Source organism: Apium graveolens, chromosome 8 (genome assembly GCF_009905375.1).
Source record: "Apium graveolens cultivar Ventura chromosome 8, ASM990537v1, whole genome shotgun sequence".
NCBI classification, from domain to species: Eukaryota; Viridiplantae; Streptophyta; class Magnoliopsida; order Apiales; family Apiaceae; genus Apium; species Apium graveolens.
The window spans coordinates 21,710,727-21,782,815 of NC_133654.1; the positions used below are offsets into that span (position 1 = coordinate 21,710,727).

Here is a 72,089-nt window from a genome sequence, read left to right on the forward strand (position 1 = left end):
CCACTATTTTTTTTATCAAATTAATAGCCCTAACTATTAATTCGGAAAGTATATCCCATAAATCTTTCTAGTGAGCCAAGATCCATATTTCGTCATGTTCTAAGTCAACCACTGGTATCCTTAAAACATGATTATTTAGGTAGACAATAGTTGTCAATTATATCATATATAATTCTTGGATAATTTGGTGAACAACAATTGATCTTATCTATCTAATAGATTTTTAACCAAACTCTATGCTTCTAAGTTCATAATAGTTGAATATAACCGTTTATATTCACCTTATTATGATGACTCAGTTAAGTTAGACCCAATGATACAACGTCCGAATATAACCGTTTATATTCGTCGCATTTCACCATGATAGATAGGAGTCCCCTGCCACTGACAGCCCTTCCCCTTATCGATCTAGGATTTAATGAGTGTTCATTCATTGGAAAGCATCTGATTAAAACTTAATATTTATACTTAGGGATTTTTAATTTAGAACGATCATGATCCCATCATAAAGAGATTCCCAATTTTTCCTTGAATAAAATACTTCAAATCAATACTCGTCAATGGTTTGATTTCCAGGTAGTGGAGGAGTCACATCGGTCTCGCTTAAAACCCACAGCCTTACAAGTTCTATGAACCCGTTGTTGACAAAATTGCCCCATGTCAGAAATAAAGAAAATTCGTATTTTATTCCGTGTTTCATAAACACGAGAATCTCATGATCGTTTGTTAATTTTAAATCTTGAGTCGTTACAGATTTTATCTTGTTTAAAGGCATGGCATGGGTGATGTATCTAATACATACATGCATCATTAATCTAATTAAAACATGCATTTTCTACTCTACACATACTATTTATACATCATATGAAAAGTACGTAAAGTAAACGTGCAATAGTTATGGCCCAATCCTATGTGATCTTTTCAGGCTAATGAAAAGATCAAGGTCAATCTATGGTGTAAAAATAACTATTACATATGTCTTCTCTATTGCTTCCATTGTCTCCTTGGCCTCCATAGGATGCCTCCTCTTTCCCTTGTCCTTCTTGGATGTTACATTAAGAATTATACTAATGAACTTACAAAAGAACTCGAGTTACATTCGAGATAAAACAACTACAAATAGAAAACGACATGCAAGTCGTATTTATTACAAACCAAAAGAATAAACCATTACAACTAAGGTCTTAAGGCCATAACTATGCACCATGCTCAAGTAACCATTAAAGAACATGTTAGATCATATAAAGATGACATACTATTTATCACTTATCATGATCCAATCAAGAATAATAAATAAGTAAAGCATATGTCATAAGCACAAATTAAAAACGAAACCCTAAGCACGCGGATCGACCTCCGCGGTGAGGTCGCTGGGGGGTTCGGGGGGGGGCAGCGAGCCCCCCGATGGCGGAAATTTTTGCAAAATCAAGTATCAGAATACTAGAAAAACATGTATCAGAATACTATTCCAGAAGCATGTATCAGTATACACACGATCCATATACCAGTTACCAAAAACGTGTATCAGTATACATATTTTAAGAGATCGCATACATATGAGTTATGGCAGATCTTAAACATACTAGTATCATCATATAGATCATTAACAGATTCATCATATCATTCATATAACATAACTGTTATCATGGCAGACTCATATAACATAACTGTTATCATGGCAGACTTATCACACATGCATACTTGTAAAAATACAGTAAACACGTACCCAAATCAGCCCCTTATACACGTAGCTCTGATGCCATTGTTAGGTTCCGAAGGCATAAAACGCAGCGGATAAACGTAAATAAAACAAAAATTTCGAAACCCAAAAACAGGATCCATGTATAATTATGGGCAGATTATGGAGATAACGAATCATACCTTTCAAGAGATTAACTTTCACGAACTCAACGGAGATCCTAGCTATCACGCTTTGTGTCTACCTCTCGGAGAAACACCTCTATGGTATCCACACGAGCACCTTCAAGAACGTCTCACGAACTTGACTATGGAATGGATGTACTAGCCTCCTTCTTGACGATCTGAATTACCTCTGCCTCTCTTTGCTGCTAGGGTTTTCTTAAAAAACGTACAAGCCTCTTTAACCTCTCATTATCTATTTATAATGACTGATTAAAAAGGCCCATAATAGCAAAGCCCAACCCTAGTAGGTATTGGATTAAATAATAAAAACGAATTTCTATTATTTAATTAATAACTAAGTCATACTTAATTATTATGGGCAAAAACATTCCTTTTAATTCAAATTTATATTATCTCAATTAAGTCTTACTTAATTATAATAAAATTCAAATAATCATCAATTAATTTAAATCCATAATTTAAATTAACTATTCCATTAAGTGCTCTATTTGTGCGACCCTATAGGCTATTATTTAATTGACAATAATTTTATTCTCTAATAAAATTATAAACAATGAGCGGTATCTAGTAATACATCATTGTTACCCAATTAAATAATAATTAAATCGTGATTAGATAAAACCTTTCGTGATTAATGTTTTTCGTGTAATATAATCCCTTTAACCATATATATTATAGATTAAACTCGAGGCATGTATTTTGTCATCCTCTTCAACATTTAATCTGGGTTTACTTGATCCATGAGTAGATTATCGAGACAAATCATTATTTAAGCATGGCCATGCTTTTATAATCTCACTCAATCAAGAGGCCAATAATATCTCTCCTAATTATAGGAGGGTTAAAACCTTTATCTATCATTCATATTTCTCATACGACTCATGATATACCCGATGTCCACTTTTATCATCACCCGATCAAAAGTAACTTTTAATGTAGTCAAAGTATATTAATCCTCGTATAGAAATATAATGATTTCAAGTCAAAGGATCGTTATACCATTATCACTGTGAGTCTTTCTTATGACTTTATTAAACATGAAGAATCTCACTGTGGGTCTGTCCAGTACCATGTACTCTCACATGTACCTATGTATTGACTTTAGTATCCCCATACTTATAACCAATGAGATGTGGTTATCTTGTCAAATAACATACTAGTCTATCTATGTATTATTATTGTCCTATATAATAATACTCGACTAGGGACCTTTAAGAATATGATATATTATATAATCTCAAGTTCAAGTCATGTACTTAAACTATACAATTTGTATCATGATTCTAAGGACATTTATTATGCTAACAAAATATCGCAGTAATTAAGGTCATAATAAATACATTTATTGAATGATCAACTGACATAAAGAGAAAAGAATAATGTATTGCCTCTAGGGCACCTACACTAACACATAGACCGTACCCCGGCATGTCGCTTATGCCGACTCAATTAGATGGACTTACTTCCCGAACATTGCGCAAGTAATCAAATTATTTTCTCAAAACAGCAACCTCGTTGCGAATATAAAATACACCACATAGCCGGATCCCTTAGATTTTTGAACGATTATTCAAGTCCCCTTCAAAAGGAAGATCTTAAACTTTGAAAACGAGTTTTGGGATCCACTCTAACTTTTGAAATCATTTTGAGGACTCGAAAACATTTTAAGGAATATTTAGAGTAATGATGATTTAACAAAATAAATCAGTCCCGATATATTAGAAAATATCTGAATATTATTATTTAAATAATATTCCCATAAAGGATAATATTTATAAAAATAATTGAAGTAGAAGTTTTAAAACTCATACTTGAAACGAATAATAAATAACAAAAGACATACGTATACGGAAGTACGATCCTTACTTGAATAATCGAAAATAAGTTTGATTATTATTCAAAACCATCGAATATATCTTATTCGATTAATAGTTATAGAAAACTATATATATATATAAATATACATATATTATACTCAGGAACATCGACTCCCGGTTTAGAAAAATGTTCACCTTTGGGTCCCTAATACTAAGGGTATACGCAACTACTGCTTATCTCTAGTATAGATATTATGCAGTTTATAAGCATTTGAATTGATAATAGAATATCAAGATTTCACAACATGCATATATATACCATATCAACATGCTCCAATATATCGCAAGATTTGCTAATAATAGTCATGCACTTATCTCAAGATAATGCATCAATATATTGACATCATAACAACAGTATAACAGGTAGAAAACTTGCCTGAGCGACTGGGGGTGGTAAAAGGCCTGGGGCGAGTCTGGTAACCTAAAAAAATATATAAGTTGAAATTAAACCACGGTCGCTTAAGAAACTAGTCTTTAACCAATTAGACCCTAACGTTCGCTTTTGCGTTTAACGATTCACATAAGTCGCTCGAGTACCCTCGGCTCCGCCATTTTTAATAAATTAATCGTTACGAATTTTAAGGCGGCTCTTTCGCGAATACTCTACCAGCTAACCTATTAACCTTACATATTTTTTTCTTACTCCAAATAGTCATTTAAGAACCTTAACCAAGGTTTCAAAGTAAGGCGAGGGGTAAAGGTACGTTCGCGAAACGCCGTTACTTAAAACGGTCATTTCTCCTAAACCGTACATCGGATTCAAGCAAACCACATATCAAAACGAATATTACGACACAATATAGCTAAACATGGCAAAGTCACAGATTCAACAGTTAGTTCTCTGTCCCGAACACTGAGAACAAGAAGTTGTATGAAAACGGGCATTACGACGGCTATGTTTACGCGATTACCAAGTTTTAAACCACTCCAAACAATCACAATTCAACTCACAACCAACAATAAAACCAACCCTCATCCAAAACTTACTACATCAGTCCCAAACCTCAAGATTTTCCAATTCAATCATCCACAAACATGAACTACTCACTATACTAAGTTTCATTGACTATAAACAAGGTTCCATCATCCAAATCACTACAAATCCAACCCAAACTTTAAACACACAAGCATCATGCTTCTCATTTACTATAACAATCAAAACCATTCCTAATACTCAAAAGGAAAGCTAGGGTGTGGAGGTGTTATACCTTCCTTGGAGTGATTAGAGTAGTTAGGAAGCCTTGAGATAGTCTAGGAATGCTTGGATCTTAAAGGAAAAACAAAGAAAACAAAGTTAGTAACTTGAAAACACTATTCATCATCTTCTTCCTTGATTTATTGGAAGATATTCATGAAGAATTGGAAGCTTAAACTCCTAGGATATTCTTATCTAATCATCAAGAAGCTAAGGGATTTACCTTGGATTTGTTTATGAAGTGAAGCTTGAATTCTTGAAAATTTTCTTCCTTGGGATGAAGAAAGTGTTGGATTTTAAACGCAGCGGGGTCATGGTAAAACACGTTTACACATACAACATCCAAATAAAAGCATATAAATTATGGTGAAAACATAGGGATCGAATCTAACCTTTTAAAATAATTCGGAGACAACGATCAGAGATCCTTAGCAGTTGCTCCTCAAGTGTGAAGCACTCCACCGGTATCCACCAAGAAAACGATGTTAAGGAGGAGGAAGGAGGTGGAGAGAATTGGGTTTTTCAAACTTTTTTTGGGTTTTGTGTTGGTTAGAATAAAATTAGGGTCTATAATAGTGTATTTATAAGCAAAATTTTCAGATGAAATTTTCCCATAAATATTATTATTATTATCCCATTTATTATTCTCATTAATAATTAAAACACCTTTTAATCATTAATCCTTTTTCTAAACACTTTAGAAATAATTCTCTCTCTTGATTTAATTTCCAAAAATCAAATCCTTTAATTAATAATATTAAGAACTTTTCTTAATTAAATTATAATCAATTAAATCTTATTTAATCAATTATTAAATTTGCCAATTAATTATTTATTTCATAAATAAATAATTATTAGCCATTATTAATTAATTCCTCCACCATTAAATCATTCTCTTTTTATGGTGTGACCCTGTAGGTTCAATATTAAGCCGGTAGTAGAAATAAATAATAATAAAACTATTTTATCATTATTTATATAAATTCTCTAATTTATTAAATATGATTAATTAATTAATCACATTTATTCTACATCGCGAGGGATACTTCTCAGCATATCGCGACTATCCAGATAATATAAATTCACTGCTTAGAATACCAAGAACCTATTCAGTGAATAGTTACCGTACAATAAACTCCTTCTACCCTACAATGTCCCGATTAAATACAAGGCATGGATCTCGTGTCAAGCCTATCTAATTCAATCACTTGCTTACCATTTACTATGCATAGTTCTATGCAAATTAAAAACTCCTTTCTAATTTCATTCACTCTGGCCAGAGATTCCTGAACTAGCATAAGTGGATCAGCCTTGAACATTCGCTTCCTTCACTGGAAGGGGTAGATCCTTTATTGATCATACACTATCTTCGTGTACAAATTCCTATACCCAAAAGAGCCCTAATAATTGTCCCTGAAGACTAAGAACTAAACCAAAGCATAGTTCAGTGTACACAAGATGACTATGATGACCTCAAGTCTAAGGATACTTGTACAACTATCACTATGTGAACAACTGCTGACACGTGAGTGAACTCCATCAGTTGTTCAGCTGTGCGAGTCATGTTCAGTGAACTTATTCTATAATAAGCACCTACATACCAGCTATAGTGTCACCACACAAATGTCTATGAGAACAGACATCCTTCATAATGAAGCAAGCATAGTATGTACCGATCTTTGCGGATTATTAATTACCAGTTAGTAATCCTATGACCAGGAACTATTTAAGTTTAGAGTTATCATCTTTTTAGGTCTCACTATTATGATCTCATCATAATCCATAAAAAGCTTTACTCTAAACTATGGTATATCTTATTTAAACACTTAAATAGATAAAGCCCGTAATAAAAACAAAACAAGTCTTTTATTAATATCAATGAAATCAAAACAGATTACATAAAAGTTATTCCTAAATCCTTATACATGATTGGACTTAGGACATATTCCTTTCAAAAAGTCGAGAGCAATGGAGGGGGAAAGTGTTTTTTTCTTTGCTAATTGTGATTGTGGTGGAAAATGGGAGTTGGGTGAGATATTTGGGTGGTTAATTGGTTGATTAAAGTGAGTGGAGTGTGATTAAGCATGACATCACCTTGGTGACTTCATCATTTGCCACTTGTCATTACTTGGTGGTGGAAGCATCTTTTATGCTAATCCTTGCTTAATTGCTTGATCATTATCCTTAATCCTTGCACTAATCTCTCTTGCATTACTTGTCGTTTAATTATTTTACGACTCGTTTATCGTTCGTTCTTGCTAATCGTTTGAGGGATCATATCCGGGATCTTACTACTTGGGTTCCCCTAAACCTTTCTCAATATTTTATATTCCTTTTATGATCCTCTCTTATAATCCTTGAATTTAAATCCTTTTAATCATGTTACCTTATACTCAATTCTTTCGGTATCTGGTGGATTTTTGGGAAAAATCAAAGTGTTCGAATTTGGATTCTGGCGATCTTTACATACACTTATATACCATATAGAGTACTAATAAGATCTCAGAATATCAATAAAAGAACTGCTACATAGTGTGGCATGAAAAGTTTTCTTATTCAGCATAATCAGCAAAATCACTATTCATAAGGTTTACAAAAAGTCCAAAATTTTTGGGGTTATTACATTCGGCTTCTACTTGAAAAGGAAGAGAATGTGAGGGATTGTCTCCCCGATTCACCTTCGGTGTGAGAATAAGAATCTGGATGTAGAGTGAGTTTTGGGAATACAAGAAAAACAGAGAATATGTAAGAAAATGTATGTGTCTTTGTCTTACTTTCCCAGAGATTTTCTACCCAAACTCGCCATGAATGCTCGTCCGTTATACCTGAGTAATGATGAGGAGTGAAAAAGGGGCGTTATGATTGTGTAATCCTAACGGTTGGAGGAGTAATGGGCCTTGTCCTGCCGAGCTCTGTGAGCCTTCGGTCCGTGGTTACGTTGGGTCTTTGGCCCAATAATGTGATCGTCTTATGAGCCTTCGTTTGTTAGACCTTGTTGGGCCCATAGCTAACATGTCCCTGTCCTTCGGTCGGGCCGATGGATATCGATCTCGACCCATTTTGGGGTAAAGAAACCCTAGGACGATCACTTCGATCTCATTCGTACACGTGGCAACGTCGTGGGTGTATTAATGGGACAGCTGTCTATTACGTCGTTTCATAACTCAATCCCAATCGCTGAATTCCAATCATTTTCATTAGAGCTGTCCATTTCAAAAGAGCCCAGAAGTCGTTCATTTGGCACTAAACATTTTTAGGCGCCTATATAAGTAGTTACGGTGTGTCACTTAATTTTCTTTATCTTCCTTTCGCAACCAAACACAAACAACAACAAACTCTCCAGATCTATTGACACGGGCAGTAACAACTCAACCTTTCCCAACCATCTCATTTCGGTTAGGAAACATCTTGAAATCAGTAAGTATTCCTCATATTTCGTTTTGTTTTTCATGCAAGTTTGTCTCTTATGTTTTCTTTTGCATGCAAGTTTTTATCTTTTCTGAGATGCTTTCTGGGTTTGCTTTCTGGGTTTTTGTTGTTCTTGTGTGGGTTTTTTCTGGGTAGGTAGTAGACATATTTCTAGGGTTTTTTTCTTTTTTAGGGGGACATTTAAAGAGGGCATACGCTGTGTTCTCAGTCAAGAACTCTCTTCGGGGGTTTTTGGTTGTAGAACAACCTTCGGGAGCCGAGTCAGGGTGCTTAGTTCTTCATTATTCCTTGTCTGTTAGTTTAAAGATGGTATATGAAGGGTTATGGGGGTAAGAACTTCCTTCGGGAAAACTTGTCTACAGAACATCTTCGGGAGCCGACTCTAGGCGCTTTTGTCGTTCGCTCGGTTCCAGGACATGTACTCGGTCCCTTGTCTTTTTTAATTCTTTCTATTTTGTTAATCCGAGTACATGGACTAATTTGTCTCATTATTTTCGAATACAGGGACATGGACCGAGCGAACCCCCCTGCTGGGACTTCTACTCCCCGAGTGAACACTCTTGCCGTGAATTCTACTTCCCAACCCGAGCGAACGAGAAGGGCTCTCTTCGGCTCGCTGGCGACGTACCCTGCGCCTAATAATCGTTCGGAGTTATCGAATGAGTGAGTGGGGCAGATGTATTTTGATTAATCTGTCCCACGAGGCTATTTCTGGCTATACGCCACCAAAGGAGACGAGCAGATCTATGATACCCCGGGTGCGCTAAAGGGCTATGGGGACTGTGTCGTCGGCATCTCCGAAACGGCTTTTTAATGCGGCTTCAAGGTGCCGTTGCTGAAGATTCTCAGGCGGCTCTTCAGTCAAATGGGAATCTCTTTGGGGCAGATAGATCCGAATGGATTCATTCACATCAACTTCTTCCACAACCGGTGCCTTCAAGTCGGGGTTCAGCCGCTCACTCGGCTCCTCTGATATCGTTACGACTTTCGAAAGAATCTGAAGAGCCCAAGCTTCTACAACATCGGCCATCGGGTCGGCCGAGTAGACTAGACGACCACAAACTCCAGTAATAAGACCACCCACACACACTGGTGTTTCATCAGTGGGCCGAAGATCCGAGCTTTCGATATGGCGGGAGTTTAATGCTTCGGCACTTCGGATGCCGAACTTGACTGAGAAGGAGAAGGACCTGTACGCGGCCCTGGTGGACGCGAACGTAAACAAGCCGGGTCCCGAGGAGTTCCGGGACAAGGATTGGCTCCTTAGCTTGTGAGGTGGGGGTAACAGCCTTTTCCTTCGTCTATCTTTTACTTATAGTTTGTCATATAATTATTTTCCTTTATGTTCGTTCTGCCTTTTCTCCCTTCCGTTTTCATGCATTGTATACTTAGCATTTTGTGATACTTGCTTAGAATGACCTTCCTTCCGTCTCCCTTTTTTTCGGTGTCTTCCAGGGAAGCCCTTATCGAGAGGAAGAAGGCCAAGGCGACCGAGAAGAGAGCTGCGGAGGAGACAGAGAAGGTCAGGGCGGCCGGAAAGAAGATTTTCTCAGACCCTTCGGGTGAGGAGATGGAGGAGAGGACCGAAACTGACAGGGCGGTTCCGCTTTAACAGGCCCCTCCGGCTCCTGAAGACGGCCAGGGGGATGACCTGGAGTACATGGGCGAAGGGGCCCCTTCCAAGCGGTCCCGGAACCGGGATGGGGTCCTTTAAACGTTTGTCACCAACTGGGCCGTTCTGACGTTCGACCATACTGTCTACCCGGCTAGGCAGTTACAAATGACGTAGATTCAGACCGCTTCCAGGTCTTCATCTTTCGGCTGACCAGGCTTTTTTTTGCAACGGCCTCTGTGACTGAAGCTTGCACTGAGATGATGTCCTTATTATCTATGGTGAAACTAGGTGGTGGTGGGTGTTCATGAACCGTGTTTGTCATTTTCTCGGTATCTCATTTGTAATTCTCGTATTCTCACAGACGGCGCCAAATATTACGCCCGGATCTCCTTCGCTCTGATAGAACGGACTTCGGCCTCCTAAGAACATCCTTCGACCTCTACCTGAAAAAAGAAGAGAATGCGAGGGATTGTCCCCCCGATTCACCTTCGGTGTGAGAATAAGAATCTGGATGTAGAGCGGATTTTGGGAATACAAGAAAAGCAGAGAATATGTGAGAGAATATATGTGTCTTTGTCTTACTATCCCAAGGGTCTTATACCCAAACTTGCCATGAATGCTCGTCCGTTACACCTGAGTAATGATGAGTAGTGAAAATGGGGTGTTATGATTATGTAATCCTAATGGTTGGAGGAGTAATGGGCCTTGGCCTGCCGAGCTCTGTGGGCCTTCGACCCATAATTACGTCGAGCCTTCGTTCGTTGGGCCTTATTGGACCCATATCTAACACATACAGAGAACATGAAAACAAATGCCTCACTTGCGAGATTTAATTATTCATCTCACGGTCGGGAACAATTAAAATTTAAAGGCAATTTAGTTGGTTCGAAGCATCAGGGAAACATTTAAAACTCTTAAAGTCGTACGGAATCGATGTCAGTAGTGGCCTTTGTGATTCAATAGTTGGCATTCAAACGGATAAGTCACCAATCTCCCTTCATATTTAAATATGTCAAAAATGGCTCAAATATCAATACTTGAGATGAGGGCCCTTAATGTCACTTTATGAAAATATGATCCTATTTCTCATTTTAAAACAAATGATCGGATTCCGTTTTTAGTATTGATGAAAAACGCGAATGTGTTTTCCGTTTTCTCTTATTTTCATTTTTTTCATTTTTAACATTTAAAACGTGACTTCAATTCACGTTTTTCCAATCAAAACATAATTCCAAGTTGTGTTTTCAAGTTGAACGCTACCTGTATTAGCCTTTTTACCATTTTTTTATTATTTTTTTTATTTTTTACCCAAAATATTAAATAATATTATGTTTTCAAATTTAAAATTTTATTCTAAGGGATGTTTTGTTCGTATTTTATTCATATTTATAAATATTTTACTATTTTTAAAACACAAATTCAGAATTAGTGAACCCTTAAATTGAGAATTGGTGAACCCAAAAATAATAAAAACTGGGTCCTAATTTAACAATTTTTAACATTTTAAAGTTCAACAATCCGCTTTTGGATTTTAGAAATATTAAAAAATAAATTAATAAAACGTACACTGATTTAGTGTTTAGGATTTAGGGTTTAGGCCTTAAACTCCGGAACCTAAACTCAAATTTAATCTAGGGCCCTAAATCCTAGGAACCAAATTCTAATTATTAATGGCTTTTAATATTTTAGGGTTCACTAATACTCAATTTGAGTTTTTAAAAATATTAAAATATTTGTAAATATGAATAAAATACGAATAAAGCATCCCTTAAAATTACATGTTAAGTTTGGAAACATAACATTATATAATTTTTCGGTAAAAAATTTAAAAAAATGCAAAACGATAGACCATGTTGGGTTTTCGTTAGAAAACCAAACATAACCAAACATGGGGCCCCTTTTTGACGCAAAAAAACACAACAAAAATAACACAATCTCAAGTAATGTTTTCAGACCTTCAAAACATCAGCTTAGATTGCGTTTTTTTTAAAAAAAATTGAAAACGAAAAACGCAACATCGTTTGTGATAAATTTAAAAAACTCAAGACGAGACTTCGTTTTAAAGTGATATTTGCGGTTATTTTTTGATAAATCGATATTGGGCGCCATTTTCCCCTCCCCAAATTGTAGCATTTGGGGCCAACGCCCTAAATCTGTTGGAAACAACAACTGCCAAAAAGAAACGTCGACAGCAGGGTTCGAACCTGCGCGGGCGAACCCAACAGATTTCAAGTCTGTCTCCTTAACCACTCGGACATATCGACCTACATACCGTAGTTTGCTTGTATACTAAAATGAACCTGATCATTCTTATTATATTTTCAAGTCCTACCATAAGCTAATTATAGAATTCTTTGTTAAAGTTTTTTTTCTGATTCGGCCGAGACCGTGCCGGACACAGCAACACACTGAATAAAACCCTAATTCAACAGATTTGGAAAACGACGAATAACTATAGCAACACGACATACTTACAAGACTTCCATTTCTCCGCAGTACTTCTATACATAAACATACCCTGTAAATTTCGATCCAAGTAAATCATGCTTCAATATATATATAATTTTTTTTTGTTTCGGAAAATAGGAGCTTCGAAACTTCCAAGTGTGAAGTTATACGTACCAAGTGCTTCCTTGATATATTATTAAGAGTTAAGAGTGAAGGGTCCCCTTCCAAAGCTTGATCAAGCTGACTATTAACTCAAAGAAAACCTAAACATCTCTACCAGAGCCGGCTCCAGCATACCGGAGGCCTGATGCAAAATAAAACATTCAGGCCCCTAAATAATTCTTCTTATCTTTTGATGTACAAAAGGTTCAATAAAATTTTTGTAGTCTAGTTCAACGGCCATTTTCTTTTCTATAAATAACAAAGATAAACCATTTAACCTCTCCTGTGACATAGTTGATCGAAGATAATTTTTTATCAACTTCAATTTGGAGAAATTTCTCTCAGCGGTAACTACTGTAACGGGTATTTTCAATATTATTCTATAAGCAATCCAAGTGTTAGGAAAAGGAAAATGCTTATTATTAAAACTTCTATTCATTGTATTATTCATTGTATCTACAACTCTTGTCGGTCCTTTTTCCATCAAAAAATCAATTTTTCTTTAAGGCATATATTTCTCCCAATTTCCAGGATCCAATAAAATATCTAAATTTTCATTGTTCACATCCTGATTCTCCGTCACAAATTCATCGTTCACTACATTATCGACAACATATCTTAGAGTTTCGTCAACATTCTCATGATTTCAATTATTATTATCCACAATACAAAACCTCTGTATCTAAATTCTCATCATTCACAATTACATTTTCAGCAGGTAAAGATAAAGATTCATCAAGAATAAATGTAGGTTTCACATACTTATTCATGGACCCTTCGAGAGATTGGGAATAAGTAAAGACGATGTGTATATGTGATGTGAGAATGAGATTGAACTTTTTGTAATTCCAATGGATTTTGTATAAGTTTAAGTGAATGTTTGGATAATTGGGTATAGACACTTGAGGCCCAAAAAGTAATACTTGATTATTATTAAAATAAAACACTTGTATAGTAATATTTGGCTTCTATTTATAGGATGTGTTTTTTAATTTTTTAATTATAATTAAATTAATCCATATATAAATATAATACTATAAAAAAATTTGGAGGCCCTTAAAATTGTGAGGCCCTAGACACCACCCTAGGCCAGCTCCCGTGAGACGGTACTGATATCTACCACCTTCACTCACAAGTCACAACTCACAAGCAGTTGAGCAGAATAAATATAGATTTCATGCATGCTCACATTTTTACTGTCAGGTTAAAAATAAATGGCCAATCACAAGTTCACAACCACCACGTTAAAAGTTTCACTGCGTACGTACCTAAAAAAGTTTCAACTAATAAGATAAACAAGTTTCCGCTAGTGCAGGAGTTGGTCAAAATTTTCGTAAATATCTAGGCATCAAACCTGAATAAATAAAGAAGCCGCAGTAGCAAAATAACACAAACTTTAAACATATCAAAAAACATGAATAAAGAAACGTTTCAATAAGAATCCCAATCCCAGTCCCTTTCATTTGGTTTCAAATTTCACAGTTTTAAATATTAACTTTTCATGCATTGCGCTTTAAATTAGTACTTATAAATTAATAATTGAGATAATAGAACCTTTTAATAAAAAAATCTACCTTTTTTCTCTAAGCAGTACCTCCCCCCTCCCCCCTCAATAAGATATATACAACTATAAAATCTTACAAGTACAACACCAGTACGATGGAATATCAAACCAACAAAACTGAATCGGTAATTCTTTTCCGAAGGTATCAAGACTGGTGTACAAACAATTTGTTTTTTTAACTCACCTGGAGGACTATTTTCTTATGTTACAGAGTAGATGACATTAAAACGGCCAAATAAATACATACCCGGATTCAATTTCTTTAGATGTAAAAAAAACAACAAATGCTGCTAACTTTAATGGTTAAAATTTCTATTGTGTAATGGTCGAACTACTGTAAATACCCTAAGACCAATAGGGTCTTCATCTTTTAGTATATCTTCACAGTGAAGTATTTGCTATACCTCTTTTGACTGCATATGGAGCTGAGAAGAAGTCGTACTAGCGGAAGTCACAATCTAATCTAAAATCTAGAAGTACCAAGGTATGATGTGGTTTTCTTCAAAGAATCCATCCAAAAATTTTGTTCCTGTGGTTCCTGATTTATTTATCGCGTACTTCTTTTGGGAGTAAATCAGCTCGTCTGAATCTTATGTTGAACTTCCATCCTGTAGCCATATACACAAGAAGCAGATCATTCATATACTTTGGCAATTATAATCTCTTTCAGACCCTCAAAAATACAAGTGAAGAAGTTCAGCTATAAGGAAAGACTGCTCCATCATCTTTGAACCGTATTTGTTACACAAAATGATAAGCTATTAAGCTTAGATTGCTCTAACTTTTAACAAAGGACTATATAGTACCGAAGTAATCTTTGAACTTATCCCATAGCCTAACAGTCCCAAACATAATCCTTGAAGTCATCCCATGCACTAATATTGTCAATTTTCAGTTTATGCTATGGACTTAATGACTAGAAGTCCCCCACATAATCCTCGAAGTTATTCTACGGACAAAAATTATTATTATTCAGTTTATAGTACATTCCACAGAGTAGAGGATTTAAGCTTCTTCTCAAATGAAGTAACAGTTGATGGAAAGAGTCCAGGGTTTATAACGTATACTCCATTGTACATCTGTAGTACAGAATTAGAGATAATAGCTCAAGGCTAATCCATTGAAACAAACATGGCCATTTTTAGCATTGTAATCCAGTGAATACCCCTCTCTTCTCGGTAACAAGAGATCGAGGAACTTAGCCTCAGCGGAGCCATGGGTGCGAGTATTAAAATTTATTAAATGACCAAACAAACATAGGTTTAGTATCATTTACGATGCCTAAAAGTTTAGGCTAACAGTAACGACAGATAGAGGAACCAAGCCTCACTGGAGTCGTGGGTGTCGATATTTAAATTTCTCACACGATCAAAAGAACATGGCCTTTGCATTATATATAATGCCTAAACTTTTTGGGTAAGAGAAAATTTTACATAATCTTAGGTAGGACTGTTGCAAAGATACCCACAACCTCCCCCCCCCTCAAGAGAAAACAGAAAAAAACGTACCGCTATTTCTTGAGAAGAACTTCAATATCTCGTCAATAATGATTACCTGCACAACATTAAATAGAAGTGGACCATTCAAAATAAAAACACTTATTATTACAAAGAAAAGAATTGCTAACAGATTAGGAAAAAGATTATCAATTGTCTAATGGAGGCCTTGTCCTAGCTAGAAGGAGACCAAAAACTGATTCCAGTGCAAAAACAATTTAATTTCCATGAATGATATGAGATAAATGGTGTAATTACATTATAGGCTATATGCACTGGTTAAATCTTCAATTTTTCTGACCTGAAACCTTTCACTTGGCATGCAGAGGTAAATCCACTTAAAATTGAAGTCAGCCCTCTAATTTTTGAGTGAGGGTTGGCAGTATCACAATATGCATGGAAATGCTTATATCAAACATTGTGTCAGACCCATATAACTAATGAACCACCCTTTTGAGGATCACGATCTCAGTTGTATTGTATAAAAAGATTCATGAGGGAGCATTTCCATGCATTTTATTTGTCACTAATTATATGGGAGGAAGGCAATATATGCTTATTTGTCACACCATTTTACATTAAATTAATTCCGACATGGAGTGACACTTAACAAATAGCACGTGAGGCGGAAAGTGGAAAAAAGAATTTTCAGCTGGGTACTACTTGGAAGTATTTCAAGAAAAGAGTAATATTTAATGAAAACAACTTACAGGAAATGAGAGATACAAGACAACAGTCCATTCAGCCCAAGTTAAGGGTGTCACCTGGAACAAACATTGTACTTTCAAACAGACGAACTAAAGAATTTAGAGTGACATTTTAGCAGACCAAAATTAGATTATTCTATTTTTCCATTTATTTGTAACTATCAACAATAAACTTACCGAGAAGAGAATAGACAGTGGTTCAACGTATAAAATTAGCATGTGCAGGAGCATAGTTAGAACGATTGAAGCAACAAGCCACATATTAGTCCATGGAGGGATAACACTGAAAAAAAAGTACAAAAGAAGTCAAAGTTTTAAAAACCATCCCAGATTGCTTTCACCGGTTTTCATTTCTCCTGTTTACTAATTATCAAAAGTAGTAGGCAAAGTATGATGTTATCAGTCATCACAGAAAGTAGGCATACAAAATCATAATCTTGTAAATCATTATATTATATTATCATGTAAGTAGCATTTTGTATGTACTTTGATTAATATGCTACTGAACACACTTGACACTTCAGATAATAATGGCTAAGCAATTTCATAATGTTACTCTATGTTTAATACTGGTTAGGATCTACATTTTTTGGAGATAAACTATACTGAGTCCTACAATGGCTGGATAAAGGTTAGTTTTTCAAAAGAATTAGTTAATTTTCTTCCTTATGTTTTCACTTCATATCACTGTTCGGTATGAATGCATCTAAAATTACCACAACCTATATTACATATCCCACACAAAAAGCTATAAATGCAATTATATTTAAATCTTAGAAGCTGTATCTACATAGCCAACTAAACAGGGTAAGTTAAATTAACCTAACCAAATCTTAAATTTCTTAATTTGTGTAATAGTCAAAATGTCAAATCAGCCAATATTATGCAACGGAGGGTGTAGATTGGTTCAACTGCAGGTAAGCTGGAAATCTAATGCAAATCCATATCATTTCTTCATGACATTATAACATTATCCATATTTATCATAACTACTTTGACAAAGCTTAAAGAAAATTAAAGGTTACGTACCAAAGAGATTGATTTTCACTCAGATTGTTTAAGGCATTAAACATCTCAACAACAACTAACACCGTCATTGACACAGTTGACGGGTGTCGATCATCGAATATACTGCAAGGATACAAAGTCTCCCTAGTTGAACAACTGTCAAAATTTATCTGGGAAAAAAATTTGCTGCCAGTCAGTATTCTGAACACAGTGAAAAGACAAATCACCGATATTAATTTGTACATGCCTAGAAAGTTCAATAAAAAATTATGGAGCCCGTAAATTATTCACACAAATTTCCAGAGATCCAATTAATGAAGGTTGACGAGAAACACTTACTCAGGTTCAAAAGAGTAAGTCAAGATTTTTAATCAAACTTCATACAGGATTGCACACACATATATGTAATGCTTGCTATGTCACCAAATAAAATGACCTGAACAAATCTAATGAAGAATATGGACTTAATTCTAGCAGATAACCATATACTAAAAAATAAATTATTTTCAATTTTCACAAGGCAAGAGACTTCTCTTAATATAAAATATCCAAGGACCTGTTAATCTACGAAACTATTATCCCTTACAAATCTAAAGACAAACCAAAGGCCTCTTTGTCTAGAGGTATCTCCCTAACTCACTTCATGGGAGGTGGAGGGTTTAACTCAACAAATTTTGGTAATGTGTAGTGATACAGAACTTGAAAATACATATTCTTTGATATCAACAATTTGATAGGTAGAAGTAGTTTACATGTTGTTCAAGGTTATTTAGTAATTATTTACATACAAAAATTAAAAAGATCTATGCAAAAGTTAAAAACTAAATGTTATTGTGGATGGACTTAACAGTATATCCTTCTATACCAAACCTCAGCTATCCATAATATTTATTTGCCAAGTACAAGGAGATTTCGTACTTAGTGTTGTTGATTAGGGTTTTATGAGAAACTACCACATTAATTATATTCTAATAATACGGACACCCGTGATCAATAATAAGTTCTTTTGTTAACAATTTACTAGGTTGTTTATGTAATTCCCAATGTTACACAGCGGATATTGTCTATTGCGATTTAATTTGGACAAAAAATGAAGGTATAATAAAAGTAGCGAAAGAATGGCTTAGAAATATATTACTGAATATATGGGTTTCATCCGCTGATATAAGACCCCGGCAAGATGCTGCACACAAACCACAACATTTGTACACAATCTTATTATAAGTAACACTTACCAACTCACTATATGAAAGCTTTGGCCCACTATCTGAGTAAAGAAACCACCATATGAACCCAGCAACAGTAGCAAGTCCAACATAAGCTGAAATAGAAAAAACAGAAGTGCACTCACAAAGCAAAGAGTAGGTATTAAACAAGATATCTATACCATGGAAAAATGCAGAATATAATTAAATACACATCCAGCTACTAGAACTACAATCCTCCATCCATGTCAAATGTACCATGCTGATTAATGGGCACTGCATCAGCAATTCGCGTGTAAAAAAATCATAATATTACATGTACCTACCTCCAATAACTAGATAACGAAAAAAGAGCCACCCCGTGACAACTGCTTCATTGACCTGCGCCATTAGACAAGAGGGAAATAGATAAAGAGAATACCTGAAGAGGTGATTTCTACCAACTCAATAACATAAAGTTGAATTATTTGGGTCGTACTAATTCCCAAGCAAGTACAGAGACAAATTTACATGCTTCGAATACTGAAAAAACTCAAATATATTAAACCTCTCTGGACAAGAATAAATTAAAATATGTTAATTCCATCAAGAAAGTCAACTTTAATATACACTATACAGGAGTCAGTAGATCTGGCCAGCAGAAACATAAATTGTACAACCATTCATTTTAATCAATGTGGATAGATCTAGATCACAGAAAATTTATATGCTATCCCCTGTCAAGGAATTCTGTCATGTCCCAGTAGGATTTTATTCTATGCAAATGGTAAAGGAACTGCAGCTAGGACCCCAAATGAAATTTTCAGAGTAATTTCTAATTTCAAGTCCACATTAGTATATGTTTCGTGAGTGAGTAGGAAAACATTTCCATTTAGCACATCTTATCTGTCTCCGTGTGTCTCTCTATCCAGCAGTATAGTTGAGATTACTTCTTAACAAAGGTAAATAAACATCCACAGAAAAAATTAAATTATATTGATGGCCTAGATCACTTTCAATCTACTCTAAACATGTTTGAAAAAAGATGAAATGTCATCTAAATTTACTATATAAAGTACCATGCTGTTTAGTATTGAGTCACTTCCTTGAAGAATTTAAACTTTGTAGGAACTTAAGACACAATTAAACATCCAAGAAATAAAGGTATACTGTAATGATTTTGGCTAACCATGAAGCAAGTAGAAGTAAAATAGAAGGAAAAATAAGTCATAATAATAAAATGCCGTACTTGGACTTAACATGGAGAGGGAAGGTTAGCAACTTAAGGTGTTTTGGGTAAGTTGTATGTAAAACATAATTTATGCCACATTCAAGGAACTTGCACCAAAGTAGTTAAGTTACATTAAAACAAATGAGGCCTATATAGATATGACAAAAATAAGGATAGATAGAGGCTCATTGCCATCCAAGGGATCTCGGTCCTCTATGTGTCTATACCATCATAGCATATATAACAAATTTCTATGCAATGACTTTCTACAAATTTGGATAAATACTTATATGCAATACCTTGCGAGGTTTGACCTTCATCACATCCGAATCTTGCTTATTGAACCCAATAGCAGTGGCAGGCAATCCGTCAGTAACTAAGTTTACCCATAGAAGCTGGACCTGGAATTATACAATTATTAAAACATAAACAACATTAAATTATTTAAAAAATTTAAAGTCGAGTAGCTTAACAGAATTTATGCTCACGTCCACAGCTTAGATTCCAAGTGTCAGTATCATACGCTACATTCTTTTTCATTGCTTATGTATATATGGGAATGAAACATTGACTGCAAATGATCTTATCCTTAACATTGGATTCATGGAAAATTAAGTAGGTACATGACTGTTTATTGTTATGTGTATTTTAGACCAGCAGAGATATACTTGCGATGCTAGAATCTGATCCAAGGGCAGTAGATTATACACTAAATTAAAAATAATTTAAGTATTTAATGAACAACAAATTATTGGAACTAATTAACTTAATATTTTGAAGCTTGGGTGAAACTGAAAACTGTTCCCTGAGGAGAAAGCCTCAAATGGAAAATGGAAAATGATCGGTTCCTACGATTAAACAATCATGACTTGTTTCAGCTTGACTGAATAAACAAACCCAAGTCAAAACAACCTTTATTGAATACAAAATTTTCTTATATGTGGCCAACCATCATAAGTCGACAAAATAATGTCATCTGTCTGTCCCAGGTCAGGTTGGGAGCAGCATGTAACATGATATACATTGCCTTATCTTGGGCAACTAGACTTAGCAAATTAATATTTAAACTCTTCCTGTTGATTGATTGATCACTTTAAACTCAATCAATATGAGGTGACTTGAGGGCCAGATATGGGTTTGTAATCTCCAGAGGTAATATTATTAGTATTTAAGTGTTGTGTTTACCTTAAAACAGAACTTGACACTACGGTCGTAGTATCAAAACATGTAAATAAATCACCAAAATTGTGACTTTAAAAATAGTCGATTAACCAGAAACGGTGCAAGTGAAGAATAACATGATTATTAGCCGGAGACATGCCGAACAACAAAGCCAACGTATTAAGACGGTATTGGAGGGATGGCGTGAAGAACCCCTTTACCACAGAAGTGGCGTTATTCAGAAAAAATAGTGTAGCCTCAGTGAAGAAAACCCTTCCTTACGACTCTCAGGGAAAATATGACACCAAGTAACTTAGTAACATATGGATATAATATTCAACCATAGTACAAACGAAGTGACTCACAGGCACAAGTGTATCAGGTATTCCAAGTACAGCTGCCACAAATATACAAACTACTTCGCCAATGTTTGAAGATATCATATATCTGATGAATTGCTTTGTGTTATTGTATATGGCCCTCCCCTCTGCAACAGCCTTCTTGCATAACAGTCACTTTTAGAAGAAGTGAAACATGAAATGAAATGGATTCAAGATTCTCTATACTAAAATATAGAGCTTGTAGAGACGAGAAGCTTACCGCAACAATGGAAGCAAAATTATCATCAGCCAAAACCATATCTGAAGCACTCTGGAAATCAAAATATACAGCTTAAAATTAGAATAGTGTCAACATATAAACATTAGAAAAACAGAAACATATAAAAACAGTACTCACAAAACAATCCAATAACTAATTACTGGCTGCAATGACGATTTCATTAACCAATCTGCTTTCTATGTACATACCATGCGCCGGTACTAAAAAAATTACAAACCAGAATAACAAGTAATGCAATCGCATACAGCCCACCACTAAACTTTACTAAAGCTTCACACAAATCCAGAAAACACCAATATATCCACAGATATAGAGTTGGACAAGGAAATTTATGCTGAATGTCCGTAAAGTATAGTCCGATATCTAACAAGTTCCAAGTATCTTAAGATAATACATATACATCAAAATAGACAAACACTTCAAATATCCTACAACTTCTCCTCCCCAACCTAGAAATACATAAAATGTACAGAATAAAAATAGGACCGCATAAAATACTAAATAATTTCTATCATAAACTGAAATATGCAAAGGGAAAGAAACTATATACATCAGCTATAGTGCTCGCTCCTTGAGCAACCAACTGAGGTTTGAAAAACGTATACAGAGTGAAGAAAGTTACTTGGATAGTAATCCAAAATGACCAAAAAGGGGCACACAAGATATACCTTGGCAACTGCAGTTCCAGATCCCATGGCAATCCCTATGTCTGCTTTTTTTAGCGCAGGGGCATCGTTTACCCCATCACCAGTCATTGCGACCTGTATATTATTTATTAAATTAGTGTCTAGTTAAAAGGATAAAATAATACAGAAAAGTATATATAAATTGCACTAGGCATAGTTAGCACTGTGCATGATGGTTTTAGTGCCACACTTTGCAAACTGGTGGTGATCTATTCAAGAAGCGGTTAACAACAACGAAATTGCTAAGAACGATCTATGCAGGTCATTCACAGGTAAGGTAAATGTATTTAAATGCAATAGTCAAATGCCACCAGTTTGCATACACAATCTCACCACCTAATTCATTTTATGTGCATGCATAATTTCAGAATCTTGTATCTTTTGTTACATTTGACATTACATTAGTGAGTATATTGTAAAATTATGATGCAGCACAATAATGAAAAAAAGTATAATTTTAACAATCTTAGGGAATTGAACCATGAAACATTCACTTCCCAGGAAATAGTAACCATAAAAGGAAAATAATTTACCACAACCAATAAGAAAAAAAAATTGAAAAACTAACAATCATCTAACAATATAAATAGAGAAAGAAAACCTGACAGACTAAAGCCCTAAAAGTTAGCCCAGCTAAAATACAATCCAGCCTTTCAAGCAGGTCCAAATGTCTAATAATAAACAAGGAGAGCTGATCCCATCATATTATCCGTTTGCATTTCTGCACCCTTAGATAGAACTTAGTTTTTATCTTCTGTTTTGGTTTATCTTCAGTTTTAGATTTAGATTTGGATACTAAGAGGTCGTAAATTCGATAACCTTGTACAGTGATAAATGTTATTTGGCTATTGGCAGAGACAAGAATAAAACGATCTTCAAACATTAACATCTCACTACATGTTGTCTTGGCACATGATGTCTTTGTAAATTTCCTAGATGTCGGTTGTAGCCGACAAACTTTTCTTGAAGTTCCTAAAATAAACTTTCTCTAGAATCCCGGGACTTTAGTCTTAGGTATAGCTAGACCAAAATAAGGTTATAGAAAACCAAAAACAAACGACTGCAAGTGTATAATATTCATCCTTCTCTGCATTTGAATACTTGTGAGCTGTGATAGACTCAAGCAGAAAGAATGCCAATGAAGGGGAGAATAAGCTAGAATTCACTTAATATGGTTAACTGAGTATAAATTATTATCACAAATATGAAAGTTTATATATACTGACCACTTCATTTTGGTGTTGTAATGCTTCAACCAGCATCCTTTTGTGGGATGGTTCAACCCTAGAATTGGATGAAAAAATACATGTAAGCAATAATGCTTTGCAAGAGAACCATAAATGGCAGCAGGAATAGTTAGCATTAAACCCAATTTCAACAAAAAAATTCTCACAGACTTACTTTAGGTACATCAGTTGTCAAGCTGTGCTACTGATAGCTTGACCACTTGTACTTGGATAGCCAAATTTTTCACTAACAAAGATTATGACGTCCTACTAGTAATTTAAGACTCCTTGATTGACTTCCCACACAACATCGCATAAATTTACTTCTTTCCGATTAACAAATTAAAAAATTCAAACCTTCGATTACTAAACGGTTGGACTTTGGAAATATGTACAATTTATGTTTGAATATATCAAATTATTTCCAATAGCTTGTGGGTGCTAAAGAATTATTAACATGGTCAACCAATTCAGCCCTTCATCATCCACCTTTCTGGTTTGACAAAATGTAGGTTAGTGAGTGTCTGCACCATCTAGCTTGATCATGTTTTACACCTTTTACAACCTCTCCCCTTGCGTGCAATTTTTACAATATCATACCACATTATAACCAAATAAAGCGAAAAGAGGACAAAAATTATAGGTATACCTAGTAAAAAGTGTCATGCGTTGCAATGCTATTGACTTTTGCAAGGCTGGAAGTTCTTCAAATTCAGAAGCAGTATAAGACTGTCCTGAAAAGTCTGCCAAGTGACTAAATGCCCCTATCTTCCGGCATAGTGCTTCGGCAGTGATCTACAGATATCATCATCATTAGAAAAGAAAATAGCAACAAATATGCAGCATTCGCCAGATACTGAAACTTATGAAAAATAACCTATTGCTAATTACCTTATTATCCCCTGTGACAACTATAAGACGAATACCAGCAGTCATGCACGAGAGTATTGCCTTGTTTACCTCCTCTCTTGGAGGATCCAGCATTCCAACCTATATATTGAAGACAAGAATAGTAAGAGACCAACTTATAGGGAGATGTGAGACCACTGATCTATGTAAATATACAGAAACCAAAAAATTTCATCACAATGCCACTGAGACCACTAAAGCAAAAATAGTTAGCGTTAGTTCTGCAAGAACATTTAGGTTATGTCAATATTTTCAAGAAATATAAGTCAGAAGATATGTAGAACACTGACGAGGAAATGCATTATAAATCAAGACCGATAGATTGGTTGTGCAAAGGTGATCAAAATTTTAATCAACAGGAGGAATGTGGCCTTTAGAACCCTGTATACATTAGGATCTTAACATTTTGCCATCTATCATATTTGTAGTTCCCTTTTTATATTTCATTTCATATATGATGTAATGTATTAGACGATACATTCTCTTATCAAAATCGTGAAGTGAAAAAACCATCATACCTCGGAAAAATCTATTATCAACTAGAGTCTGGAAGGATGTAAGCTCTATTTCATTTTTATTTTCTATAGGAACTAACCAAAAAAAATTCAGATCCCTGTAGGTTTCTACTAATGATCAAACTAACAGAGAACTCGCACCTTAGGTAGATAACAGGTTTCATCTTGATCACAAACTTATTATTCGCAACGCATAACTCCTTTCATATGAGTTAACATCATGTGCGTGGGGGGGGGGGGGGGGAGGTGAATCAATTTAACTACCCCAAGCCTTTTCATAAAAAATAAGCAGCAACTACCTCCAGATTTATTATTCAGGAACCTCAGAATGACAAAGCAATACACCTTAAAAGTTAATGGATGAATCATGAAGTCTATAAGACAAATGCCGCGTAATTATGTTAAGGAAATATAGCATACCAACCCAATAAAGGTAAGGTCTTGCTCATCGTCAAAAGAAATAGCCTGTTGGCCTATTGGCATTCTTTTCAATGCTAAAGCCAGACATCTTAAAGCTTCTTTTCCCGCAAAACTGAAAAATAAACAAATCATACCTCAATGAAAGGGCCAATAATTACAATAAACTAATGAAGGCACTGAACATTGAAAAAGGCATTTGCATCTCCTGTTAGAAAAAGATGCCCCTGTTAAGCAAAAAATTGATATTGGTGCAGGGATTGAACCGTTCAACAATTTCACTATATTATGTAGGAAAATGGTGTAAAAGGGTTTAAGAAAGGGAAAAGACCCATACTGTCAAAGATCTTTAATAGTCTCATCAGTTTTTACATATATCACGCTAAAACACAGAAGATACTTGATAGATGCACCGTGGCAGAAGTTCATTAACAAGCAAGAGAAAATATGTTACAGAAGGAAAATTAGAAACAATCTGAAGGAAAACGAAATGTGATTTGTTGTCAACATTTACATACTCTATCGCCCTATGGTCACTAATATGTTGAAATTAAGCGGAATTTTTTGTACTTTATTCATTTAAATAATGACAGACGTTTTGTTTTGCCTAATTGTTATATTTCTTCTTATTACAGTTGAAAATCACAGCACGTAAATTATGTAACCTGAAAACCGTAAAAAAAAACAAGTTTCCAATTCCGAACAAACACCAACGGTCCACCATACAAACCTAAGCAAATATATAGATAGACGCATGCCTACATAGTTTATACCTTTGGTGAAATGCATTGGAAGTCGTGTGCGTATGTGTGTATTTCAAGATTTACATGCCTTGTGTGCAACTATGGATCTAAATACATCTATACTGACCTCTGAAATCGTGATTCTAGCTCCGCTCTGATACTTGCAGTTAAAGGTATGGTGGAACTATTATCATTGCAGAGGATACTTGTGCACCTAGAAATAATACTCTCTGGTGCCCCCTTTGAGAACATAATTTCCATCTGCTTTCGGCTACAAAGGACACTCATCATTTTACGATCACGGGAAAACTCCAAAATGGAAATCTGCAGGCATTGAATCAAAACTGTACTTGAGAAAATGACATCTACGAAAAACAGTACTAACGATAATGACTGTAGAAAAATTTAAGCACGACTTGAATTTCAGTTGGCCAATTTATAGGTTGAAGAATCAAATTTTAACAGCTGCAAATAAATATTCAAAAGAGAAGGTAACTACAAGAAACATTTGGCATTACTTTCCCAAACCCAAAAAACACCTTTCTCAGCTTTTCTGGCCAAAAGCATTGTTCTGCTTTCCTTAACTTACATATAAGCTAAGAAAGCTGATTTCCGCAAAAGCAGTTGATTGTACTGTGAATTTAAAGAGAACATGTGGTGCAAGGCCCAATCTCAGGGCCCGCAATGAAAAGTATTTTATGGTCATGCAAAACATAAAAAATCAGATTAACAAATGGTACATTCGTAAAAATGTGTCTCTAGCTTCTATTTATAACATGCAACCAGTTATCACGTATTAAATGTTTAACTTGTTAATCACGGTATCTCGGGGCTTACAACAAAAATTATCTTAAGGTTCATGCAAAACAATACAAATCAGATCAATGAATAGAACATCCACAAAATGTGTCTTTAGTTTGTATTTATAACATGCAACCACCTACCACATATTAAATGTTTGACTTGTTAATCAAAATTATGTCGTTGAAAACGAGCCTACAAATCATATCCAGAATGTTGCACTAGATATTACAAAATACTATAAATACACATACATACATGCGTGCTAAGTAGGTGTATAGCAACCAATATTGTATGAACCATTTAATAGCACTGAATGTCCAAAACACTTTAGTCCTTATTCCTTTTAACCCTACTGCCTAGTGCCTACCTATTCTTAACATATTGAGCAGTGGAGAACCTTCTAACCCTTGAAATATGTTTTAAAAATGCTACAAAAGCATAGGCAGACACAAATTTGGCAATTTGTCTAAGCACACTAATCACCTTAAAAAGAATGAGACAGAGCATAAGCGAGAATTGATCAGACCTAAGCAGGACCACGGTAGTGACTGTGTGAATACTGAATACATAAATGATATGCAACTATCGTGGGACTGGCACATGCCAGAACATTAATAGGATGCAAAACATGATGACTGATGTTAAATGTATAGTGAAAGTAAATAATTAATGATGTTTGTTTACAAACCTTTTTAAATTCATTCTCCCAATAACGATTACAGTAGGATGCTCGTTCATGTTTGCTCAGCATATTCAGTGCAGATGGCATAGAATCAAAACCAGGAAGACCAACCTGTAACAAAGATATAACATGCATGCAACAAGTGAATTCAACCAAATGGCTATTCTGATGATGAATGAGAAGAAACAGAACGAGAGTAGGTGTATAGAAGGTTTAGATCAGAACAGGGTATCAATATTCACCTTTTCTGCCAATATACGCAGTGCTACTTCAGTTGACTCACCAATCTTTTCGTACATCCTTTTATCAGGATTATATTGTATAGCAGATTCATTGCAAAGAGCTGAACACATTGCTATGTGAAGAAGACAAGGGAGCTGAGCTGGAAATTCAAGCTGTAAATTCACAAAAACAGAAATTAGTATATGCCAATAACCTAAGTGCTCATAGCAGTCCTGCTATTAGACTAACTGGCTAAAAATACCAATGCGTATACTTGCTGAATAGTAAGCAATACATTCTGGCAGTTGATAGCTAAGAGCCTGAGTGGGTCACATAGATACCATTCTACCTGACAGTAAAAACCCTTGAAATTCATTTCCAGAGGCAGTGTTATTCCGGTCCTTTATTTGTAGCACGACACATCATGAGCTTTCACATTACAATTAAATTCAAGGTCTGGAATGAAGTCTTTTTTAGTTCTTACTAGTTACTATTGTGGAACCAGATGCCCTTGAATCTATCCATAGAAATGACAACCAGAAGTGAATTTTACAAAACCATGGGAGGAGAACTACAAACACAAAACTATTATTTCTAGATGTAAAATAAAAAAGAAACTAAAAGTCTAAAGCCAATTGAACTTCAGGCATCAAACAGTTACTAGGTCAACTAACTGTCAACGCCAATTGATTCTGGGAAAGAGAAACCGAACTCATTATCTGCTAAAAAAATCGCTCTTGTTTAAAATAAACAGTTCAAGTCTTTGTGACATATTAGCAATTTCATCATTTCATGCATGAGATTATCACAAAAAATATTAGGAGTAGGGTGAAGATAAATCTAACCTGCAATTTTGAGCTATCAAAAATAAAGCCTTCTGGTGCATAAGTGGTTCCACTGACATTGTACTCGGCAGCTAGAGGGCCACGATTTATGGAATGAAGCACACATATCTGCAAAAGCATGCACATAACTTATACATCTAGAGAATTATAATAACAAACATATAATCCATATAATTTTTAATTTATTTATTAAAAAATTATATATATATATATTAGTTAAAATGAATTTGTAAATTAAATAATTGCGCTTCAATATAATAGGTTTCTATAATAATTTGATGTCCTTTAAGTTTAGAGATGTGTTTAAATTACAAATTTACATATAATTTAATTAAAATAGATTGATTAAAAAAACTATTTTTGACTTAAAAAAATGTGTTTCAATTTAAAAAACTGTATTTAAATTTTAAAATATTAGGTCCATGGGTACCCCAACCACTAAAGCCCAAGTATCACTATTGTACTAAACTTTTAATGTTTTGGCTTTTATAATATAGTATAGATAGCAAGGTTAAGAAACGAATTAAGTGATTTATTATATAAGTATACATAACTATTCCATTTACTAGAAATGAGTTGCATGCAAAAAAGATGCACTACTTAAATAGGAACACCGAAATCCAATTGCAAAATAACTATACTCATTTAAAAACTAGCCTTTTTTGTGTGATAACACTTTAAGATCAGAATCAGGCATTTGATTGGCAAAGTCTAGTCCAATGTTTAGTCATGTCTAGACACAATAGACATTATACATGACAAACAATATAAAGCTTAAAATTAATAAATAAACATAGATAATATAATGGACACTTCAAATTTGGTAGTTAATTGTTGAGCCAAAGTCAAGACATTAATAGATTTTGCACCACATGACAAAGAATGTGAATAGCAAGATACCTTTGAAACAGACATCATGTTTGTCGTCAAAGTACCAGTTTTGTCAGTGCAAATTACAGTTGTGCAGCCTAACGTCTCTACGGAGGGCAAAGATCTCACTATAGCGTTCAAGCGAGCCATTCTTTTAGTTCCCAGAGCCAAGCACCTATGGTCAGGAGAAACGTAAAATTACAAATTTTGCAATAATGTTAACACATAGAGTCAAGCTATTCAAGTAGTTAAACAAATCAAAATATCAAGTCAAATAAAGCATATTACTGAACAAAAAAACTAAGCATCTCCTTCTACATTCTAGCATACTAGCATCATCTTCTTCAACATTCCTCAGAACATAAGAAATCATTGATTATAAGCATATATTGCATACCAACATCCAAATCAATAATGATGAAACCAAGTTCCCAGGAGATTTCTAAATCATAATGGTCATGTAACAGTAATACAAATGCTAGCATTATGGCCCATGGCACCAAAATAATCTAGCAACCTCACGCGACACTTATATATTAAAAAAATCTCCTCTCGCTTCAATTGCTTACTGCACTCTAGTAATGAAAAACTAAGCAACTTCTGATTTAAGTCATCTCTCCACTGACGAGTTCCAAACTGAACCAACATTTACCACATACAACCCCAAGAGCAGACAGATGACTGCAGCTGAGAAGCCAAGATTAATGACAACTCTCTTATAATTAAATTATTTGTTTAGTATAATTGTTTTTCTTTAATCATTCATGTTCCCTTGCTAGACACTAAGAATAATTATTCAGCTTTATCACCACAATCATAGCTCCCACTCACGTTGTAACAACAGCAGGAAGCCCCTCGGGAATGGCAGCGACAGCAAGAGCAACTGCAATCTAGTCAACAAAGATCTTATGTCAGAGACAAAAAGAAGGTATCAAGGCAAAGGAATCAGCAACCAGCAGGAAACAAGAACCTTATAGTTGAACCCAAGGGAATAACAAAAGAATTAAAAGGCATTAATATGCATAAGATACAAAATGGACTGCATAAGAGATAGAAATAAAATCTTGGACCTTGGATTCAGATGACCATACAACACACACACACATCGAATCTAAGATTATTGACGCCTCTTCTCTCTGTCTGTGGTAGGGATGGCAAAATAATCCAATCCGATGGATACCCGATCCGAAACCCGAAATTTTGGATTTACCGAACCCGATTTTTCGGATTTGGATTCGGATATGGATCTAATTTTTAAACCCGAAAATTTTTGGATTTGGATATTAGGTATACCGATCCGAAACCCGATCCGAAATCCGAAACTCTATCTGAACCCGAAATCCGAAAAAACCCGAATTATTATATATATACTAGTTATATATATAATATTAGAAGTTTATATACTACACATTATTATATATAAATATTTTAATAATATACATTATACATATTATTATATAATTTTTAGAACATATATTTTTATTTTTATGTTAAAAATTAACTAATTATAAAGTTTAATTAAATATAATTATTTAATCACTTAAACAGGTGATAAGTTTTATAAGGTTAATAAAACATCTTTTAGTAATAAATCTAAAAAACTGGGTATCAATTGAGTTGATTTTTAAATATTAGCTATACATATAATAACACAATTAATGAGGTGTAGTGGTTGAAATGACACGTTAAAACTTTTTCTTTACAAGTCGCGTGTTCGATCCCAAACACTTGCAATATCAATAATTATACAAATTTTCAGATTTCGGATTCGGGTTCGGGTTTCGGGTTCCAATTCAAAAAATTTCTGGTTTCGGGTATACCCGAATCCGATCCGAAATCCGATGGATCGGGTTCGGGTATTCATTTTTGGGTATTTTTCGGGTTCGGGTCGGGTTCGTGTATGGATAAATTTTTTGGGTTTGGATATGGATTCTGCAATACCCGATTGCCATCCCTAGTCCGTGGAGTTTCATTTTTAAGGAAACATAAGTAACATGCAATGAAGGTCACGTGAGACAAAGTCATTTTAAAGGAATGGTATACAGAGTAAGTCATGAGTTAAATTAGCTATATTTATATATGCATTTATACACCATACATATAAGTGGAAATTTTGAGATGCATTCAATGTAAAAATGTATATATACAGGGAAATAAGCGAGATATACCACATAAATAAATATTTAAGTACCTTACAAAAACATTAATCATTTTCCTAATCCATGAAAGATCACCTTAAAGTAATGTATTGCGCCTTGCAAGATGCCTCCATGAGCAGGATCTCGGAAATGACCAATGTTCACAATCCACACCAATATACAAATACCTGCAATGACCTAAGAAGAAAAATAAACATTAAAAATGCAAAGATTCTCCATATAAGATTTCCAATTGTTGGTTAAGTAAGAAGGACATGGGGTTAGTGACTAACAACGCATTTCTGTACTGTTTAAAATTTGAAAAGAAATCTTCACATAGGTTTCCCTAAATGCCTCTCCATGAGCATTCTGTACATGTTAATTCAATAGCTTCTTTTTAAATCTAGATACAACTATACTATAATATTGCGCCCTGTTTTCAGCTTTTTAAATATCTACCTCTTTCTTTGCAGGATCCTCCAACAATACAATATATAGCTCATCTACAATAATTTTTCTCAACTCTTTTATATTTCACCAAGAAAATAATAAAAAATAACACAAACATTCAAGAAAGAAACTAGTATTAATAAAAGAACATTTTAATATTAGTAATATTACCTTCGCCAAAAATGTTCCAAATTCATCCAGTTTCCTTTTCAGTGGCGTCGCTTCCTGCATCCAAGTTTGTAAATCATATATGAACTTTATTAAAATTTAGATATATAGATACCCCCACCCCCAGTGTATTCATTTTCTTACATCTTCAGTTTTAAGCATAGAATCACGTATGCTTCCCATTGCGGTGCTAGAGCCAATTCCAACTACAACAGCCCTTGCCCGTCCTGCAACCACAACTGTTCCCTGGCATCCACATTAAAAATTGTTAATGAACAATAATCACTTAACAAGAACATAAATAATTTTTGCAAAAACACAAAAGCATGCTGCTGCAAGAGCAAAAACCTTCCCCAAAATTCTCCATCTAGGCATTTTTAATGGCAAGAAAAGAAAACGTTCCATCTAGAATAAACATGAAATCTAAAAGTCCACTTACTTTGAAAACCCGTGACCATGTCAAATTCACATTTCTAACATATTATAGCTAACTATGAGCACAAAACCAATTGATATAATACTTGTTATAAGATAATTGAATCAAGATTTCCGAAAAAATAGATTAGCATTTTATCAATGCATATAATCGTGCAACATGGAAAAAAATTGCTTCATAACTTCTATAAAGGAATATGATAAGATTTTAAAATGAAATTTATTAAAAGGAACTAAATACTTCTGAAATAACAGAAATGGATATAGTTAAACGGAGAAGTTTGAACCATGAGCTAACACTTGAGAGTTCGTTTCACATATTTGGATAAGGGGGCAAATTTGTGCAGCCAATCTCTCAACAAAGTTCATCCTATATTCAAGGAATAAAGTGCATCCTGTATTCCTATCAAAATACATCAGCAAATTCCATAACTTCTTCATATGTTTTCATCTAATCATAAAGATCAAATCTCCCAAAACAATTTTATCAGTTTCACCCAATTGCTGAGTGCCAGCTTTGGAAGGCTAATCGTAGTGTGGATCAATAGTACATCAGTGTCCAAGCTAAGACCACAGCTAGTTGGTGCTTTGATATATAGGCATATACAAGTAGTCTATCTAGACCGACTCTTTTGTAATTTTAGTAATCCTGGAAAATACTGTAACCCTCTGGAAGAAAACATTGAATGACACATATTCAAACATTACCAATTCATGTCAAATTACATTAAGATGGTAAGATTATCCAATCTCAGAGTCAATGCAGCTTGTGACAAAAGGATATGCAAAAAAGTTACATATACTAATCAGCTACAGCATATGATAATAGCATATTACCGAGAATAGGGTGTTTGTCTTGTCTTGATATACCGCGTTATTTGTCATTGTGCGATCAAGCTCTTTTTCCACAGAACAGCTCTCCCCTGTCATCGGAGTAAGAATTAGGACATATTAGTACATACAAATCGAGGTAGTACGGTACACAACACTTACGAACCAATATAGCACAGCAGAAGTGTAAAACATAGCAGGCCTTTCTATTTATACCATTCAGCTAGTACATAGTGCGTTAGAAAGGATTGTAGCGGTAGACACTGTGTGCATAAGAGTTAATGTCTCATATATGTATCCCATTAAAGGTCAAATAAACTAGAACTAAAGTCTAGAAAATGGATCCAGATTTAAAATTTAAAACTAGCAGCAGGCCAAAAAAAAAAATTCTGCACCAGTCAATCATCCTAAAATTAGGATATGTAAGCTCATCCCATGCTTCTACCCATATGAGCTTTACACTAATGCAACAAGAAGTCGAAAATCTTGTGCTTAACTAAATGATTCAAGAGCTTAAAGAGGGGAAAAAGGAGTCAATGAGTTAAATATGTGGTGGTACTTCTCATAAGGAGTATTCCAGCCAAAAAAAAAGTACTCAAAACAGTGACTTACCTAAAAACAAAAAAATATAGTCGTTCTCATGATGGAAATAATAAGACCTTAAAACATGCTTGAACCCATATCTCATCCGATGCAGGAAAGGGTGAGATAAATTTATGACAAATTAAAGTATTAAGTAACACTAAAAAATAGTTCCAGCCTTCCAGGAAATTGATTGAACGTTTTTTTTAGTTCATTTCAACCTATCTTCTAGTTCTAGATCAGTATACCAATTACCATCTCAGTTTACAGATTTACTATTTTTGTATCCCTATATTAGTGTATCCTCTCTTACTCAAATTGCTACATAAATATATATATTTACTTTTGTTGCTTTGCTATTCCCCCTGTATTATTGTGTGAAATTATTTGCATAACCCCACTAATTCATAAGCCTGATCTTGATTATCAGTTACCTAGAAGTCCTGAACTTGGACACTGCCAGATATATTTGGTCCCGAGGAACCAGAACTAAAACAATTGACATGGAGTTTCAAACGATTTCTACACAAGTAAGGTTATTTCTTATTAGGATTACGAAAGGAGCGTAAAATTTTAGACAGCACTATAGAATGCACTCCTAATGTTTCATTGATTCTTAGTACAAATCGGTTTATCCTTAAACATTTAGAATCCTTCTTTGAACTTTCTGACTTTGATTTGGAACCAGGAATCAACAAATTAATTTGTATAAATTTAATGTTATTATTTAGGAATTTGATTAGCTATTTTGCTTATATTATGTATTTTAGCAGGAACATTCGAGTAAAATAATTTATGGATTTCTTTCCTATAATTTATTATATTAGGACATAATGATAAGTATTTACTTTCAAGAAATTACTTCGCTTTCTGAAAAAAGAAATTACTTGGCTTTAAAGTAATGGTTTATCTATTTAAACTCTTGTAATCTTTCATTATTGGAATAGAGATGAATGATATCAATTAAATCTAAGGATTTATTGTGTATTTCTCTCCACTTCTCCACGGAGATAGGTAATTACCCTTGCTCCACCCCTTTTCTAACCCTTGCCCTACATCACTCTCAAATGTCCTTCAATTCTTGTTCACAACTTCATCTTCCAAGAGCCAGGAACCCTACATATATTTATAAATCAAAAGGTAATTCTTTAAAATCTCTGTCAAACTTCACTTCTTTTTTCTCTGAAAGTTAAATTAACTTGCTAGAAGTATTTGCAAATTGCAAGGTTGGGAATGTAAATTCTCCATCATTGTTTTAGGATTAGGTTTAAGATATTTAAGAAACGAAATTTGGGATGACAAACCTCAAAATAAGAAAGTTAAAAATCTGTAAGTTGGTTATTCAGGAATATAAGTGCTGTTTGACACTTTGAGTTGTACAAAGACATCTAAGTTCTAACCGAAACCATAAATATTGAGTTATATTAAGACAATGAAATATTTATGAGCCGCCACCCGCCTGCAGCCAGGTCATGCAGCTCCCTTACAAAATTGTAACTTTCAGTAGCATTTGCCAGAATGGGAGACTAAATTGCCAGCGTATTGTTAGTGAACTACCGAAAATATGGATATAGTAAGAGGAATTACCTGTGAGGATTGCTTGATCCACTCGTAAATGATCACTTAGCATCTCGACCATTCTCATATCTGCTGGAATTTGGCATCCCACTATACACTCCAAAAAAAAACAAAAACATTTATATTATTATCAGAACTTGGAAAACAAGTAATGACTAAAATTCAAAAATCCACAAGACTAAAGCTCAAATTAATTCCAACTTACCACTAACTTCCACAATATCCCCTGGTACAAGATCTGTGGCGGGTAATATAGAGAAGCAACCTAGTTGATTAATTAGCATGTCAAAATATATAGAGCAAAATCAAAAAAACTTCCTAACTTCAATTTAATAGTAATAAAAAAATTGGAGGAGCTTGCCACCAGCACTTGATAGTTATAGGATGTCATGCTGTGTATTGGAAACTAAGCCAAAACAAGGAAGACAGTACACAAAAGAGTAGTAAAAAATAACATTGCAATATAGTGGGTTAACTGCCTAACAATTTTTGAAACACTGAATTTGATAGAATCTAACATAAGGTGAAGCCCAAATATATTTCCACCAAAAATAGGATTTTGAACACAGAAAGTATTGAACTTCCTTTGAACAAAGACGAACTAACTGAAGTACCTAGATGGATGAATGCATATATGTGCTGCCTTTTGTTCAAAAGCCTTTCATGCCCCTTACCTTTGTGTATATAACCTATCACAATCCTGTACACAATTTCATAACATTTCCTCGAGCCAATGTTCAAGTCCCAGGAGCCACAGAGCTAACAAGTGCTATGCCCGTGGCTTCCGAGGGTATTCATGTTTGGCATATGCCTGCTCTGACGACGATTCCGCTAATAATTTAAGAATGGCAAGTGCTTTTCCATTCCGAAGAACCAAGATAACGAACTTGAACTACTAACGATAATAGAAAAATCCAGATGTTATGAATATACAAAGTATTGGAGTGCATAGGTGCTCCACAAAGACAAGGGGCTTGATAGGATTTTAAGCAAAAAGTCAAGGGGCCTGTAAATGCACTCAGGCATCCATGAACATACTTACTTGAGCATCCTACAGCATTATGCTCATGATGGCTTATACAGTAATAAACAACATAATTTGAGTATTTGACCATTGAAATATAAAATTATAAGCTTTTATATTTACCAAGGTTATTATAGAAAGTCTGCTTACCATTCCGTAGAACAGTTGCAACATCAGCTTGGTAGGCACGTAATTCCTACAATGGAAGGGGAAAAATGAGTAAACTGATGCTTGTGCAAACTGACTATATAGAAATATCATTTAGTTTCAGAGAACTTGAAAAAAATGGCTTGTATCATGAAAAAGAAACAAGTAGATGAAGACGAAAGATAAAGCAGCCTCTCCGCAATATAGTAATAGAGTGGAAGTCAATAGAGTTACCCTTTGTTAAATAGTTAGACATTAATATATAGTGTTAACATATTGTAAACAGTCGAGAGAAGTAACAAAAGTAATAAGACAATTCTGCATAAGATAATAATAATAATAAAAAAAATAGTTGGTTGACATAAATCCATCAAGGCTCAAGCAATCCTCTTCGGGACAGGAAATAGCCTAGTATCTAAAAAATTATATCACTTCCGTGAAACCATTTCACAGATGAAACACAAGCAAGAGAATCTTACTCGTGAAAATATTGACTGCTCTTCATTTTTTAAATAACAGAGTATCAAAAGGGAACCAGTGTACATGTATCGAGTATCGATCATACACTGACTTTACATAATAAGACAGCTTTGTATAAGAAGATAATTATCGATCATACACTGACTTTACATAATAAGACAGCTTTGTATAAGAAAATAATTATGATACTTGGTAAACTGACATCCTTGAATAAATCCTCTGTAGGAAAGGGAAATAGCCTAATAATTACAAAATTAAAACACCAAAGAATACTTCTCTATGAAATTTGTTTCTCACATGAAACACGAGCAAGAAGAGTCTTACTGGTGAAATTTTGACTGCTTTGAATTTGTTATATAACAGAGTATCACAGGCAAACCAATGTACATGTATCAAATATAAACAAACTTTACATGGTAACAGACCTCTAGTGCCTTTTCAGCATTTGTTTCTGTGATTACTCCAACAGCTGCATTTGCAGCTAATATCATAAGGATGACCTGCCATGCAAATTAATTTAGTACAGAGCAAACTCATAGGAAAGAATAACATTTGAGGACCTTAAAAATAATTTATAATAATAATATTTTACTCTACCAAAATAGTGAAGTTTAGATAGAAAACGAAACACATTCATACTCATTATATAATTCACAATAATTCACTGAAATATACTTTCTTCCCTCGATTTCTCCTAGAATATATTAGTAACTACCTAATATGTGTTGGTTCCAACATTGGCCTCCTAATGACATTAACTATTTAGGTTAAGAAAAGAAATGTGCAGGGGCAGTGGGCAGGTTAGATCAAAGCCAAACCCATCTTAAATACACCGTTTTAAATTAGTTGATACAACTCACATTACCTGTGGGATCAATCACCAAAATAAAGATGTCAAAGATCCACTTGACAACCCATGTATGCATGAGATCCTGTTGAATAAACATCTATCCCCAAAACTTAAAGCTTTGTTTATAGAGCAGGGAATTTTTATCTTTCTTCATCAGAGGTGCATGGGTAATACATTGTGCACAAAATTGGATTCACCTCCTTTTGGCATTTTATTTGGACTTATTACTTATTTTACAAATGTTTTTGTGCCGGCAACTTACTTAATATCACAAGGTGAAGCTTTAATTTAACAGATTCAATTAGTTATTTTTTTCAAAAACTAAATAAATCATCATGTAGCACCCACAGCCAGAAAAAGGGAACACACCTCACATTTTTACTATTAGTTTGTTTATGTCTTTTATCGCATATATATTATGTCAACAACTATTTAATAGTAAAATATGTATAGGTGAAGAAAGTAGAGAAAGTCTACTTGCAGAGCAAATATATTATTTACTGTTAAATAAGTGATTTTAAATAAGGAGGTAACGTAAATCAATTTTAGCAGATCAGATATTCATATCTTACAGAGGGCTCTAGAAATGCTGTTAATCCTCTCTCTCCATTAATCAGTGCCAGGAAGAAAGAAACAATAGCAGCTGCTATCAATATTTTGACCAGCAAGTCATCAAACTGTTTCAGCACCAGTTTCCAGAAAGGAGTGCCTGAGATTAGAAAATGTCATAGTCGGCTTCTCATTTCAGTGTTATATCCATAACAAAATAAAATGAGTGAGTGTGCGGGAGAGGGAGAGGGGGGGGGGAAGAGACAGGGTGGGGGAGAGAGTATAATATACTTACTTCCCTCTTGAGGCAACACTGCAACCATATGTGTACCATGTAAGAAAATAAAGATGTAGATTAGGCAAATGAAACGCAAAAATTATGGGTATCACAAACATAAACCAGAACAGGTTAATTTTTTCAGAGTAGCATCGGAGATATTTAAAATCACATATTATTCCAAAATAATATGGTGAATATAGTGTACAAAAGACTACTAAAAAATGAAGCATCGCAGGTTTAAAAAGCTTCTTCGGTATCTCTTTCCCACCTCCACTTTTCTGCTCTTGACAAATTATATATTCCACCTCCATTCTGTCTAACAAATTAACCATTCACCGGGAGCGTAGATCTTATAGTTAACAACTCCAAACATCAATGGCTATTGACTTTTCAGACTTATAGTTAACTAGGGTTTACTCCTTTATGCATGCATTTCAAAGGAGAGTCAATGCAACACCGTATTTACCACGGCCAACATTTCCTATTCTAGTGACATGTGTATATGCAACATTAATTCATTAATTTACAGCTCTAACAACCCTAGTCATCTGCATGTGGAGGTATGCAAGTGAGTGAAGATTGTTTTCTACATTAGTTAAGTCTAGAAAAATCAATGAACCAAGTCAATGCACCTGCAACAGATGTGCCAATTTTCACCCAACTTCCCGAGGGAACCGGGGAATTCTTATAATCAAAATTTTATCATTAACTTATTAAAACAGTAGCATAGGCAATCTGGAATGCTTATCGTGATAAAGAAATTACCATTTCGGCCATAAATTCTAGCATGTTCTGCAACCTGTAAATAACCACAATAATTAAGCCATAATCAAACTCAAGAATCAACATACAATTTAAATTTACAACATTTAAAATTATATATAACATCAAGCATGGGACAGGGCCACTCCGGCACGATCCCCGCATAAACATTTAATCTAAAGATAATCGTTCACAATTCACATACACGTCAGACATTTTAATTTTCAAAATCCAACTAAGCATAATAGAAACCCGAAGTACCTGGTTATCCGTCAAACCTTTGGATGGATCAACACCGAAATATTCTAAAACCTACAAATCAAAATATCAAAACATTCAAATTATCTCACTCCAAAATATCACCAAATGCAACTTAATTAATCAAATTGATCCTCCCCGCACACGCACAAAAATTAACTCACTCCAAAATATCGCCAAATGCAACTTAATTAATCAGCAAACCACGAATGTACAATCGAATTAGCGTATATGATCCTCCCAATGCGGAAGCATTTTATACATAGCTATGAGTAAACTATACACTCACTGATCGCAATTCAACAATCGAGTAGAACAAAATGAAATTATTATCAACAATTAAAAACACAAAATGCTTACATATAACCCAACTTTCATCAAACTATAGGTTCAACAACTGAGTGAAACAAAATGAAATAATAATCAATTAAAATAAAGCTAAATTGTTGTTTTTTAATTAAATTAATAATAAGAGAGTACCTCGGTGGCGGATCTAGCGTATGCGTCATCCATTGAGTAATTGGGGGCGAGGCGACGGAGAGTGAGCGGAAGTATAATATATATACGACGAGGCGAGTGTGAAGTGGAGATTCAGAGGAGGCTGAAATAGCAGGACTGCTTAATATTTAGTGTGTGGGCCGGTACGTTAAGTTTTGGATCTAGACTTTAGACAGAGCAGTAATTTATACGATTTGCACACGTTAAGTGCAAGTTTAGCAAGGGGATGTTGGATATGCAAATGTGAAGCAAATGTGAAGCGCTCATAATCTTAAAATAAATTATGAATTAAAGTAAATAAGTGACTTAAAAATTATTAATAGATGAATTTTTTTATAAGTCATATGAGTGATTGGATAATTTTTATTTTTTTTTGCTAAATAGTGATTGGATAATTTTACTTATAAGTCATAATTTGTTTTATTTAAATAAATAATTTTTAAAATTTAATTATCTTAACTCGTGAACTTTAGATTAGATTAATATTTAAAGGTATAATTTTTAAAACTGAAGTTAATAATAATACGAAAAATTAAAATAAGTTAAGAAAAAATACGTTGTTCCTAATTTTCAACTTATCAACTTATAAGTTAAAATTTTGATTTATAATTTATATTCACAGTCGTCAATAAGTACATAAGTCAATCATAAATCAATAAGCTCCTTATATGAAGGTAGCAAACACGCTCTTAATCTACTTCAATGGAGTAAAAATTGTTCTACTCGCTTATTATGTTTGTGTTATTATTTAATTTTGTCGGTTAAATTAATGATTATTTAACTATAATTTTAATTAAAATATTATATTTTGATTATTGTAAATTATTCATATTGTTATACTTGGAACGGGCTAAAATGCCGAATGAATGGAGGTTGAGTGTTGTGGTACATCTTTATAAAAACTAGCATAATAACCCGTGCGAGACACAAGTCATTTTTCTAGAATTTTTTTATGCATTATACAATTATAATGTTCTTAGAGCAATTCTAACACTATTCTTATATAGGATTTTAAGTCAAATTTTGAATAAATGGAGATAAAATTTCTCTTCAACAAGTCCCCTATAACATTAGGAGTTTCGAATGTTTCCTCATTTTTAGGAGTGAATACCCCGGTCAACTATTATTATATTATTTTTTTTTACTTGTCTATTTAACATAAATGACTTTAATGAAGAAAAAGATAGATAGAGAGTGAGTTTAAGGAGAATTGTTGTAGAAATTGTTTGATTTTAACTTCTATATAATTAGGAGCTCATTTATTTATATTATTTGTAGTGAAAATGCAAGGATGTTGTTGGAGTTGCTCTTAGTTGTTTTCTTATTTGTAAATGTTGTACAATGTCTAACATATATCAAATATAAATTGATTATTTATCAATGTGTATTATTTTCATACAAGACATTACCAAATTACATAACGTTTCTAATATAGCTCATTAAGCAAACTATATATATATATTTGTTTGTGCTGTATAATTTGTATTTAATAAAAGAATATAAACATGGTAGTCAGTATACGTTTAAAACGAAATAATTAAACTTAATCTCTAGAATGTCGTTAGTATATTTACAAATAAAAAGCTAAAAATTAACATATATTTTTAATATAGAGTTGACCAAATTTTTTGAATTTTATATAAATAAACTATATATACTGGTCTATATTATTACTGAATTCACTACTAACTTACAATCAACTTACTCAATTTAAAATGATAAAAAATGCATAACTGAAGTCAGAATGACTTACGATCATAATATACAATAATGTAAAATTTACATTACTGTTAATATTAAAGTTAATTTTAATGAAAAATATTAGTTTTTAAAATTCAACGTATGTATGGGAAAATGTTAGTTTTTTATTTACACTACTGTTGACAACGTAAGATTAAGTTATATGTATATGTGTGTTAGCATGTAACAATTATTGTATGTTACATTTCTTAGTAAATTCTGATGGTTTCAATGATTTATATGGAAAATATCTGATTTATGTACATGTGTAATCATTATTAACATATAGTGAGATAATTGATTACTTAAATAACATGCATTTATAATTATTCAAAAATTAAAATTATGTAATAAATAAATTGTTATAAATTATATATGGTATTCACATTATCACGGACAAACAATCCATATCTAATTTTTACGCAACTAAGTATCAATCATGGTTGTAACTTTAAAATAAATTATATATTTTTAAGACTTCTTATTGACATTTATGATTTCTTTCAAGAATTCGAAGGAAAAATTGTAATTATATCATTATTTAAACCATTTTTAAGTTTTTTCAGTACGACTCTAATATTTCTTCATATAATAATTTGATAATATTATATACTATTCTCCTAAAATTAAATATTTTTCAATTCGATAAAGTTTTATAAATATCAGTTGAACTGGTTAATTTCTTCAAATTATTGAACAATATATATTTTTTCTTTATATAATATAAAATGCATTGAATCAAATACTACAATATGGTAAAGATATAACTTTTATTTGAATAATTTAAAATATTAAAACAATTCAAAATATGTGTACAATATTATCTTGATCAATGAATATTGAAAAATGAAAATAAAATTGATTTAATATATCATCGTAGTTTTAACAAATCTCGTGAGATCTCATATCAAATTTCAAATATTCTTAAAATCGGGACAAATCCAAAAAATAATAATGCGTTACCAGTGAAGTTAATAATTTTAATATAAATAATCAATTGACTTGATCCTATAAAGACCTCAAACACATTAACATATATTAACATAATTAAAAAAATTCACATTATTGGTAAGATATTCTCACCGAGCTTGTAATTTAAATTTACTAAACGTAGAATGTGACGATATTTTTCGGCTGGGTCATATAGTTAACTTTCAAGTATTTTCTGAACAAAGGGCCAAGTTCTGATTTCAAATTCGAAATAAACTAAAATGCACTGACTCGTTATAATTCGAACTTATCTAAATATATAATATCAATATAGATTATTTATATATAAGCGATTCTATTTTTAATATTTTTAAAAAAATTATACATGTACATTTTAATTACTTTTTATAATAAAAAATATGTTAAAAATATATGAGATATATTTTAAACTAAAAAATGATTAATAAATAAGATAATAATTCATTTATGTACTATGCCTAACTTTATATCTAGAATTCAATTTTTTAAAATTAACTGTACAAATATTCAAGTAACTATCTTTAAATTTAAAAAAATATTTATTTAGCTTACTTACATATTATGTGTATGATAAAAAACACATGTGACAATATGGTGCAGTGGTATGAGGTTGTATAGGTGAATAAAATATCTCGAGTTTAATTCTCACAAACTACATCTTTTATATATATATATATATTTAAAACAGGGGTAGTTTAGTCTTTTCAATGAGACTTTTTAATCTCATGAATATTATCCCTGTGTTCTCCTATTATATATAGAAGAGATAAGGGTGATGCTCAAAGTTATAATAACTATTCCGGTATTAAGTTACTTAGTCATATAATGAAATTTTGGGATTATTGAAGTAAGACTTAGAAGGTTCATTGATGTTTCATCGAATCAATTTGGTTTAATGCCTGACATATCAACAACCGAGACCATCCATCTCTTTCATGGTCTTATGGATAAATATCGAGAATGTCGTAAAATCTTTATATGGTGTTTATAGATGTTGAAAATACTTATGACAGTGTATCACAATAAATTATTTTGTGTTGTTTACATTTATATGTACGCATTATACAAGATAGGTATTTAACAGTACGAACATGTGTTAGGACCACATTTGGAGATTCTCACTATTTTCCAACTGAGATAGGACTTCATCAACGATCAGTGTTAAGTCCATTGTTATTTATAGTCGTTTTGATGTGATTCCCCGTGATATCCAAGCTACCGTGCCTTGGTGTATACTTTTTGTTGATGGTATTGTGTTGATGTTTAAGTCTAGAGAAGAGTTAAATGCAAACTTAGAACACTGGCACACTTTATTAGAGGCTAAAGACTTGCATCTGAGTTGTTTCAAAACTAAGCACCTTTGGGCTAATTTTAGTGCATAACCTAATAAGTCTGATGTTGTAGTTTGTATTGGTGTAACATCCCCCATCGATAAAAATAAGAGTGTTTGAGATCTTTATATATACAAGTCAACAACTAATGTGTTTTACTAAATCGTTAGCTTTTTTGGTCTAACATGTGGTCGGTTATTGGGTCCAGTATAAATTTGGTTGTGGACTTGGATGTTATAAATAGTATTAGGGCTCTGCCCCCGCCGGAAGTGCTAAGGCACTGCCCGGATTCCGTATGTGTTTTTATGGGCTCGACGAGGACGTCGAGTTTATAAGAGAGGGTCCGGTATAATTTTGATTGTGGATTTGGATGTTATAAATTAGAATAATAGTAAAAATTGAGTAATAGAATAATAGGTATTAAAATTTGATAAAGATTAGGATTTAAAATTAAATTAGACTACTGGGCCTAAAACTTGGATCAGATTTTAAAACGGATAACTTGTAGGTTAAGAAATAGGGTTTTATAATATTATAAATACGATATATTCATCTTACTCGTTTTTATCAGTAAAATTCGTTGGGCTTATACTCATAAATCAGCAATCTTGTAAAAATTATAGAAAATTCATCGTAAGTCGGAATTCAGTGATTCATTGTAACAACCCGCACTTTCGGACTATTAATTCTAAATCGAAACTAAAATAAATACAATTTGTTGATCAAAAATTCAATTACAAAGGTTGATATTACAAACGCGAAGATAACAGAAGCCCAAAAGTTAATCTACTATAATCACAAGTTCTCAAATTCCAATGCACTCGAACTCTAATTCTTAGATTAAACCTGAAATATTAAAAGAATGACCCGTGAAGCCCAGAAAGCAACTACCGTCCAACGACTCAAAATAATATTTTATTCTTTTTCAAGAACGCAGTTTAGATATGTATCACCTAGCAGAGATCACATAAAGACACACAAATATTCTATAACCATTGTGCCAAAGATGCACACATCAAAAAGATGCACTCATGTACTATAATTCACATAATCAAAATTCATATTCGTATTCTATAATTAATTCTTATTTCAAAATCCCACGGTTCTATGCCAATGACATGGCTCTATATTTGATGATTCGATATTTGATGGGGGCCATTTTACGCCCTCGTTAAGACAAACTCAATATGGCATGTATGTGTTCTGGAACATGCATAAACTAGTTCTATATGTCACACTATCCAATGTTCGGATTTTATGATTCGATGCATAATCTAAAACTGAGGGATTTTGAAAACAATTATTTTCTTATCTTATTAATCACATATCGATATCGTATTCACAATAACAAAATTAAATATTCGAGAACGCGTAATCAAACATAACAGAATACGTTATACATAAATACGGAGTACTGAATAGTTACTTACTAAACAATTAAGAACATGTCATCAAACATATGGTATGAAGCAACAGAAAGTTACTAACAGAACACGTAGGCATACAAATAATACAGAGCAATGAATAGTCACTTATCTCAATCACGCAAATAAATAATTCAGATTAAAACAAATGTTCAATCCATAGCAATCAATCAAACAGGAAACATCTAAAATCTCGAATATCTCCACGATTTTAATTCTGATCAGATGCTTATTTGGCCTTTTTTACCATCTAAAAAAGTTTTCTTCAAAAATACGAAACAAGAAAATTGTAGAGAATGAAAAGACCTTTCCAAAAAGTTCAGAATCAACGAATTCTGACTTAATATGAATTTTCTAAGAATTTTATAAGATTGTTGTTTTTTAGAGAAAAAGCCTACAAATTTTAATAACAAAGACGAGAAAGAAGAATAAGATGTATTTATGATATTACAAAACCCAATTTCTTAACATACAAGTTATTCATATTAGAATCTGATCCAAATTTTAGGCCCATCAGTCTAATTCAAATTTTAAATCCTAATCCTTATCCAATTTTAATCTTTTTTTATATTATTCCTTTCTTAAATTATTATAAAAATGACTGGATATTACAATTGGTGAGAACACAGTTCCCAAACTACTTGTTTAAGCATTTAGGATCTATTATCAACGACAATATGGATATTGTTGTGGATGTTATGCACCGTATTGAGGCAAGATGGATTAAATGGAGAGATGCTACAGGAGTGTTGTCTGGTAAAAGTGTACGTCTAAAGTTGCAGTGCAAATTTTATAGGGTAGTGTTGTAAAAGACATGCTTGTACTTTAACAAGACTAAGATATTTTGTCAACCCTAAGTAAGTTGTATTGTTATCTTAATCTGTATTTTGTACTTGTAACAATAAAGTCTGTAAAAATGTCAAAGGAGCAAACTAGAGTCTTTTTCCTGAAATAGTATCAAGCCTAATGATAGAATCTGGAAGAAGATCAAGAAGATCATGCCTTAGAAGAATTTTGAAGAAGCTTGGAGTTGAATAAATCTGTTTGGATAAAAATACTCTAAGTCGGGATCTCTACAAGTCACAGATTTAGTGTTATAGAAAAGTCATTCGAGAACTCCAAATGACTTATCGAGAAGTCAGGAAAGCTACAAGAGAACTCAGAGAGATATCGACAAGTCAAAAAGACATGAAGGTTGGAGATATCGATAAGTCATTTCTTCACTAGAGAACTCAGAGTTATCGAAAAGTCTACATTCATTAGAGAACTCCGAGTTATCGATAAGTCTAAGTCTACTAGAGAACTCAGAGATATCGATAAGTCAAAATTCACTAGAGAACTCTAAGTAATCGACAAGACAAAGTGAAGACATGATGCTGAGAGATCTCGACAAGCTAAAGTTTCATTCGAGAACTCAGAGACCTCTATAAGTTAAATTCACTAGAGCATTAGAGATCTCGATAAGTTATTATACTTATCAAGATGTTAAGATCTCTATGTGCCTAAAATGGAGATCTCGAGTAAAATTTTCAAAGTACAGAATCACTGACCAGTTCAATATTCAAGATAAACAATCAACAAACAATCCAACCAGCTGGATTGACAAGTTTACAAAAAGCAGCTTGTAGAATGTGCAAGATCGGTGGTAAACATTATTTGACAAAGGAAGATCAAAGTGAACACGGGATGCTAAAGATATGTTAAGCCAGAAATGGAAGATCTACTTTTCTATAAATAGAAATGACATAGAAAAGCTAATAGCATGTCTTATTACACACTGTGTAAACTAGCAGTTAACTAAGTTATAAAGTTAACACTGGTCCTTTAGTTAGTTGTAATAATTTAGATCAAATTTCTTGTAACATTCTCAAGAAGAAGCTAAGCTCTTTATCAACAAAGAGCCTAGAAATTTTGTAGCAAAACAATCTTAATTTTAATATAAAATTAAGTGAGTTTTGAAGATCTGTGTTCTTTATTTTCTGCAAGCTTAAATTCAGCATGAACACATTTCACTACAAGATTTAATTTACTTTGTTCAACCATAAACATTCAAGAAAAGCACAAAAACAGTAAAACACATTCAACCCCCCCCCCCCGCTGTGTGTTATTCATTTCCTAACAAGTGGTATCAGAGCAAAATCTGAAAGTAAACAGATTCAAGATCTTGGAAGAATGAATACACAGAAAATCAGTAGCATCAAAATTCCTACCTTTGACAAAGCTAACTATACTCTTTGGAAAAAGAAAATGATGTTATTTTTCAGGATGGCCAATCCACTCTACATTCAGATCCTCAAGAATGGACCCTTCATTCCTATGGTTAGAGTTGAGGAATCTACAGATGAAGACATGGTTATCCCAACTCATTTTGCTCCAAAAGATCCTTCTGAGTATTCTGACCCTGAAAAGGAGAAAGACTCCATGGATAGTAGCTTGCAATTAATGTTGATTGAGTCACTTGACAATGTGATGTACAATAACATTGTCAACTGTGACACTGCCAAGCAAATATAGGAAAAGATTGAGATACTCTGTGAAGGAACTGAAGAAGTTAGGTCAAACCAAAGAAGAATATTGATTTCACAGTATGAGGGTTTTATGGCAAAGCCAAAGGAAAGTATTACTGATGTGTTTGAAAGGTTTAACAAGCTGATAAATGATTTGCAGCTTCATGACAAATATTATGAAGCTGAAGAAGTGAACCTGAAGTTATTGCTTACTCTCCCTGATCATTTGGAACAGAAAATCTCAGCAATCAGGGAAGGAAGAGACTTAAGTAGGATAACACTGGAAGTTCTATATGGAATTCTCAAAATATATGAACTTGAAATGATTCAGAGAAAATCATTGAGATCTGACCAAGGACATATTGTAGATGGCTCAAGTGCTTTAATTGTAATTGAAAGCCAAACATCGACTGATGAGTCAAGATCTCAAATACCAGTTGCCTCAACAAGTGAGCAAAGAACAAATGATTCCGAGGAACAAGTCATTCTAGAATTAGAAAAAGATGAGTTCTACACTCTTGAAGAACTGGATGAGCTAGATCAGTCAATGGCTTATTTGGCTATAAAATTCTTTAATATTAGAGTAAAAAAGCCAAGATACTTTAGGAGTAAAGTACAGTCTTTCAATAAAGACAGCAGCTGGAAAGAAAAAGGGAATTACAATTCTGATAGTAAGAATGGCTACAAAACTGGATCTGTTGACAAATCTAATATAAGGTGCTTCAATTGTGATGAACTAGGCCACTTTGCTACAGAATACAGGAAACCCAAGAAGGCAAAGAAAGACAAAGCTTATCTTGAACTGGAAGCAAAGTATGAAGCTCTTCTGAAAAAGCAACAAAGCAAAGCCTACATTGTAGAGGGAAAGAGTTGGGATGATTTAGATAATGATGAAGATGAGGAAGTTGGAAACTATGCTCTAATGGCTTTGGAGCAAGGTGAATCATCCTCATCAAAAGCACAGACACCAACTCTTACCACTATTGATTTAAATATGAATCAATATAAGGAAACTGTTGAAAAGATGAGTACAGAAATGTTTCACATTCACACAAGCATGGTTGCTGCTAATGAAGAAGTTAGCAGATTAACAAAGATAAATGAGAAGCTTAAAAGTGAGAAGCAAGAAATTGAATTGTTGTTGGTAGAGCTTGATGCTTTAAAACAAGAAAATGCATATCTAAAGAACAAGCTCAAGTGTGCAAATGAAATTGAAGCATTGCTAAGGGAGAAGCTGGAAAAGAATGAAGTGAAGATGAAATCTTTCAGAAATGCATCTAAACTGGTCAGACAGGTACATGAGAAGAATAAGCCATGTGCAAACATTGCTATTGGCCTTGAATATGATGCCATTAATGACCAAAAGAAGACTGTAGGTGACAAAGGGAAAGCAAAGAAAACCGAGAATGCTCCAACCTTTTTGAAAGAGGTTAATGCACCTATATTCAAAGCATGTGAACTCAACTTCAGTGAAGAAGAATTGATTATCAAGAAAGAAATTATTGATGATGATAAAGAGAAGAAAACTGAAGAATAAGTTCAGTCTTCTAATACTAAAGAGAAGCTTATGAACAAACAAAATCCTAAGACCCCTGTTAAAGAAACTAAAACCGGAGATGCGAGAAAGAAAAAGAAAAATAGAAATGGAAAAATAGGGATAAACAAAAGCAACAATTTTGCTTATGTTGCAGATGCTCCAAGAAAGAAATGTAAAAAATATTGTAATATCCCGTATTTTCAGAATTATTATTATTATTATTATTTGAATATGTTTATGCGCTTTCCAGATTTTAGAAGGAATAAAATGGTGGAAATTTTATTCCTGTTTCGTGGGTTCGTGTCTTTAATTTGAAATAATGTGCTAATTGATAGCTGGTATTAATATTTGTTAGTATTGTGAAAGTATTTAAATACTTTTACTATTTCAAAATTTTATCTGAAAGCCGGTCGTTTTATCGATGTCGGTAAACTGAGTGTATTTTCCCGTCTTGAGGATCGAGTGGATATTTTACTCGCCTCAATATTTTAATTGTGTCAGAAATATTATTCGGTATTTTAACAGTGTTCACCCGGATATAGGGTGAGGTTTGAAAATATTTAAAATAATATTTACAGCTATTTTGTTACGTGTTAAATGAATTATTATGTGTTTAATATTATTTAAAAGTGTGTCTGACCATGAGATAGCATGCGAGAGAGTTGTGTGTGGTCCTGTAAGGACCAGAGTATTTTTCGGATACTCGTTACGTGTTTAAAATGCATTTATATGAATTGATTCGTAATTTGGACGCGTGTTTATTAGTGTCTTTATCGAGGTACTCGTTTTATCTCGTTTTATGTGCTTTTGAATGTATTTTATGTGTTTTCGGGGTTTTCTGTTAATTTAGAAAATATTTCAATTTTTCAAAAAAATCAACGGACCGGGACCCGATCGGGACATCAAAGCCCGCAAAATTTGTATTTGTATTTGTATAAAATCAAAAAAATTTCGAATATTCCTTATTTCCGTATTTTTGAAATATTCATAATTTTCGGGGAATTGTGACATAATATTATATTTATCTTGTAGTTATCTTTTTACAGCTTTTCCCCCCCGTAAATTACTATTTTCCGGGCTTGTAATTTGAATTAAACGAGATAAAATGTACCGAGTTACAATTTATCGGGAGTATTTTACAGGTATACAGAACCTTTATGTTATCTATATGTTTTTATAAAAACAAAATTCAATAGATAAAGTTTACCAGTTTTCTTGGCTGTTCCGGCCGATTTCCGCTTCTGATTAATCGAATCCTGGTGTTAATTGCATAATCAGACTTAGAGGATGGTTATTGCTGTTGTTTAAGAAGAATTGAGGTTGAATGATTGAATTGTAGCCAGAAAAGACCAGCCGGAAAACGAATCCGGTGGCCGGAGTTCTCACAGGGAACTGGGTTCGTCCAGACCCGTTTGGGTTCTTGGCGACCCGGTCCCAACCCATTCACCTGACCCGCCTTTGATCTTCAAAAACCCTAAACCCCCAATTATAAATCTGTTTTTACAGATTTTATTTTAAAAATAATTCAAAAATTCAGTTTTTAATTCTGAAAATTCATATTTATTCCAAAATTAATTTGGTTAATTATTTTAATAATTAACTGAATTATTTTAAATTCCAAAAATTATTTTATTTTATTATTTTCAAAAATCCATATTTGTTTTAATTATTTATAATTTATTTTAGTTAATTATTTATGGATTTAATTGATTGATTAATTCATTTAATCAATTAATTTTATTTATAAATAGTTAAATAAAATATAAGTATTTATAATTAAGCCAAATAATTCCTAAACCGTTCGTCCGTTTAATACGAAACGAACGCGTATAGACTCAGAAAAATATTTCGCTTTTATTAAAAATACTTGCGAGACCCAAAACCTTTTATTTCGAAAGGTCGCTTGTTTTGTAAATTGATTATGAGTCGTGTAGTGACCGAAAGATCGTATTTTGACCCGATTTCAGTTTTAAACATACCGAGTCGAGCCTTTTGACGAACCGAGTCATATGTGATATGAATTATGTGATACGTGAGTTATGTGCTTATGTGTTATGTGAAATACATGTGTACATGAGTCAAAAGTCCTGTGTTTGTCTGTTATATTTATGTGTGGGCTATCGTATGGGTAGACGATAGGCTTTTGACGCGCAGTCCGTTGAATTATTATCGTTTAGACGATTAAAGTTGTATCTTTTAATTATAGATGCGGATCGTTCGAGTGATCAGGACAAGACGTTGGATAAAGAATGAGATAGAATGTCATTGGATATCTGGCTTCTAGCAATCGCCGGAGCAGCATATCGGTGAAGTGTTGAAAAGAAAGACGGTGATATTTTAAGACAGAATGTCAGAATAGATGCGTCTTTGCGAGTGTGACTAACTGCTAAAAACCAAAGACAAGTATTCTTATCATCACTTATTGTTCAAGTGATATTTATTTTGAATCTTATCATGCAAGTATTGCTTTCCCTATTCTCAGTTTAGAATCGATAAATGTTTTACATATCGTTGAATTAAATAATTATGTTTATGCAAATGCTCATCTGCTATTCTATATTCAGAATAGGCACGTGTTTTTACTTATCCAATTATCAGATTTATAAATGTTCTGGGATTTTGAGAAAAATGATTTGGTTGCGAATATTCCTACCCAAGAATTGGGGGAATAAAATTATTTCGGGTGTCGATTATTATGACCCCATTTCAATAAAAGGTTTTAAAATTGGATCATAATTGCGTAAGTGACCGGGACGGACAGTCCTGCGGATGGCTATTTCTAAGTGCCATATGGAATATTATGACACAATTTTTGCCACAGGCAGGTATATTGCCTTTTGTTTGAGTACTCGTGTTTTTGGGGTCACGTTTCTATGAATCATGACCTTGTGCTATCACACGGGCTGATCAGCATGTGATAGTACGTCCGTCGGAGGATGATCCCAATCTAAATTATCATATCGTTTTTGATATTCATAAGAATAAATGATTTATCAACTGTTTCTGTTTTGGAATAATGGTAAAATTCAGTTTTGATTCAGATTCTGATTTATGCTGATACTTACGTTGTTGTTAAATATCAAAGGTGGTATTAGTATAGATGATTGATGTTGACTTCAGTATGGAATATTGTGAGCATCAAAGTTCGTATTGATATCTAATTTAATATGACATCAAAATTAGTATTAATTTCAAGAGTTCGGTTTTAAGTAAAGTTTAGGATTCAATCCATAATCATGGTTTCATGTTATTATGGTTTACGATATTTCCGTAAACACTGTTTTAAGAGTTTTATTCTCGTCAAGATTCAAAGTATTGCTGAAGTATTTCGCTCAAAAATATCAAATTGGTTTTGAATACAATTAAGGAATCAATTCTGGGGTTCCTCAACTAAAATTTTATGATTCAGCAATTATGATTTTAAATGTTCTGCTCTAATGCAGATGTCGGTTTTATATCAAAATGACCCTATATATGTCATAATGATCTTGCTGAGCATTTCTTTCGCTCATACTTGCCTGTTTTTAAAATTTAACCTCCAGTGAGGATTAGCTTGCGCTGTTTAGCTGCGTAATTCGAGGAAGCAAAAAAGAAGCTTTTGGAAGGTGGTTGGTCCAGGGTTTGCGGACTAGTGTAAGTTTTATTATTTAAAGTTGTTTATATTATATTATATTATAGTTGTGTATTATAGTTGGGCCTAGTATACTTCTTTTCGAAGTTATACTAGCGGGTTAGTATTGAATTGGAATTTGTTGAAAAGAGTTTTAAAAGGAAGTGAAAATTATTTATGGAATTTGGAATTCTTGTTTCTAGAACTCTAACCTTAAAAGATCTTGGATTAGTTTGGGGTCATAAATGATAAATATCTTCCGCTGGCATTTATTTATTGATTTAACAGGTTATTTTGGATTGAGGTTTTATCGTGACGACCAAATCCCTTGACCCCGGATTTGGGGGCGTTACAGGTTGGTATCAGAGCTGAGGTTATAGTAAACTAGAAACGGGAGTGTGTATAGCTATGTGAGGACGTTTGCTCATATCGAGTTCTTGTTGGACTATTGGATATAGTACCAACGAATAAGTTAAGATAGGCGCATTTGTTTGAGATGGCTGTGCTGAGCTGGATGGGACTCCAGGAAGCTGCAAACTTCTATGGTGGAATCTTTCAAGGTTATTACGATTCGACGACGATGAAGATTATCGATATCCGTGGAACGTGAAGAAGTGTCTACAATCGGATGATGAGTCAACCGAAGAGTTCAAATTGAAGATAAATAATAAGACTTTGGCGATACCTCCTCTTTTTATAATTTCTTTTGACCTCTCTCAAAAGAGGTATCTGTTAGAGGATATATTCCCTAACATTCGTTTAATCCTTTTGTGCCAGAATCTTGTTTTCTGGATTTCATTTTTTTCTCTAGAGATATCAGCGTTGAAATCTTTTCAGTTTTATTCATTTGATTTTGGATTCCTTTGATATTCTTTTATTTTGACTGAGATGAACAACCCTAACTTTAGGGGACACAAGGTATACATGTCTGTGTGATAGGGGTTGGATGGGACGCCATCACTTGTGTGTGTTGTGAATACATGAAGGTTAACAACCTTTAGTAGAGTCTTAATTTGGACACGCAATACCAAGTTCATTTGATCATATTGATCTCTCAGTTATTCTTTTATTTCAACAATATTTTTTCTCAAATTCAGATTTTGTCCTGTTATGATATGAAATTCTTTTCTCTTTGTAAGTCCATGATTTTATCATCCCAAACATTCGAAGGTATGCCAATCAAGTTAAGCTGAGTTATCTTGGTCAAGTCAAAGTAAGGCGGTGCGATGGAATTACCAAGGACGACAGTGGAGTGCACTGCGATTAAAATATCAATGGCGTACAATGAAGTCAATCTGTTTCTTGATTTCTCTTTATATTTCTCTCTCTCTCTCTCTCTTTCTTTTTCTCTATCTTTCTCTCTATCTTTCTTTCTATTCTTCTTTTTCGCAATCAGTAAAAGTGATTCTATTGAGGGATTGGTCAAAGGATGTGGATGGAACAATGGTGCAAAGTGAAGCTTCTGTAATCAATATGTTATACAAGGAATCCAAGTTATCTGAAAATTTTGAGAAAAGTGCATATGCAAGATTGGAAAGTTTTCCAGAAGATCCCTAGTGCTCTCTTCTGCTGATTCCGAGGACGGAATCCTTATAAGGGGGTAGATTGTAATATCCCGTATTTTCAGAATTAATATTATTATTATTTGAATATGTTTATGCGCTTTCCAGATTTTAGAATTTTATTCTTGTTTCGTGGGTTCGTGTCTTTAATTTGAAATGATGTGCTAATTGATAGCTGGTATTAATATTTGTTAGTATTGTAAAAGTATTTAAATACTTTTACTATTTCAAAATTTTATCTGAAAGTCGGTCGTTTTATCGATGTCGGTAAACTGAGTGTATTTTCCCGTCTTGAGGATCGAGTGGATATTTTACTCGCCTCAATATTTTAATTGTGTCAGAAATATTATTCGGTATTTTAACAGTGTTCACCCGGATATAGGGTGAGGTTTGAAAATATTTAAAATAATATTTTACAGCTATTTTGTTACGTGTTAAATGAATTATTATGTGTTTAATATTATTTAAAAGTGTGTCTGACCATGAGATAGAATGCGAGAGAGTTGTGTGTGGTCCCGTAAGGACCAGAGTATTTTTCGGATACTCGTTACGTGTTTAAAATGCATTTACATGAATTGATTCGTAATTTGGACGCGTGTTTATTAGTGTCTTTATTGAGGTACTCGTTTTATCTCCTTTTATGTGCTTTTGAATGTATTTTATGTGTTTTCGGGGTTTTCTGTTAATTTAGAAAATATTTAAATTTTTCAAAAAAATCAACGGACCAGGACCCGATCGGGACATCAAAGCCCGCAAAATTTGTATTTGTATTTGTATAAAATCAAAAAAAATTTGAATATTCGTTATTTCCGTATTTTTGAAATATTCATAATTTTCGGGGAATTGTGACATAATATTATATTTATCTTGTAGTTATCTTTTTACAGCTTCCCCCCCCGTAAATTACTATTTTCCGGGCTTGTAATTTGAATTAAACGAGATAAAATGTACCGAGTTACAATTTATCGGGAGTATTTTACAGGTATACAGAACCTTCATGTTATCTATATGTTTTTATAAAAACAAAATTCAACAGATAAAGTTTACCAGTTTTCTTGGCTGTTCCGGCCGATTTCCGCTTCTGATTAATCGAATCCTGGTGTTAATTGCATAATCAGACTTAGAGGATGGTTATTGCTGTTGTTTAAGAAGAATTGAGGTTGAATGATTGAATTGTAGCCAGAAAAGACCAGCCGGAAAACGAATCCGGTGGCCGGAGTTCTCACCGGGAACTGGGTTCGTCCAGACCCGTTTGGGTTCTTGGCGACCCGGTCCCAACCCATTCACCTGACCCGCTTTTGATCTTCAAAAACCCTAAACCCCCAATTATAAATCTGTTTTTACAGATTTTATTTTAAAAATAATTCAAAAATTCAGTTTTTAATTCTGAAAATTCATATTTATTCCAAAACTAATTTGGTTAATTGTTTTAATAATTAACTGAATTATTTTAAATTCCAAAAATTATTTTATTTTATTATTTTCAAAAATCCATATTTGTTTTAATTATTTATAATTTATTTTAGTTAATTATTTATGGATTTAATTGATTGATTAATTCATTTAATCAATTAATTTTATTTATAAATGGTATAAAATATAATTATTTATAATTAAGCCAAATAATTCCTAAACCGTTCGTCCGTTTAATGCGAAACGAACGCGTATAGACTCATAAAAATATTTCGCTTTTATTAAAAATACTTGCGAGATCCAAAACCTTTTATTTCGAAAGGTCGCTTGTTTTGTAAATCGATTATGAGTCGTGTAGTGACCGAAAAATCGTATTTTGACCCGATTTCAGTTTTAAACATACCGAGTCGAGCCTTTTGACGAACCGAGTCATATGTGATATGAATTATGTGATACGTGAGTTATGTGCTTATGTGTTATGTGAAATACATGTGTACATGAGTCAAAAGTCCTGTGTTTGTCTGTTATATTTATGTGTGGGCTATCGTATGGGTAGACGATAGGCTTTTGACGCGCAGTCCATTGAATTATTATCGTTTAGACGATTAAAGTTGTATCTTTTAATTATAGATGCGGATCGTTCGAGTGATCAGGACAAGACGTTGGATAAAGAATGAGATAGAATGGCATTGGATATCTGGCTTCTAGCAATCGCCAGAGCAGCATATCGGTGAAGTGTTGAAAAGAAAGACGGTGATATTTTAAGACAGAATGTCATAATAGATGCGTCTTTGCGAGTGTGACTAACTGCTAAAAACCAAAGACAAGTATTCTTATCATCACTTATTGTTCAAGTGATATTTATTTTGAATCTTATCATGCAAGTATTACTTTCCCTATTCTCACTTTAGAATCGATAAATGTTTTACATATCGTTGAATTAAATAATTATGTTTATGCAAATGCTCATCTGCTATTCTATATTCAGAATAGGCACGTGTTTTTACTTATCCAATTATCAGATTTATAAATGTTCTGGGATTTTGAGAAAAATGATTTGGTTGCGAATATTCCTACCCAAGAATTGGGGGAATAAAATTATTTCGGGTGTCGATTATTATGACCCCATTTCAATAAAAGGTTTTAAGATTGGATCATAATTGCGTAAGTGACCGGGACGGACGGTCCAACGGATGGCTATTTCTAAGTGCCATATGGAATATTATGACACAATTTTTGCCACAGGCAGGTATATTGCCTTTTGTTTGAGTACTCGTGTTTTTGGGGTCACGTTTCTATGAATCATGACCTTGTGCTATCACACGGGCTGATCAGCATGTGATAGTACGTCCGTCGGAGGATGATCCCAATCTAAATTATCATATCGTTTTTGATATTCATAAGAATAAATGATTTATCAACTGTTTCTGTTTTGGAATAATGATAAAATGCAGTTTTGATTCAGATTCTGATTTATGCTGATACTTACGTTGTTGTTAAATATCAAAGGTGGTATTAGTATAGATGATTGATGTTGACTTCAGTATGGAATATTGTGAGCATCAAAGTTCGTATTGATATCTAATTTAATATGACAGCAAAATAAGTATTAATTTCAAGAGTTCGGTTTTAAGCAAAGTTTATGATTCAATCCATAATCATGGTTTCATGTTATTATGGTTTACGATATTTCCGTAAACACTGTTTTAAGAGTTTTATTCTCGTCAAGATTCAAAGTATTGCTGAAGTATTTCGCTCAAAAATATCAAATTGGTTTTGAATACAATTAAGGAATCAATTCTGGGGTTCCTCAACTAAAATTTTATGATTCAGCAATTATGATTTTAAATGTTCTGCTCTAATGTAGATGTCGGTTTTATATCAAAACGACCCTATATATGTCATAATGATCTTGCCGAGCATTTCTTTCGCTCATACTTGCCTGTTTTTAAAATTTAACCTCCAGTGAGGATTAGCTTGCGCTGTTTAGCTGCGTAATTCGAGGAAGCAAAGAAGAAGCTTTTGGAAGGTGGTTGGTCCAGGGTTTGCGGACTAGTGTAAGTTTTATTGTTTAAAGTTTATATTATATTATATTATAGTTGTGTATTATAGTTGGGCCTAGTATACATCTTTTCGAAGTTATACTAGCGGGTTAGTATTGAATCTACAGATGAAGACATGGTTATCCCAACTCATTTTGCTCCAAAAGATCCTTCTGAGTATTCTGACCCTGAAAAGGAGAAAGACTCCATGGATAGTAGCTTGCAATTAATGTTGATTGAGTCACTTGACAATGTGATGTACAATAACATTGTCAACTGTGACACTGCCAAGCAAATATAGGAAAAGATTGAGATACTCTGTGAAGGAACTGAAGAAGTTAGGTCAAACCAAAGAAGAATATTGATTTCACAGTATGAGGGTTTTATGGCAAAGCCAAAGGAAAGTATTACTGATGTGTTTGAAAGGTTTAACAAGCTGATAAATGATTTGCAGCTTCATGACAAATATTATGAAGCTGAAGAAGTGAACCTGAAGTTATTGCTTACTCTCCCTGATCATTTGGAACAGAAAATCTCAGCAATCAGGGAAGGAAGAGACTTAAGTAGGATAACACTGGAAGTTCTATATGGAATTCTCAAAATATATGAACTTGAAATGATTCAGAGAAAATCATTGAGATCTGACCAAGGACATATTGTAGATGGCTCAAGTGCTTTAATTGTAATTGAAAGCCAAACATCGACTGATGAGTCAAGATCTCAAATACCAGTTGCCTCAACAAGTGAGCAAAGAACAAATGATTCCGAGGAACAAGTCATTCTAGAATTAGAAAAAGATGAGTTCTACACTCTTGAAGAACTGGATGAGCTAGATCAGTCAATGGCTTATTTGGCTATAAAATTCTTTAATATTAGAGTAAAAAAGCCAAGATACTTTAGGAGTAAAGTACAGTCTTTCAATAAAGACAGCAGCTGGAAAGAAAAAGGGAATTACAATTCTGATAGTAAGAATGGCTACAAAACTGGATCTGTTGACAAATCTAATATAAGGTGCTTCAATTGTGATGAACTAGGCCACTTTGCTACAGAATACAGGAAACCCAAGAAGGCAAAGAAAGACAAAGCTTATCTTGAACTGGAAGCAAAGTATGAAGCTCTTCTGAAAAAGCAACAAAGCAAAGCTTACATTGTAGAGGGAAAGAGTTGGGATGATTTAGATAATGATGAAGATGAGGAAGTTGGAAACTATGCTCTAATGGCTTTGGAGCAAGGTGAATCATCCTCATCAAAAGCACAGACACCAACTCTTACCACTATTGATTTAAATATGAATCAATATAAGGAAACTGTTGAAAAGATGAGTACAGAAATGTTTCACATTCACACAAGCATGGTTGCTGCTAATGAAGAAGTTAGCAGATTAACAAAGATAAATGAGAAGCTTAAAAGTGAGAAGCAAGAAATTGAATTGTTGTTGGTAGAGCTTGATGCTTTAAAACAAGAAAATGCATATCTAAAGAACAAGCTCAAGTGTGCAAATGAAATTGAAGCATTGCTAAGGGAGAAGCTGGAAAAGAATGAAGTGAAGATGAAATCTTTCAGAAATGCATCTAAACTGGTCAGACAGGTACATGAGAAGAATAAGCCATGTGCAAACATTGCTATTGGCCTTGAATATGATGCCATGAATGACCAAAAGAAGACTGTAGGTGACAAAGGGAAAGCAAAGAAAACCGAGAATGCTCCAACCTTTTTGAAAGAGGTTAATGCACCTATATTCAAAGCATGTGAACTCAACTTCAGTGAAGAAGAATTGATTATCAAGAAAGAAATTATTGATGATGATAAAGAGAAGAAAACTGAAGAATAAGTTCAGTCTTCTAATACTAAAGAGAAGCTTATGAACAAACAAAATCCTAAGACCCCTGTTAAAGAAACTAAAACCGGAGATGCGAGAAAGAAAAAGAAAAATAGAAATGGAAAAATAGGGATAAACAAAAGCAACAATTTTGCTTATGTTGCAGATGCTCCAAGAAAGAAATGTAAAAAATATTGTAATATCCCGTATTTTCAGAATTATTATTATTATTATTATTTGAATATGTTTATGCGCTTTCCAGATTTTAGAAGGAATAAAATGGTGGAAATTTTATTCCTGTTTCGTGGGTTCGTGTCTTTAATTTGAAATAATGTGCTAATTGATAGCTGGTATTAATATTTGTTAGTATTGTGAAAGTATTTAAATACTTTTACTATTTCAAAATTTTATCTGAAAGCCGGTCGTTTTATCGATGTCGGTAAACTGAGTGTATTTTCCCGTCTTGAGGATCGAGTGGATATTTTACTCGCCTCAATATTTTAATTGTGTCAGAAATATTATTCGGTATTTTAACAGTGTTCACCCGGATATAGGGTGAGGTTTGAAAATATTTAAAATAATATTTACAGCTATTTTGTTACGTGTTAAATGAATTATTATGTGTTTAATATTATTTAAAAGTGTGTCTGACCATGAGATAGCATGCGAGAGAGTTGTGTGTGGTCCTGTAAGGACCAGAGTATTTTTCGGATACTCGTTACGTGTTTAAAATGCATTTATATGAATTGATTCGTAATTTGGACGCGTGTTTATTAGTGTCTTTATCGAGGTACTCGTTTTATCTCGTTTTATGTGCTTTTGAATGTATTTTATGTGTTTTCGGGGTTTTCTGTTAATTTAGAAAATATTTCAATTTTTCAAAAAAATCAACGGACCGGGACCCGATCGGGACATCAAAGCCCGCAAAATTTGTATTTGTATTTGTATAAAATCAAAAAAATTTCGAATATTCCTTATTTCCGTATTTTTGAAATATTCATAATTTTCGGGGAATTGTGACATAATATTATATTTATCTTGTAGTTATCTTTTTACAGCTTTTCCCCCCCGTAAATTACTATTTTCCGGGCTTGTAATTTGAATTAAACGAGATAAAATGTACCGAGTTACAATTTATCGGGAGTATTTTACAGGTATACAGAACCTTTATGTTATCTATATGTTTTTATAAAAACAAAATTCAATAGATAAAGTTTACCAGTTTTCTTGGCTGTTCCGGCCGATTTCCGCTTCTGATTAATCGAATCCTGGTGTTAATTGCATAATCAGACTTAGAGGATGGTTATTGCTGTTGTTTAAGAAGAATTGAGGTTGAATGATTGAATTGTAGCCAGAAAAGACCAGCCGGAAAACGAATCCGGTGGCCGGAGTTCTCACAGGGAACTGGGTTCGTCCAGACCCGTTTGGGTTCTTGGCGACCCGGTCCCAACCCATTCACCTGACCCGCCTTTGATCTTCAAAAACCCTAAACCCCCAATTATAAATCTGTTTTTACAGATTTTATTTTAAAAATAATTCAAAAATTCAGTTTTTAATTCTGAAAATTCATATTTATTCCAAAATTAATTTGGTTAATTATTTTAATAATTAACTGAATTATTTTAAATTCCAAAAATTATTTTATTTTATTATTTTCAAAAATCCATATTTGTTTTAATTATTTATAATTTATTTTAGTTAATTATTTATGGATTTAATTGATTGATTAATTCATTTAATCAATTAATTTTATTTATAAATAGTTAAATAAAATATAAGTATTTATAATTAAGCCAAATAATTCCTAAACCGTTCGTCCGTTTAATACGAAACGAACGCGTATAGACTCAGAAAAATATTTCGCTTTTATTAAAAATACTTGCGAGACCCAAAACCTTTTATTTCGAAAGGTCGCTTGTTTTGTAAATTGATTATGAGTCGTGTAGTGACCGAAAGATCGTATTTTGACCCGATTTCAGTTTTAAACATACCGAGTCGAGCCTTTTGACGAACCGAGTCATATGTGATATGAATTATGTGATACGTGAGTTATGTGCTTATGTGTTATGTGAAATACATGTGTACATGAGTCAAAAGTCCTGTGTTTGTCTGTTATATTTATGTGTGGGCTATCGTATGGGTAGACGATAGGCTTTTGACGCGCAGTCCGTTGAATTATTATCGTTTAGACGATTAAAGTTGTATCTTTTAATTATAGATGCGGATCGTTCGAGTGATCAGGACAAGACGTTGGATAAAGAATGAGATAGAATGTCATTGGATATCTGGCTTCTAGCAATCGCCGGAGCAGCATATCGGTGAAGTGTTGAAAAGAAAGACGGTGATATTTTAAGACAGAATGTCAGAATAGATGCGTCTTTGCGAGTGTGACTAACTGCTAAAAACCAAAGACAAGTATTCTTATCATCACTTATTGTTCAAGTGATATTTATTTTGAATCTTATCATGCAAGTATTGCTTTCCCTATTCTCAGTTTAGAATCGATAAATGTTTTACATATCGTTGAATTAAATAATTATGTTTATGCAAATGCTCATCTGCTATTCTATATTCAGAATAGGCACGTGTTTTTACTTATCCAATTATCAGATTTATAAATGTTCTGGGATTTTGAGAAAAATGATTTGGTTGCGAATATTCCTACCCAAGAATTGGGGGAATAAAATTATTTCGGGTGTCGATTATTATGACCCCATTTCAATAAAAGGTTTTAAAATTGGATCATAATTGCGTAAGTGACCGGGACGGACAGTCCTGCGGATGGCTATTTCTAAGTGCCATATGGAATATTATGACACAATTTTTGCCACAGGCAGGTATATTGCCTTTTGTTTGAGTACTCGTGTTTTTGGGGTCACGTTTCTATGAATCATGACCTTGTGCTATCACACGGGCTGATCAGCATGTGATAGTACGTCCGTCGGAGGATGATCCCAATCTAAATTATCATATCGTTTTTGATATTCATAAGAATAAATGATTTATCAACTGTTTCTGTTTTGGAATAATGGTAAAATTCAGTTTTGATTCAGATTCTGATTTATGCTGATACTTACGTTGTTGTTAAATATCAAAGGTGGTATTAGTATAGATGATTGATGTTGACTTCAGTATGGAATATTGTGAGCATCAAAGTTCGTATTGATATCTAATTTAATATGACATCAAAATTAGTATTAATTTCAAGAGTTCGGTTTTAAGTAAAGTTTAGGATTCAATCCATAATCATGGTTTCATGTTATTATGGTTTACGATATTTCCGTAAACACTGTTTTAAGAGTTTTATTCTCGTCAAGATTCAAAGTATTGCTGAAGTATTTCGCTCAAAAATATCAAATTGGTTTTGAATACAATTAAGGAATCAATTCTGGGGTTCCTCAACTAAAATTTTATGATTCAGCAATTATGATTTTAAATGTTCTGCTCTAATGCAGATGTCGGTTTTATATCAAAATGACCCTATATATGTCATAATGATCTTGCTGAGCATTTCTTTCGCTCATACTTGCCTGTTTTTAAAATTTAACCTCCAGTGAGGATTAGCTTGCGCTGTTTAGCTGCGTAATTCGAGGAAGCAAAAAAGAAGCTTTTGGAAGGTGGTTGGTCCAGGGTTTGCGGACTAGTGTAAGTTTTATTATTTAAAGTTGTTTATATTATATTATATTATAGTTGTGTATTATAGTTGGGCCTAGTATACTTCTTTTCGAAGTTATACTAGCGGGTTAGTATTGAATTGGAATTTGTTGAAAAGAGTTTTAAAAGGAAGTGAAAATTATTTATGGAATTTGGAATTCTTGTTTCTAGAACTCTAACCTTAAAAGATCTTGGATTAGTTTGGGGTCATAAATGATAAATATCTTCCGCTGGCATTTATTTATTGATTTAACAGGTTATTTTGGATTGAGGTTTTATCGTGACGACCAAATCCCTTGACCCCGGATTTGGGGGCGTTACAGGTTGGTATCAGAGCTGAGGTTATAGTAAACTAGAAACGGGAGTGTGTATAGCTATGTGAGGACGTTTGCTCATATCGAGTTCTTGTTGGACTATTGGATATAGTACCAACGAATAAGTTAAGATAGGCGCATTTGTTTGAGATGGCTGTGCTGAGCTGGATGGGACTCCAGGAAGCTGCAAACTTCTATGGTGGAATCTTTCAAGGTTATTACGATTCGACGACGATGAAGATTATCGATATCCGTGGAACGTGAAGAAGTGTCTACAATCGGATGATGAGTCAACCGAAGAGTTCAAATTGAAGATAAATAATAAGACTTTGGCGATACCTCCTCTTTTTATAATTTCTTTTGACCTCTCTCAAAAGAGGTATCTGTTAGAGGATATATTCCCTAACATTCGTTTAATCCTTTTGTGCCAGAATCTTGTTTTCTGGATTTCATTTTTTTCTCTAGAGATATCAGCGTTGAAATCTTTTCAGTTTTATTCATTTGATTTTGGATTCCTTTGATATTCTTTTATTTTGACTGAGATGAACAACCCTAACTTTAGGGGACACAAGGTATACATGTCTGTGTGATAGGGGTTGGATGGGACGCCATCACTTGTGTGTGTTGTGAATACATGAAGGTTAACAACCTTTAGTAGAGTCTTAATTTGGACACGCAATACCAAGTTCATTTGATCATATTGATCTCTCAGTTATTCTTTTATTTCAACAATATTTTTTCTCAAATTCAGATTTTGTCCTGTTATGATATGAAATTCTTTTCTCTTTGTAAGTCCATGATTTTATCATCCCAAACATTCGAAGGTATGCCAATCAAGTTAAGCTGAGTTATCTTGGTCAAGTCAAAGTAAGGCGGTGCGATGGAATTACCAAGGACGACAGTGGAGTGCACTGCGATTAAAATATCAATGGCGTACAATGAAGTCAATCTGTTTCTTGATTTCTCTTTATATTTCTCTCTCTCTCTCTCTCTCTTTCTTTTTCTCTATCTTTCTCTCTATCTTTCTTTCTATTCTTCTTTTTCGCAATCAGTAAAAGTGATTCTATTGAGGGATTGGTCAAAGGATGTGGATGGAACAATGGTGCAAAGTGAAGCTTCTGTAATCAATATGTTATACAAGGAATCCAAGTTATCTGAAAATTTTGAGAAAAGTGCATATGCAAGATTGGAAAGTTTTCCAGAAGATCCCTAGTGCTCTCTTCTGCTGATTCCGAGGACGGAATCCTTATAAGGGGGTAGATTGTAATATCCCGTATTTTCAGAATTAATATTATTATTATTTGAATATGTTTATGCGCTTTCCAGATTTTAGAATTTTATTCTTGTTTCGTGGGTTCGTGTCTTTAATTTGAAATGATGTGCTAATTGATAGCTGGTATTAATATTTGTTAGTATTGTAAAAGTATTTAAATACTTTTACTATTTCAAAATTTTATCTGAAAGTCGGTCGTTTTATCGATGTCGGTAAACTGAGTGTATTTTCCCGTCTTGAGGATCGAGTGGATATTTTACTCGCCTCAATATTTTAATTGTGTCAGAAATATTATTCGGTATTTTAACAGTGTTCACCCGGATATAGGGTGAGGTTTGAAAATATTTAAAATAATATTTTACAGCTATTTTGTTACGTGTTAAATGAATTATTATGTGTTTAATATTATTTAAAAGTGTGTCTGACCATGAGATAGAATGCGAGAGAGTTGTGTGTGGTCCCGTAAGGACCAGAGTATTTTTCGGATACTCGTTACGTGTTTAAAATGCATTTACATGAATTGATTCGTAATTTGGACGCGTGTTTATTAGTGTCTTTATTGAGGTACTCGTTTTATCTCCTTTTATGTGCTTTTGAATGTATTTTATGTGTTTTCGGGGTTTTCTGTTAATTTAGAAAATATTTAAATTTTTCAAAAAAATCAACGGACCAGGACCCGATCGGGACATCAAAGCCCGCAAAATTTGTATTTGTATTTGTATAAAATCAAAAAAAATTTGAATATTCGTTATTTCCGTATTTTTGAAATATTCATAATTTTCGGGGAATTGTGACATAATATTATATTTATCTTGTAGTTATCTTTTTACAGCTTCCCCCCCCGTAAATTACTATTTTCCGGGCTTGTAATTTGAATTAAACGAGATAAAATGTACCGAGTTACAATTTATCGGGAGTATTTTACAGGTATACAGAACCTTCATGTTATCTATATGTTTTTATAAAAACAAAATTCAACAGATAAAGTTTACCAGTTTTCTTGGCTGTTCCGGCCGATTTCCGCTTCTGATTAATCGAATCCTGGTGTTAATTGCATAATCAGACTTAGAGGATGGTTATTGCTGTTGTTTAAGAAGAATTGAGGTTGAATGATTGAATTGTAGCCAGAAAAGACCAGCCGGAAAACGAATCCGGTGGCCGGAGTTCTCACCGGGAACTGGGTTCGTCCAGACCCGTTTGGGTTCTTGGCGACCCGGTCCCAACCCATTCACCTGACCCGCTTTTGATCTTCAAAAACCCTAAACCCCCAATTATAAATCTGTTTTTACAGATTTTATTTTAAAAATAATTCAAAAATTCAGTTTTTAATTCTGAAAATTCATATTTATTCCAAAACTAATTTGGTTAATTGTTTTAATAATTAACTGAATTATTTTAAATTCCAAAAATTATTTTATTTTATTATTTTCAAAAATCCATATTTGTTTTAATTATTTATAATTTATTTTAGTTAATTATTTATGGATTTAATTGATTGATTAATTCATTTAATCAATTAATTTTATTTATAAATGGTATAAAATATAATTATTTATAATTAAGCCAAATAATTCCTAAACCGTTCGTCCGTTTAATGCGAAACGAACGCGTATAGACTCATAAAAATATTTCGCTTTTATTAAAAATACTTGCGAGATCCAAAACCTTTTATTTCGAAAGGTCGCTTGTTTTGTAAATCGATTATGAGTCGTGTAGTGACCGAAAAATCGTATTTTGACCCGATTTCAGTTTTAAACATACCGAGTCGAGCCTTTTGACGAACCGAGTCATATGTGATATGAATTATGTGATACGTGAGTTATGTGCTTATGTGTTATGTGAAATACATGTGTACATGAGTCAAAAGTCCTGTGTTTGTCTGTTATATTTATGTGTGGGCTATCGTATGGGTAGACGATAGGCTTTTGACGCGCAGTCCATTGAATTATTATCGTTTAGACGATTAAAGTTGTATCTTTTAATTATAGATGCGGATCGTTCGAGTGATCAGGACAAGACGTTGGATAAAGAATGAGATAGAATGGCATTGGATATCTGGCTTCTAGCAATCGCCAGAGCAGCATATCGGTGAAGTGTTGAAAAGAAAGACGGTGATATTTTAAGACAGAATGTCATAATAGATGCGTCTTTGCGAGTGTGACTAACTGCTAAAAACCAAAGACAAGTATTCTTATCATCACTTATTGTTCAAGTGATATTTATTTTGAATCTTATCATGCAAGTATTACTTTCCCTATTCTCACTTTAGAATCGATAAATGTTTTACATATCGTTGAATTAAATAATTATGTTTATGCAAATGCTCATCTGCTATTCTATATTCAGAATAGGCACGTGTTTTTACTTATCCAATTATCAGATTTATAAATGTTCTGGGATTTTGAGAAAAATGATTTGGTTGCGAATATTCCTACCCAAGAATTGGGGGAATAAAATTATTTCGGGTGTCGATTATTATGACCCCATTTCAATAAAAGGTTTTAAGATTGGATCATAATTGCGTAAGTGACCGGGACGGACGGTCCAACGGATGGCTATTTCTAAGTGCCATATGGAATATTATGACACAATTTTTGCCACAGGCAGGTATATTGCCTTTTGTTTGAGTACTCGTGTTTTTGGGGTCACGTTTCTATGAATCATGACCTTGTGCTATCACACGGGCTGATCAGCATGTGATAGTACGTCCGTCGGAGGATGATCCCAATCTAAATTATCATATCGTTTTTGATATTCATAAGAATAAATGATTTATCAACTGTTTCTGTTTTGGAATAATGATAAAATGCAGTTTTGATTCAGATTCTGATTTATGCTGATACTTACGTTGTTGTTAAATATCAAAGGTGGTATTAGTATAGATGATTGATGTTGACTTCAGTATGGAATATTGTGAGCATCAAAGTTCGTATTGATATCTAATTTAATATGACAGCAAAATAAGTATTAATTTCAAGAGTTCGGTTTTAAGCAAAGTTTATGATTCAATCCATAATCATGGTTTCATGTTATTATGGTTTACGATATTTCCGTAAACACTGTTTTAAGAGTTTTATTCTCGTCAAGATTCAAAGTATTGCTGAAGTATTTCGCTCAAAAATATCAAATTGGTTTTGAATACAATTAAGGAATCAATTCTGGGGTTCCTCAACTAAAATTTTATGATTCAGCAATTATGATTTTAAATGTTCTGCTCTAATGTAGATGTCGGTTTTATATCAAAACGACCCTATATATGTCATAATGATCTTGCCGAGCATTTCTTTCGCTCATACTTGCCTGTTTTTAAAATTTAACCTCCAGTGAGGATTAGCTTGCGCTGTTTAGCTGCGTAATTCGAGGAAGCAAAGAAGAAGCTTTTGGAAGGTGGTTGGTCCAGGGTTTGCGGACTAGTGTAAGTTTTATTGTTTAAAGTTTATATTATATTATATTATAGTTGTGTATTATAGTTGGGCCTAGTATACATCTTTTCGAAGTTATACTAGCGGGTTAGTATTGAATTGGAATTTGTTGAAAAGAGTTTTAAAAGGAAGTGAAAATTATTTATGGAATTTGGAATTCTTGTTTCTAGAACTCTAACCTTAAAAGATCTTGGATTAGTTTGGGGTCATAAATGATAAATATCTTCCGCTGGCATTTATTTATTGATTTAACAGGTTATTTTGGATTGAGGTTTTATCGTGACGACCAAATCCCTTGACCCCGGATTTGGGGGCGTTACAGGTTGGTATCAGAGCTGAGGTTATAGTAAACTAGAAACGAGAGTGTGTAGGAGTGTGTATAGCTATGTGAGGACGTTTGTGCTCATATCGAGTTCCTGTTGGACTATTGGATATAGTACCAACGAATAAGTTAAGATAGGCGCATTCGTTTGAGATGGCTGTGCTGAGCTGGATGGGACTCCAGGAAGCTGCAAACTTCTATGGTGAAATATTTCGAGGTTATTACGATTCGACGACGATGAAGATTATCGATATCTGTGGAACGTGAAGAAGTGTCTACAATCGGATGATGAGTCAATCGAAGAGTTCAAATTGAAGATAAATAATAAGACTTTGGCGATACCTCCTCTTTTTATAATTTCTTTTGACCTCTCTCAAAAGAGGTATCTGTTAGAGGATATATTCCCTAACATTCGTTTAATCCTTTTGTGCCAGAATCTTATTTTCTGGATTTCATTTTTTTCTCTAGAGATATCAGCGTTGAAATCTTTTCAGTTTTATTCATTTGATTTTGGATTCCTTTGATATTCTTTTATTTTGACTGAGATGAACATCCCTAACTTTAGGGGACACAAGGTATACATGTCTGTGTGATAGGGGTTGGATGGGACGCCATCACTTGTGTGTGTTGTGAATACATGAAGGTTAACAACCTTTAGTAGAGTCTTAATTTGGACACGCAATACCAAGTTCATTTGATCATATTGATCTCTCAGTTATTCTTTTATTTCAACAATATTTTTTCTCAAATTCAGATTTTGTCCTGTTATGATATGAAATTCTTTTCTCTTTGTAAGTCCATGATTTTATCATCCCAAACATTCGAATGTATGCCAATCAAGTTAAGCTGAGTTATCTTGGTCAAGTCAAAGTAAGGCGGTGCGATGGAATTACCAAGGACGACATTGGAGTGCACTGCGATTAAAATATCAATGGCGTACAATAAAGTCAATCTGTTTCTTGATTTCTCTTTATATTTCTCTCTCTCTCTCTCTTTCTTTTTCTCTATCTTTCTCTCTATCTTTCTTTCTATTCTTCTTTTTCGCAATCAGTAAAAGTGATTCTATTGAGGGATTGGTCAAAGGATGTGGATGGAACAATGGTGCAAAGTGAAGCTTCTGTAATCAATATGTTATACAAGGAATCCAAGTTATCTGAAAATTTTGAGAAAAGTGCATATGCAAGATTGGAAAGTTTTCCAGAAGATCCCTAGTGCTCTCTTCTGCTGATTTCGAGGACGGAATCCTTATAAGGGGGGTAGATTGTAATATCCTGTATTTTCAGAATTAATATTATTATTATTATTTGAATATATTTATGCGCTTTCCAGATTTTAGAATTTTATTCTTGTTTCGTGGGTTCGTGTCTTTAATTTGAAATGATGTGCTAATTGATAGCTGGTATTAATATTTGTTAGTATTGTGAAAGTATTTAAATACTTTTACTATTTCAAAATTTTATCTGAAAGCCGGTCGTTTTATCGATGTCGGTAAACTGAGTGTATTTTCCCGTCTTGAGGATCGAGTGGATATTTTACTCGCCTCAATATTTTAATTGTGTCAGAAATATTATTCGGTATTTTAACAGTGTTCACCCAGGTATAGAGTGAGGTTTGAAAATATTTAAAATAATATTTTACAGCTATTTTGTTACGTGTTAAATGAATTATTATGTGTTTAATATTATTTAAAAGTGTGTCTGACCATGAGATAGCATGCGAGAGAGTTGTGTGTGGTCCCGTAAGGACCAGAGTATTTTTCGGATACTCGTTACGTGTTTAAAATGCATTTATATGAATTGATTCGTAATTTGGATGCGTGTTTATTAGTGTCTTTATCGAGGTACTCGTTTTATCTCGTTTTATGTGCTTTTGAATGTATTTTATGTGTTTTCGGGGTTTTCTGTTAATTTAGAAAATATTTCAATTTTTCAAAAAAATCAACGGATCGGGACCCGATCGAGACATCAAAGCCCGCAAAATTTGTATTTGTATAAAATCAAAAAAATTTCGAATATTCGTTATTTCCGTATTTTTGAAATATTCATAATTTTCGGGGAATTGTGACATAATATTATATTTTTCTTGTAGTTATCTTTTTACAGCTTTCCCCCCCATAAATTACTATTTTCCGGGCTTGTAATTTGAATTAAACGAGATAAAATGTACCGAGTTACAATTTATCGGGATTATTTTACAGGTATACAAAACCTTTATGTTATCTATATGTTTTTATAAAAACAAAATTCAACAGATAAAGTTTACCAGTTTTCTTGGCTGTTCCGGCCGATTTCCGCTTCTGATTAATCGAATCCTGGTGTTAATTGCATAATCAGACTTAGAGGATGGTTATTGCTGTTGTTTAAGAAGAATTGAGGTTGAATGATTGAATTGTAGCCAGAAAAGACCAGCCGGAAAACGAATCCGGTGGCCGGAGTTCTCACCGGGAACTGGGTTCGTCCAGACCCGTTTGGGTTCTTGGCGACCCGGTCCCAACCCATTCACCTGACCCGCTTTTGATCTTCAAAAACCCTAAACCCCCAATTATAAATCTGTTTTTACAGATTTTATTTTAAAAATAATTCAAAAATTCAGTTTTTAATTCTGAAAATTCATATTTAT

At 33.4% G+C, this 72,089-nt stretch overlaps 1 protein-coding gene and 1 non-coding gene across 2 annotated transcripts; both read right to left on the reverse strand.

Annotated features, from left to right (window-relative positions):
• Positions 1 to 12,183: 12,183 nt before the first annotated feature.
• TRNAS-UGA (transfer RNA serine (anticodon UGA)) lies at positions 12,184 to 12,264 on the reverse strand. Its single transcript has one exon. It is a non-coding gene; the product is annotated as a tRNA-Ser (tRNA).
• A 2,008-nt stretch (positions 12,265 to 14,272) lies between these two features.
• Positions 14,273 to 40,738, reverse strand: LOC141677235 (calcium-transporting ATPase 3, endoplasmic reticulum-type). The gene is made up of 34 exons (XM_074483062.1): positions 40,514 to 40,738; positions 40,037 to 40,087; positions 39,779 to 39,812; positions 39,029 to 39,046; positions 38,757 to 38,893; positions 37,760 to 37,834; positions 36,858 to 36,903; positions 35,889 to 35,948; positions 35,693 to 35,773; positions 33,530 to 33,615; positions 32,402 to 32,503; positions 32,261 to 32,314; positions 31,736 to 31,837; positions 30,333 to 30,391; positions 29,532 to 29,676; positions 28,632 to 28,739; positions 27,807 to 27,959; positions 27,571 to 27,675; positions 26,206 to 26,402; positions 25,339 to 25,450; positions 24,386 to 24,484; positions 24,144 to 24,289; positions 23,495 to 23,552; positions 22,251 to 22,343; positions 21,562 to 21,612; positions 21,327 to 21,458; positions 20,100 to 20,201; positions 18,917 to 18,971; positions 18,621 to 18,706; positions 17,407 to 17,555; positions 16,555 to 16,660; positions 16,381 to 16,434; positions 15,683 to 15,728; positions 14,273 to 14,782 (listed from the first exon to the last, which is right to left on the reverse strand). The coding sequence occupies exons 1-34, from the start codon at positions 40,544 to 40,546 to the stop codon at positions 14,718 to 14,720; spliced, it is 3,000 nt and encodes a 999-aa protein (XP_074339163.1). The 5' UTR covers positions 40,547 to 40,738; the 3' UTR covers positions 14,273 to 14,717.
• Between the last annotated feature and the right edge of the window lie 31,351 nt (positions 40,739 to 72,089).

What these genes read in the sequence shown, in the direction of transcription:
- LOC141677235 (XM_074483062.1), bottom strand. Translation starts at nt 40,546, where the DNA reads ATGGATGACGCATACGCTAGATCCGCCACCGAG. An exon ending in CAGCATTTCTAGAGCCCTCT is followed by an intron (nt 37,835 to 38,756) that starts GTAAGATATGAA and finishes TTTGCATGGCAG; the next exon opens with GTCATCCTTATGATATTAGC. An exon ending in AGCTTTCATATAGTGAGTTG is followed by an intron (nt 17,556 to 18,620) that starts GTAAGTGTTACT and finishes TTTTTTTCCCAG; the next exon opens with ATAAATTTTGACAGTTGTTC.